At 42.9% G+C, this 60948-nt stretch overlaps 2 protein-coding genes across 2 annotated transcripts in view; both read left to right on the forward strand.

Moving 5' to 3' along the window:
• The window catches only part of kcnq3 (potassium voltage-gated channel, KQT-like subfamily, member 3), a 169339-nt gene extending 159125 nt beyond the window's left edge, over positions 1 to 10214 (forward strand). Inside the window, exons 10-15 of the mRNA XM_039814535.1 lie at positions 1603 to 1802; positions 3769 to 3874; positions 6707 to 6838; positions 6930 to 7025; positions 8092 to 8179; positions 9030 to 10214. Coding sequence (XP_039670469.1) covers positions 1603 to 1802; positions 3769 to 3874; positions 6707 to 6838; positions 6930 to 7025; positions 8092 to 8179; positions 9030 to 9716 — 1309 coding nt within the window. The 3' untranslated portion in view covers positions 9717 to 10214. The remainder of the gene's footprint in view (positions 1 to 1602; positions 1803 to 3768; positions 3875 to 6706; positions 6839 to 6929; positions 7026 to 8091; positions 8180 to 9029) is intronic.
• A 20192-nt stretch (positions 10215 to 30406) lies between these two features.
• On the forward strand, positions 30407 to 59896 carry LOC120567839 (HERV-H LTR-associating protein 1). Its single transcript, XM_039814912.1, has 14 exons — positions 30407 to 30498; positions 32235 to 32291; positions 34101 to 34181; positions 36509 to 36592; positions 36957 to 37040; positions 37994 to 38077; positions 39528 to 39584; positions 41008 to 41088; positions 42574 to 42606; positions 42716 to 42805; positions 43267 to 44376; positions 55772 to 55943; positions 57381 to 57463; positions 59324 to 59896. Exons 1-14 carry the CDS (start codon positions 30408 to 30410, stop codon positions 59365 to 59367), a joined length of 2151 nt encoding a protein of 716 aa, XP_039670846.1. The 5' UTR covers position 30407; the 3' UTR covers positions 59368 to 59896.
• The last annotated feature ends 1052 nt before the right edge of the window (positions 59897 to 60948 follow it).

The raw sequence follows: 60948 nt of genomic DNA on the forward strand, positions 1-60948 counted from the left end.
GTGCGCATAGTTTTCCCAGAGCAATGAGGGCTTATCACCAACATTTCAGGAGAACTCACTTTCAGCTCCAAAAAAAATGTGTTTAGATCATCTGGAGAAGCTCATGTCTTCTGATCGTCTGATTGTCTCACGTTTCCCGGATGTTGCCAAATCTTAGCATTTAACTTGGTGAGAAGATTTTTTTATCATAACAGCTTGAAACGATCATACCATGAAAAGTTCTAATAAAATGGATTAACCCTTTAATATTGTCGCTGCAGGTTTGTGCGGGTGTAGTAAACCAATATGTGTCTTGGGACGGCAGAGCTGTGGGAGATAAGGAGCATTATTTTTTTCCCCTGTTGTGTTTCCTCGTTTACAGAGAGCCACGGGATAATCACGTGCAATTTTCTGCTCTTTATCCGCTCGATAAGCCGTTAGAAAGAGATTCTCTCTTCCTTTAAAGCTTCCTATTCTGCAGCCTCTCAGCGCCATAATCTGCCGTCCCTATTCTGCATCGAGGCCACATAGAGGCTCATATTGTGTGTCTGCTGTGGGAGCAAAGTCGCTGAGAGCGCTCCACGTTTCAGAGGCCCTGCTCGGGCTGGCGGCGGCTCCGGTTACCCACGCCTCCCTACCTCTTCCAAGGCACACAGGAGTCTTATTTTACCCAGGGAGCTCTTGTCTTTGTGCTGCCAAATATTGTCAGCCGTTGGACAATGAAGGAGACCGATTCTCTCGCAGCTCTTTGAGGCTTCCTTCTGCCAGGAGAGCAGCATTGTTACGGCGAGGCAGCAGACCGTAAACACTTTAACTCCTCCGTGAGAGGAAAGTCAGATCCAAGGAAAGTTGTTGCCGAGACTAGAACAGCGTGTCCTTTAGAAGATGCTGGCGTCGTTTTGGTTTGTCCCCAGAATACCCCGAGAAATTGCAACCCCTGGTGCGAACTTGCAGGTCAAAGGGCTTAGTTGGGTAGAAGTTTTGAGGATGTCTAGGTGGTTTCAGCGGGATTTCAATTCAATAGAGTAGGTGTAGACCACACTTTTTAAATTAGAGAGACCCAACAATTTCCCCTAAGGCTACATTAACATTGCTATGCTTTGGATTTTATCCACATCTTGGGATTCTATTTCAAGTCTTAAGATCTTGAAATAGAGTCCCTGAAAAGCTGTTCAAAAGCTTTGAAGCCTAAAAGACCACGTAAACCCACTTAAGTCTTAAGTTTTCACCTAGATGTCTTTTCACCTGCAGCTTTCCTACTTCAAAGATCTTCGGCTGTAGAAAAACCTAAGAGTTAAGACTTTGGTCTTGTTTTTGTAGTTCTTATAATATCTATCAATAATAGGACACTTATCAGACGTGCAAAGATCTCCCCAAAGCTATGGCTCTTTGACTCTTAATATTTTCATAATAAAACATTTATTCTCAACATTGCCCAACAGGACACAAGGCTACAAGAAGTGACATTAAGTATTGGGGCCAAAAAAGTTAATCATTTTTTATTGTATTAGAGAAGTTGGTCATTAGAAGAACTGTGTCATAAGACTTTGAACATTCAGTCCTATCATTACTCTCTCATCCTGCATACTGTATCTCCTTTCTCTTTTTTATCTTTCATTCTAGCCAAAAACTGAGTTTACTCGAGCGTGTTCGCCTTCAGAATCCACGGCCGTCGGTCGGGACGGGCAGGAGGCTCACAGGTCAGGCCGACTCCATCGAGGAAAGTCCCTCCAAGGAGCCCAAACCTGCCGGCTTCAGTAACCGGGAACGCTTCCGCACTGCCTTCCGCATGAAGGCCTACACTCTCCGCCAGAGCTCTGAAGGTATGAAAATAAAGTTTCCAAGTGTGGGCACTGGGCACAGACCACACAGTCATAATCATATTACCTGTGTAGGCTTTGCTAATTGTTATTAGGGGTGTCCCTAAATAAGAATTTCCATAGTCGAATCAGAATTGTCAAGTCTTGTCTATCGTCAATAGCCTGACAAGCCAGAGACCCACATCCAGATGTTTGGTCTGGGAACTCACCATTGGTCAGGGCTCAATCCAAGGGGCGGGATAAACGGTTGTCTTTCAAATTCCCTCGCAATCTGCACGCAATAGGATAGCACTACAACCAACCAGAGCAATGCTAGTTGATAGATTCAACTTTTGCCGTATCCGGTCAGCAAAACTCCGAACACATCTTCCTTTTTTAAGAAGGACTTCAGTGCCATTCTTTGTTCTTTTCTCAAAGAAAAGCTGAACTCCAAGTCTTCCAGAGTCGCGGCCAAAGCCGATTCCAAAGACCACTGTTCTCCAGCAGCAGCAGCCATCTTCTTTGTTTTCAAGTAGCGGGGAATTCACACGGAACCGTCGCAACTCTGCCGTCATTATGTTAAGCCCCGCCCACCGACTCTATACGCGATGTGATTGGCCTGACTAGAGTTTGGTTTTTCCAACTCGCAAGTAGGCCTGCACGATTCAGGGAAAAATATGAATCACGATTTTTTAGCTTAGAATTGATATCACGATTCTCTACCACGATTTTTTTCTCACGAAGTGTAATGTTTATTGAACACATGAACCATGACAAAAACAAAACAAATTGGCAGTACCAACCATAAATTCTTTTTTGGCACCTATAGCACATTGCGCATCACCACAAGCCTGTAAACTACAATGAAGGCTACAATGAAGAGAAGGGAGAGCATTGCAGCGCTTGGGAGCGCTTTAAAACCTATTTTGTACAGTCTATGTTTAAAACTCACAGAAGAACGTAGTAGCGTTTGCGATGCAGTTGGCTCGTAAAATTAAATGAGAATCGAAGTCATTAAAAAAATAAACAAAAAATAACAAAAAAATCAAAGTTATTTAAAAATTTAATCGTGAACAGGGTGAATCGAGATCGCGATTTTATATAACGATTAATCGTGCCAGCCTACTCACAAGCCAACGGAGAGTTGCTAAACTGACCCTGGCTGCAAATAACATTTGCTGTCATTAGGGTGCGTCTAGATTTCTAGGCTATGTCGTCAACTGATCGTCGAATCATGTGGGTGGGGGTCGGGATGGGGGGCGACCCTCGGTCACGGATCCTGGAAAGTGAAACTTAAATCTGTCATGTGGCGGTTGGATTTATTTAGCCACTTAAACAAAGATTTAGAACATTGCAGGGAAAAGTAGCAGCAGTCTGAACCGGATAGCGCGGTATATGGTGGAGCGACCTAGAGAGTGACTGAAGAGAGCGAGCGTCGTTAAAAGAAAGCTGTCATCAGAGCCGGCCCGACCCATAAGCGAACTAAGTGGCTGCTTAGGGCCCCGTGGCTACCAGAGGGCCCCCAAGAGCACTTGAAATGTCCCACAATAGACCTCATAACAGAGCTGGTTTATTTAAAGATAGTGTTGCTGCTAATAGGTCTCACATTCGTCTTTAAATGCTTATTTGTACATAAATGTGCTTAAACTAATATTTACAATACACAAATTGGTGTTACAATGTGGAGAGTCCCCAAACCAAATCCTGCTTAGGGCCCCCAAAAGTCTAGGGCCGGCCCTGGCTGTCAATCAGAGAAATTAAACGTTTTCGCTGTTTTAAGCACTTGAAATGCAGCAAGTATGTATACATGCTACAAATTACATCCAGCTACAAACAAAAGCCTGAAAGTCAGAAGTTAGGACGGAAGTACAAAGAGTAGTTGTGCTATGAAGATGATACACTCGTCTCGTCCAGAATCTTTGGTCTGGACTGGGCTTGATTTTCTCCATATCGCCCAGCTCTATTGTAAATAATTATTTTATTTTGACAGATTCTGGAGCCCTGGCAGAACCAGCCTTAGAGGACCGGGGCTTCCCCGCAGACATCCTCCTGGAGGAGATGATCCCCACACTCAAACTGGTTATCAGGGCAGTCAGGTCAGGAACTTTAAATCTGTCATGTGACTTTCCCAATTTACATTTATCATGTGACTACCTACTTTTTCATGTTGATCATGTGTAGGGCTGGGTATCGAATTCAATACTTTTTAGGCACGGACAAATTGCCTCCTTAGCATCGAAAAAAGCCTGTGTGCCAATAAGCATGCAGCATGCTTCTAGCAAGATCTAATAATGCCGCTGATTGGGTATCACCTCTGACACACCCACCAAACGAGAGAAAACATATCTGGAAGCCCGTTGCACTTTGTTTCACACAATCTGGGGAAATCTGTCGTTCAACCCGGAAACCGCAGCAAAACAGTGCACACTGTTTTGGGATTGAATGTGCCCCCGTTTACATTAATCATGTGACTTCTTACCCATGCTTATTGACCATGGCTACATTCCAGGTCATTAAATTGCATCAACATTTCCTTCCTTAGTCCGGCCTACCGAGGAAGCATGGTAGAGACGCGAGGAAATCAGGCGAGGAGAGAGGAAACAAGGAAATGTGTTTTTAGTGGGATGAGACGTCCTTTCCTCTGGGGCGTCCCGTAAATCCGTCAGCTGTATGGGCCGAGTTAGCAATGGTTTTCAGCTGCACGGCTTCCGGGAAGGCTGCTCTCTGTATCCTCAATCATAGCTCCTCAGAGATCCCTCCTCCATCCTCCATCCTAGCTCCTCAGGACAGGAATAAGAGCTTTGAGATGCCCTCCACGTTAGGAGGGCCAGAACGCATTTCGGTTAAAGCGAGGAGCGAGGAGATATCAAATAAGAGACTTGGGAAGCAGCCCCTATCATCACTTGCCAATAATTTATAAGAGACAGCCCAAAAGCGACCATTTTGCCCTGATAAAGGCCTTAAAGGAGAAATCCGGCACAAAATGAACCGGAAATGAACCGGTTGCACGGCATTCGTCCTTCGACTGATCGTGACTGTACACTTACAAAGTTCTCAGTGCTTAGGTTTACATGTAGGGACCCTCATTATGCTACCGTGGAAGTGTAGTGCTATTTTGAGCCTTGTTAGTGGTATAGAAATAGAGATTTCTTTTTACTTTACACGTGCCCCAACTACAAGCTAATTAGCGGTTTGCGCTAAAACTGGTCATATTCGATTAGCATGAAAACGTCCCAGAGAACGGTTGACTCGGTACACACGTGTTATTAACCCCTAGGTTCATTTTGTGCCAGATTTCTCCTTTAATGGCATATTTGAATGACTTTATAGCCAAGAAGATAGTAAAGGCTTCTTGAACTTTACCCTCTCAAGTGCCCTAAGTTTCCTTTCCTTTTGTTTGACATTTTATGATGTGTGTGCTCGTGCAAAGTCGCAATGATACAGCGTTGAGAGCTTTTTTCGTCTATGAACCTTGATCGTTTGAAAATGTAATGTGGTTTCGTTTTAAAGGAGAGAAAGACACGTTTATGTAATGGGATTAGATGATGGGTATGGTGCTTACATGAACTGGTGTTCTTTTATTTTAATTAGTTCTCGTAAGATGTAGTAGAAAACCAGAAAGCACTCAGAAACCTCTTAACAGCAGCTGAAAACCTTGTTTTTGCTGATCCTCAGGTTCCTTTTTCTTGCTGCAGTGATGTAGTACTTAACAGTTTAAAATGCTACAGACACAGTAAGATTGGTGCTCAATAAGTCTGGATGTTGGATGCAGCCTCAGGGGTGAGCATTGGAAACCAGAGAGTTTAGGCAGGAGAAAATCTATAGGCCACACAGCTGACATAATGCAGGAACTCAATCTAGTGTGAGGGCCTGTGAGATGAGTGATTAACCCTGTGAAAGTGCTGCTTCCTTCCACACCATTATTTCGGGTTTGAATGGGTCTGAATGGGATGCTCAGACCCGTCGGGTTTCAGTTTCAGGGCCCAAGACTTTTCTGTGGAGCTTGTGCAGCAGCCGCTGACTCTCGGGTTCAAGTCAGCTCAAAGTGGGAGTTCTGTGGGACAGTGAATCGCTGTGTGTACTGAAAAAAAAGTTTTAATTTTAAATTTTGACCCAGAAAAACAAAACGTTGCTTGTTGGTCGACGGGAAGACAACACAAGGGTTAAATGTGTTATCACAGAGACAATGCCATAGTTTACCAGGTTTGATCAAATGGATTCTGTCACTTTAAAGGTCCTCTCCTATTAATGTTTTTTAACATTAATATGCGTTCCCCCAGCCTGCTTATGGCCCCCCAGTGGCTAGAAATGGTGATAGGTGTAAACCGAGCCCTGGGTATCCTGCTCTGCCTTTGAGAAAATGAAAGCTCAGATGGACCAATCAGGAATCTTCTCCTTATGAGGTCATAAGGAGCAAGGTTACCTCCCCTTTCTCTGCTTTGCCCGCCCAGAGAATTTGGCCCACCCATGAGAGAAAGAGAGACATCATGGCCTTCAAACGAGCAAAGTGGCAGCTGGTCAAGGCCACACCCCCCCCTCCACCTTGCCCCCCACCCCCTCTCTCCTCCTCAATAGCTACAGACACAGAAATGGCACATCCTAAGGAAAGCTCATTGTGGGACTGGCTCTAGTGGCTGTAGTTCTGCACCAAGGCTGAATTTCGGGAAAGAGACTTCAGATACAGTATTAGGGGACCACTAAGGTCTATATAAAAGAGACTTCAGATACAGTATTAGGGGACCACTAAGGTCTATATAAAAGAGACTTCAGATACAGTATTAGGGGACCACTAATGTTTATATAAAAGAGACTTCAGATACAGTATTAGGGGACCGCTGAGGCCTATATAAAAGCATCCAAAAAGCAGCATGCCATAGGACCTTTAATGTCCAAAACTGTTGAACTGAAACTCTTTCTTTGTCTCACAGGATCATGCAATTCCTCTTGAATAAGAAGCGGTTTAAGGAAACTCTGAGGCCTTACGATGTCAAAGACGTGATCGAGCAGTACTCTGCTGGACACCTGGACATGCTCTGTAGAATTAAATACCTCCAGACAAGGTCAGAAACTACACTACAGATGTCTGTAGTCTGTCGGAGTGACGCACATATCTTCTTCTTTCTGAGCTCATCCTGTTTCTCTTCCTTTAAGGATCGACATGATTCTTGCCCCTGGACCCCCCCTCACCCCCAAACAAAAGAAAACTCAGAAAACGCCTTTTACCTACCCGCCCAGTCAGTCACCCAGGTACAGCTACTCTGTTCATAGAGAAAACATAATGAATAGACAATGTTCTAAGACTATATTGCAATATTAGCCTGAAAAAGAAAGTTATTAACGAGTAACTTTTTCCACCTGGACTTTATTGTCCCATTTCTGGTGTCTAAGTGACTAATGTAAACAAAACTTGTTGAAATTGGTCCAGTATTGGGCAAGAATGCTGTAACCGGCATCCTCAAACCAGGCTGCAATGTAACCCTACAGGACTAACGTTCAGCATCAGTGTTCACTAAAAGTTCTGTTTTTGCCGCTGACAGATTATTATTCTAAGTGTCTGACAACATTATTACTACAGAGATAGACCTTTTGTTAAAGAGTAAGATCCTTTTAGTTTAACATGAAACAGCCCCGAAATCGCTTTTGCCAAACCCACCAGACTCCATGTAAATAATCAGGACTTTTAGCATGTATAGAGCCAGCATATCTGGCATGGTGAATTAAGGGTTTATTTCAACCAAACCAGAGTGGTGATTGTTGGAACAGTGGAAAGATGAACCAAGACGGCTTTTGGTAGTTTGATTTAGTTTCTGTCCACTTTGAATGAACTGTGTTTTATGATAATAAAAGTCCTGATTATTTACATGGAGTCTGGTGGAGTTTGGTGATGGTGATTTCAGGGCTGTTTCATGGTAAACTAAAAGGATCTTACTCTTTAACTAAAAGGTCTATCTCTGTAGGGATCCTTTCATAATGTTGTCAGACACTTAGAATAATAATCTGAGTCTGTCAGTGGCAAAAACAGAACTTTTAGTGGACAGAAATTGAAGATGAGCAATTTCCCAATAATGTTTTATCTTTGTTAGTATCTAACTCTGTCCAGTATCTCATTCTTCATACTGGACCAATTTCAAAGATTGTTGTTCCCATCAGTCACTTAGACACAAAAACATGGAAAAATAGGGTCCAGGTTGAAAAAAAAAGATAAAACTCTTTATTTCTAAAGCCGTTGCTCTGCGCAGGTGAATCTGTTGTTTTTTTCCCCTCGAACAAATGTCTGTGCAATCCACGTCTACTCAGTGTCCCTGTGTTCCAGGCATGAGACCTATCTAGCCAAAGCAGCCTCCATGCCAGACGCCGAAGACCAAAGCATGATGGGTAGATTTGTCCGGGTGGAGAGACAGGTGAGGATCAGAACTGCGAAACATCTCGTGAGATCAATAATCGTAGTTTCCAACATTTCAGGTGAAATATTTGTATCTGAACCAAAAGAGACATGCAGGCATATTCGTTGCAAGAGTTTCTTTTCCTGGTTTTAAAGGCTGCATTACAGTAAAGTCATGTACTTTTCTTAATTTACCAGACTGTTGTAACTCTTCTATTATTTACCTTTACACACTTAGTTAATATATCCACATTACTGATGATTATTTATCTAAAATCTAAGGGTGAAGATATTTTGTTAAAGCACCAATTTTCAACCCTAGAATATTGCCACAATATCGATATTAAAGGTATTTGGTCAAGAATATCGTGATATCTGATTTTCTCCCTATCGCCCAGCCCTATTTGAAAGCCAAATACTGGCCGTAGAACTTGGTCACACCAGCATTTATTTTAGCAACATTTTATACAATAAAGTCATCTGCAAGGCAATTTCGTGTAGTTTAATTTATAATAAAACATATGTGTTTTGTGTCCTTACATTTTAATTTGTAAAGTAGTAGAAGTAAAAGGTAGCATGAAAAGAAAACACTCAAGTAAAGTACAAGTACCTCAACATTTGGACTGAAGTACAGTACTGGAGTAAATGTAGCTCGATGGTGTTTTAAGCCCCCAACGTCGACTTCAAGGCAACGCTGCGATCGTCGACTTCAAAGCACCTAGCCCTACCCTAAACCCTAACCCTAACCATTGCCTAATCCTAGTGCCTTCCAGGCAGCGCTGCCTGGCAGGCGTCGTTGGGGGCTTAAAACACCAAACACCATAAATGAACTTAGTTACATTCTGCCGCTTACTGTGTCTCTGTCTCAGGTGGAGGACATGGAGAAGAAGTTGGACTTCCTGGTGGACATGCACATTCAGCACACGGAGCACCTGCAGGTGGACTCTGCCGGCGCCGCCCGCATGACCCTGGAGGCCTGCGACGCAACGGCCAACGGCGAGGTCCGCCGGGTTTTCTTCAACTACGCCGAGGCGTTCCCGCACATGGCGTACCAGATGGCTGTCGGTGGGGGCCGGGGAGCGAGCGCAGAGGGCGCCCGGTTGGCTGGAGGCCGCGTGCTATCAGACCGTCAACCCCCGCCGACGTCACAGCTCCACCAACAACGGCGCCCGGCGGCCACCATCCCCACGTACACCGAGCGTCCCACGGTGTTGCCCATCAGCTCGCTGCAGGACTTGTCGGCGGGGCTGGGCAGGACCACAGGGGGTCGGGGGGGCGACTCGCCGCTCTCCCTGCTGTCGGTGAACCACGAGGAGCTGGAGCGCTCGCTGAGCGGGTTCAGCATCTCCGTGGAGCGGGAGGAGGGTGGGGACTTTTCCATCGGTGGGGCTGCAGCGGTGGCTGGGGACGCCAGCTCCTCGAGACCCAGACCGAGCTACCTGGCGGAGGAGGAGACGGACACGGACACGGACCCGTTTACGCCCAGCGGCGGGCCCCTGCCGCTCTCCTCCACGGGGGAGGGCTTTGGCGACGCCGTGTGGAACATGCCGCCCTGAGAGGTGTTCGCGCAGTAAATCCACAACTCCCGAGTTCAGAACCTTGAATCCAGCCCATGCCTCTAAAACCCAAATCAGTTTTGGGGTAAAAGCCACAGCCGGGGAACCACGAACCATTTGCAGGAACGGTGGCTCTAATCCGCCTTTATGCTGCGAAGTTCGTGAGCGGCGACTTCAACGAGGGCCAACGCCGTTTTCAGAGGCCAACGCCGATCTCATCCACTGACCACCGCCCAGACAGACAGCCATGGCATCGAGACCGCCCCCACCCCCCGCCCCCTCCCCCGGGAAAAACTAAACAAAAAAAGGGAAAACAGTTTGTAAAGTGAAACTCTGTACAGCGCACTCTTCGTAAAAATTTAGCTAAAAAAAAAATACACATACTATATACACCCAAAAGCTTTATTGCTGCAAAGCCAACCGCACTGCATGTGACGCATGCGATTTCTAGTGTAGACACTGCAAAGTTCAGGATATCAGGAAACAGAAAAAGCGATTGAATGGATATATATATATATATATGTGTATATGTATATATATATATATATATATATATATATATATATGTATATGTATATATATACTTGCTATGCCATTTTGTAACACTTATTTTTTATATGAATACAATTTCATGTTTTTTTTGCATGGTTTGCATGATAATGCACCATCCGAGGGGCGATAACAGAACCAAACATCTCCCATCTCTGTTTCGTGTGTGTGTGTGTGTGTGTGTGTGTGAGAGAGAGAGAGAGAAAGAGGGACTTGGGTAACAAAACATTGGTTAGTTGCTGACAGTCGGGTTTCACCAATATATTTTTTTTGGGGGGCTTTTCTCACGTTGTGCTGTCAAAATCGCTCGAGGATCACTTCTGTCCAGAAAGCAGAATTCCTGATCCCCGTTTAAATTTGTTTTCACACCACTGTGCTCTTGAGCTGTATGTCACCCCTTTATGCATAGAAACTTTTACAGTTGGAAAAAAAGGTTTTTAAAAGAATTCGAAAGAATTTGAAACACTAAATCTCTGCTGCTCGGTTGGCACGTGACTTCAGGGATATAGACCGCCTGCACGTCTTTGATTTACAAAGGTTTCCGAACATCTTGACTGCTGAGTTCAGTTCTTGAAAAGGACGAATCGATTAGTTGTCAGCCATTGAATTAATCGCCAACTACTTTCATAATTGGTTTGAGTCATTGTTTTGTGGACAAAAGTTTATCTTCTCTGATTCCAGCGTGTTAAATGTGAATATTTTTCTAGTTTCTTCTGTCCTCTGGGACAGGAAACTGAATACCTTTTGAGTTTCGGACAAAACAAGACATTTGGGAATAATCCACAGTTTATTCGACAATGAAAATAATAGTTGGTTGCGGCCATAAAAAGGATCAAATGATTCATACTATTAAAGCAAAAAAGGGACACTAACTTGAAAAGATGCAACTCCGTAGCCTGCTTTGTTTATCTACATTTCTTCTCAACAAACAGCAAATTCTCAACATTTTCTGTATGTACCTCGAATGTCCAGTTACGAACACAAACTCACGCTAAAATCATCATCACCACATACCGGAATTGACAGGAAGGACATGTAGAAATGCTAGCGAGCGATTGGCTGCAAAGGCCGACGTTTCTAATTGTACAGACATCGAAACAAGACGAGCCTGAGCGCCACTTACTGCAACTAAAAAGAGCTTTACAGACGATCACATATAGGCCTAAACAGCGTCCACTGCTTTAGATTTAGGGCCACAATGATACTGAATGTAATATCCGACAACCAACTATATCTGCACACATGGATTATTACTTATAGCATGTTAAAGCACCTTCAGAGTCAGGTGGTTTTTAAAGAGGGGCTTCCACACCGGGCCTCAACAGCAAGTTCAAATGCTTTTATGTATTTTATGCAACCTGCTTGGACTGCAATTTTTTTACTCCTTTTTGTAATTAGTCTGTTAAAGTGAAAGCCAGAGGTTAGCGACAGGAAGTCAAACAGTTATTCGGCCAACAACGCAGCCCGTTCTCACGAACCATTCGTAAATATGGCGACGAAAAGTTAAGCACTGTAATTCATATGTATTCAACATATTTTTTAGCCTGGAAATCCAGACCCAAATCCGAAAGATTAAAGGTCTGGCACTGAGTAATGAAAATGGCCCAACTCGAGGGGCGGCACCAAGCATGCATTTGTAAATCTCACTGCACGCAATTGGATAACACTACGACCAATCACAACAATACACGGGGGGAGGGCGTATCCAGTTTGGTGTTTAAAGCCCCCAACCAAGCCTTCAAGGCAGCGCTGCCTGGAAGGCACTAGGATTAGTCAATGGTTAGGGTTAAGGTTAGGTGCCTTGAAGACGATGGTCGCAGCGCTGCCTTGAAGGCTTGGTTGGGGGCTTAAAACACCATCGAGCGTCAAAAAGTGACACCAATAGTCCCGACCAAGCGCGTCTAAATATGACGTTAAAGCAGGGATCTTCAACAGGGGGTCCGAGACCCCTAGGGGGTCCTCAGAGTCAATGCAAGGGGGCCGCCAAATTATTGTTCTTGTTTTTTCTTTTCTTTTTTTCAATGAATCCAACATATTATTAGCAAATATGAATCCCCACATGATAGGCTTTACTGGCCTATGTGAGGTAGTCACTAACGTAAGCAGTTCATCCTGAGGATTCACTGTGCCACATTTTGAAATGAAAACAGTAGGCCCAGTTTTAATATGCAGCTTCATTTTATACAATATATGTAGTAGGGGGTCCCTGCTCCGTCTCTCTTTCAGTTAAGGGGTCCTTGGCTTAAAAAACGTTGAAGACCCGTGCGTTAAAGGACTGGACGCAAGACCTGAGAGCGTTAGAGTGTGGCGCCAAGAGTCCCGACCAATCGCATCTATGTGTGACGCTTAAGGAGACTTTTTGCGTCAGTAACCAACTCCGAAAGCGCCTGACCGAGCATCACTTTTTGACGCGATGGGAGTGAGAATGCGGGGGTTGGAGTCGTAACTGCTGCTTGAACACGCGACCAATGGCAGCGTTTTTCGGGGGAGGACAGTCTCTTGAAACCAGCCCTATACAAAAGTTGTTTGCAGCTCAGATTGAAGCCCGGTGCGGACGCAGCCACAGTCAAATGAAACGAACAAAGGTGAACCAAAACCACTTCTTATTAGTATTATCTATTTATCTTATCGTATTACAGTTATTTACCTTCCGCTACGGAAGCCCATTCAATTCTATATTATAAAGAGCAAACGATCTTGCAACGCGAACACAAATTGTCACCACATATAGATCCAACACGAAGATATTATATCCCTGTAGACTTTCATTCATCGTGCCTCTGAAGCGAGGAACATCGCCGAGAATGACGCCACATTCGTCATTCTGTATTTAGTGTTTCAGTGCCACTTCATCTCACCACGCACCAAACGCACTACACAGGATTAATGAATGTCAGCTCTGTCCTTCTGTAGTGATTTTTAATTTTTAAACTAGCACACGGTACGGTCTTGGTTTTGTATAAAAATGCTGTTTTGTAGCTTTTGTGATGCTTTAGGCTCATTCTCTGAATTCAAACTCAACGTGATATCAGCTGCACAGAAATGTAAAGGTTGCAATGATTCACTTCTGGTTGAACTTTTCTTTCTTTCTTTTTGTATCGACTTAAAGTTGAACTGTTGTTTCCATTCGCAGTGGAGCTGCTCCGTGTTTGTTGAAGTTTCATATCAGAAAGAACTCACTCTCTGGTTTTTTTTGGGTTGAAATGTCACATTGCTTCCATTCAAAATTTAAACTCTTATTGCTTCCTTTCTAAATGAACATTTACAGGCCTGTTTCAATTTCAAAACATCCCTGGAAATAACTTTATAACCGCATTTGTACAGTTGTATTTACACGGCAAATTAAATTTAACAATATTGTCTTCCAAGACACGAAGATACTAGAGGATGGATACCCGAACCGAGCCCATCGGTACCCGACGGGCCGGGCCGGGTTCGGACAGATATTTAGAAATGATGGTCGGGCTCGGTCACATCACCGCGATAAGGCATTGAACATTTCAAATTTAAAACCGCTTATTATGTAGGTGCTGTGTTAACGTGCGCTTGTTGCCCCGTGTGCGCTGATGAGCTCATCTGTTCCATCTCTTCCTACAGTTGCTTAATAAAAGCGGGCTTTCCACACAAACAAACAAATGTGTCATTAGTATGAGAAAAAAACGAGATTTTAACTGGGTCGGTAAATATCTTAATGCCTGTTGGACGCGGGCCGGAAAAACAGACAGAAAAATGCGGCCTGATCCGCACTACAAAATACACTGGGTAAAAGTGATGCTAGCAAAGACCGTTGACGTTGAAATAGAAATATATTGCAGCTTATAATTTATTACTTGCATAAACCTAAAGTTATTCTAAAGCGTTGATTAATCCATGTACAGAGAACAACAGCACAAAAAGGATACTGGGTCTCCTGTCATTTGTGTAATTCCCTTTTCGAGGTTCTTATTTGATTGACAAAGATCTGGCTCATCTGAAACTCATGCCTGAATATGACCTCCAATAATGGAAACTGAGTCGGGGAAATGATCTGACATTTTGGCCGAGGGAAACAAGATTAAACATGAGACTACTCACTGTAGACACTATCACTGACTACGTTTATATGCACATAATATTCTGTTTTTTGCCCGTAGTCCGAAAAAGACGATATTCTGACTAAACTGTGTACAAGGCTAATAGATAAGATAAGATATACTTCATTGTCCCAGAAGGGAAATTTGTTTTGGACTCTGTCCGTTCCGCAACTTTACAAAGGCAACACAAAATACAGAAAATAAGCATCTCTCAATACATACTCTCATGCAACACAGAAACCCTCTCATATACATTCGACAGGTACCTATATAGTAAGCACATTAACTCCTTCTTTCAGTGGCAGTTTTTAATTGAGCAACCCTGTCGGCTGCATTATCCACAATAAGTATAGCACAGCCCTTGCACAATGAGATGTTGCACAACTAACATATTGCACAACCCCAATAGCCTACGTATTGCACAATAATGAAAGTGAATATTCAACTAATGTTCCAACGGTGGAGGACTTGTTGGAGTGTGTGAACACAGCGTCCCTCTTTCATTCCTTCAGCCAGCTTCTAGAAAAGGTCGGCTCATATCCAGAAACCTGTTGATATCAAAGTCTTTGATAATGTTTAAAAGTAGCTGTGTTTCTCCTTCTTATCGGGTCTGCAGCCCTGCAAACTGTCGGCTGGTTGGTTTGTGTACAGCAACCATAGTAACACACAGAGCTGACCGTAAGCCGTAAACAGGCAAGAGGCCGTCAACGGTATCAAATTCGGAATATTGTCATATTCGGAATAATAGTGGAATATTGGTGTGCATGTAAACGTACTCAATGACTTGTTAATGCAAGTGTTTTTTGCAGTGGGCACAATCTCATTCCCTCAATGTTTCCAATTGACTGCTAGCATTACTTTTTACAGTGTAAACATGATTTCAATTTCCTTTCCTGTCCACGTGGGTTTTGTGAAATGTGTTATTGTGTTATTTTCTCCTGAAGGCTTTGTACTTTTTGTGACCACGCGTTACTCCAAGTTCTGTTCCGCAAACTTTCTCCAGTGATGTCTTTATCAAACATCGGGCCAGAAATCCACTTGTTTCCAGTAGGGCTGGGTTCAAATCATCCATTCTCCAATTCAAAATCAGAATCAGAATACTTTACCGATCCCCTCAGGGAAACTGTTTAGTTGCAGTTGCTCACGGTCAAATTCAAGGTAAAAGTAAGAGTATCAAAAGAGCGAGTCAATAAGTGTATAAAGTTACATTAAGTAACATAGCTACAGTAAGAAATAAATACGATAAGTAGAAGTTAAGTGAGATTAGGTTCAAAAGATTGTTTCCAAAAACAATGGATTGTACAAATTCTATCGTGGTACAGTGTCAACATCAATAAGTACGGTGTGAAAATGGATCTTTGTTTGAATGATCTGATATTGATTAATAAAGTCCAGAAGTCAATCTTTATATATCTGCATTTTCACCATGGATGGATAAGTAAAAAGTACTTTGAAGTAACTTTTTGGGGGTCAGTTCCTAATGTAAACATTAACCTGGTGCATTATAAAACATATCCGAGGGTTGCTTCTTGCTTGTACAATTTACAGCAGAAATTCCCTGAGAATCTCTTTTATATCCAAGATAAATTGGTATTGTAGATTTCCTTAACATAATTGATATTGCATTGAATCAGAAATGTAATCCAATTGGGACCTTGAATTGGGAATTGGAATCAAATTAATTGAAAATTGAAAATCATTGGCGATACTCAGTCCTAGTTAAAGCACATTATCTGCCTTTTCAACATGGATGGATAGGTAGTTTTGAACAAACTTTTTTGGGGTCAGATCTTGATGTAAACATTAATCTGGTGCATTATAAAACATATTTCAGGGTGGCATCTTGCTTGTACAATTTTTGTTAAAAAATCGCAATTCCTAACACTACGACCAATCACGTGGGTTTTCTCTAAGCCCCATACGCTTAGCTACCAGTGGAGCTAACTGGTAGATTAAACTCTTAGCTACCAGTGGAGCTAACTGGTAGATTAAACTCTTAGCTACCAGAGGAGCTAATTGATAGATTAAACTCTTAGCTACCAGAGGAGCTAACTGGTAGATTAGACTCTCAGCTACCAGTGGAGCTAACTGGTAGATTAATCTCTTAGCTACCAGAGGAGCTAACTGGTAGCCGAGCTAACTGGTAGATTAAACTCTTAGCTACCAGCGGAGCTAACTGGTAGATTAAACTCTTAGCTACCAGAGGAGCTAACTGGTAGATTAAACTCTTAACTACCAGAGGAGCTAACTGGTAGATTAAACTCTTAGCTACCAGCGGATCTAACTGGTAGATTAAACTCTCGCCGTATCCGGTCGGCAAAACAGGAAAAACATCCTTCTTGCAAAGGAATGATTGGAGCGCCGTCTTCTGTTCCTCTTTTATAAATCTTTGATAAAAAGCCAAGTCTATCTCGTTCATTGTAGCCGCCAAAGCCGTTTCAAACAACTGGTGTTCATCTGTAGCCATCTTGCAATGTTTACTAATGACTTGGACGTCGCAGCGCTGTCGTCATCTGTTTAGCTCGCCTCTGGCCTGCCTATATCAGATACAGCGATGTGATTGGTGCAGCTTGACTACCAGGGCATAGTTAATGAGCATCATTACTGAATGCCAGAGTGACTCGCTGAGCAAATTATAATTGTGCTCTTGCAAGAACTCTGAATTTCCAGGGTACCTAATCTAATTGTCGAGATCTGAAATGTTAAAGAATCAGGACCTTGTATATTGGAATCAAATAGGGAAATAATTGGCGATACCCAGCCCTAATTTAAGTACATTAAGTACTAATGCTTACGTGTTTTTTTTTTGTTTTTTTTTACATTTGGACTCCGATGCCCCCCTCTCTTTAGACTTTGGTTCGGCCATTTTTGACCTAGTTCTCTGGACTTTTGTTATAACTTTCTATGCGTGCACATGACTCTGCTGTCTCATGACCTTCTATGTGTATTAGGATGAACTGTCACGCGCTTTGAATTTACATAGACAGTGGGTTTCATCATTTTAACAACACAGCCAACAATTCTGCTGTTTAAGAACTACGTGGTGAGTCTGACGTAGACTTAACTAAGGACCTTTCTCAAGATCAACGTTGTAAGAAACATAAATATTGGTGAATGAGGCTCACTGTGAGTAATCAATGTCTACATAAATATACAGAAATCAGATAAAGTAGAGAATACTGAAGCCCCTAATCTCACATTTTTGTTCTCGTTTGAAAAAATTATAACCTACGCTGAGTTTCAATGAAATGGTGTTCTGCTGCATTTTGTCGACACTATTAGCCTGGTTGACACCAGACTAATAGGGGAAGGTTCATTCACAGCCCATTTCCAAAGGGGGCGTCACCAACGGACACCGCTCAAATGCTTCTGGGCGCCATTGGATAGTCCTTCAACCAATCAGACCAACCATCGGGGTGACTTAGCAGCGACAGCGGCATCAACGGGCTGCTGCGCTTCGGTGGCCGTCATGTTGAATGTAAACAAAAAGCTGCTCGCTGTCGCTGCGCTATCGTCATCGTGTAAAGCCCGCCTCAACGGTTGTGATTGGTGCCTCGATTTGGAAAAATTGGAAATGGGCTTGAATGGGCTCTTGGCCAGACGGACTTGCAGAGCAAATCTCAAATTTGCCAGAAGTTCGTCAGGGTTTTCCCAGGCTAGGACACTATAGAAAAATCAGGGAGTGTATCTTTAATTTTAATGACAGTTTAACAAAATGTATTTGATTTCACAGAGGAAACTGGTTCAAAGATGCAGTTGTTGTAGCAGCCGTTCACTTTCTTTTTATCCTCCAGCAGTCTTGCAGGAAATTCTCTTCTGAATGTAGAAACTAATCCCTAACACCCGCAGCACGGGAAAATAACATACAAAAGGCTTCAAATTCACATTTCACTCGATGGATTGAATCCAAATCCTTCCCCTGTTTTTTAAATCCATAAGATGGTCCTTATATGGAGCATGTATATGTATTTAAAACAAGTGTTTTCCAACACATTTGTGCCCTCTCCCATGTGTACTTCCATGTGTGTGTCACTGTCTTTTATGTTCTTCAACTCTCTGCGTGAACTCGTCTCTACGTGCATCGATTCTGAATGAAAAGGAGCACTTTATGGCACCTTTGCAGTCGAGACGGCAATAGTGCTTGCTGCGATTATTCTGTTAAGTAATGTTGTACTACATACCAAGCAATGCACTGATCCACACATTCTACATAACCACGTCATTTTATGGACATCTTAATTGCTACGAATTATTTGTGCCTTGGCCTATTACAGTACAGTTCTTTTCAGTGTTATTTTTATTTTTTGGTCATGCTTTTCTTGCCATGGCTGTCACCGTGCAGCACAAAGCGGTTGTAATATCCATGTGGGAGGCTGCATTTACACAGACGGGGAAAAAAAACTAACACCTGACAGACAGATGATCTTTAGACGCATGCCCAGACCATTTTCTCTCTATTGATGGAGCTAGGCATGCTGTTTCTCCTAGCTTCCAGTCTTTGTGCTAAGCTAGGCTAAACATGTCCTAGACCTATCTCTATACTGCACGCTCACAGAGACGAAACTGATATCCAAACTCTCATCTGACTCTGTGTAAGAAGAAAAAGCCGGATATTTCCAGAAATGCATGTAAGCTACCTTAACCCTCTGAGGTCTGAGGGCATTTTCACGCATCTTCTTAAATTTACCTTTTTATGGTATTTGCATATAACTGATCCCTGTGTGTTTCACATCAAAATGTTCAGAACAAACTCAGCTTTCCGAATAGTGAGACCCAATTTTTTTCTAGGGCGATGTGTAAAGAGATACTTTGGTGCTAAAGCAGAAACATTGAAGTTGGCTTTTTGAAATTCCTAGAAATCTCTTTTGAAAACAAACTTTAACTTATGATGTGTTGTACGGACTGTTTCGGTGCTTGAAATGAGCCTACCAAAGTCTTAGTTTCACAAAGTAGTGTAATATACGATCAAATAGTAAATAAATGTCTGAAATAAAATTTTGTAGTATCGCCTTTTGAGTAGGAGTTTTGTCATCAACATCGTTTAGACGCGCCATTCCGTCTTTCGTTCTCAGAGCGTTAAAGTTATTTGTCACAAAGTCCTAACTAAAAAGGCTTTGGTTGTAAATATGTGCCGGAGATCCATCGGTGAACTTGGCTGTGGGCAAAGTAGGCAGTCCGTCTGTTTAGAAGACGTTGCATATCTTCAAAAGCCTGCCATGGTGTGTCTGTAGATCCATTCACAGTCAAACCTAAAGTCAGTTACAAAATGCTAGCTGACTTCAGTAACTAGTCCGCTGTCTCATTTAGCGAGGAACAACATTGTTAGCAGGACTTCCCATTGATTTAAAGGCCCATTATTCCAAAACTCTAGTATTAAAATGTCTTTTAGACCAAAAGCCCATAGACCAAAAGCCCATAGTCCAACAGCGGATATCCCCAAAAAGAAAAGCACACCGCTCCAAAGGACCGTTGCCTCCAAAATCCACACTCAGGAGTTAAAGATCAGTGACTTACTACTTTCCAGACTCCATTACCTTTTTCTCAATTTAACAGATAACATATAAATAATAAATTAAATAAAGAAAGTTGGGATTTTTTGTTGGGGATGACGGGGGCCAGGCTATGGGCTCTCAGTCCAATGGGGAGTTTTTTAAACTGTTGGGGTTGTTGGAATAATGCAGTGGTGTAGTCTACGTAATACGCAGGTATACCCACTAAGAAAGCTCCAGGATTTCCATATACCCACTTAAAAATGCCCAATGACACGCAACAACATACTTTCCGTTATATTTTTGATATATTTTGAATTGTCATCTGTGTTTTCTTTTGCTAAATAAAAGGTATTTCCACCAAAAATTGGTGCATTAAAGTGTATCAGAAGTCTTTGACGCTCAACATTTCCCCTGGGGAGGACACCCAGATTCCCTACTATAAGATATCCATTTTGGTCCATATATTTATACAGTACAGTATAAACACTAAACAATACATTAGACTACACCACTGGAATAATGGGTCGCCGGACTAATGGCATGGCACCCATTTTTAGTCGATTGTCAGTTTCCTGTCCTCATATCTAAACCAGAGAACGTAACGGTCGCGGTTTTTAAACACGTTAACGTTGTGAAGCAGTCGCACTTTGGTTAGGTTTAGAAACCAAAACTACTTATTTAGTTATGAAAACAATCGATAAAAAAAAAAACGTGGTTTGGGTTCAAATCAGACTTTACTTCACTTCCGGTAATGCACGTGACGCTGAACAACTCGCCGTTTACTTTTATTTTCAAACGGGACATGAACCCGCTCCGCTAAATATACGGGCCAGGTCTATTTTCACAGGAGCCGCGGGGTGTTCTATGGACAGTTTCTGTTAAAATATACAGTCATACAAATGTTAATACACAGATATTTCTTAGAGTGTACACCAGTAGGACCTGTAGACCAGTTATGGGGCGTCCTATAGACGACAGGGTTGTTTTCACAGAAAGATGTGAGGGAAAATATGAAGAGAAGGATGTTAAAAATCATTTGTGCTGTTCTTGTGTAAATGCAGCCATCACGCTTTGAGAAAGAAAAGAAAATTCCTTTCCGAACGTAGAGATTGGATGTTACAGACTGCTTTGTGTGAGTTAACTGACAGCAGCTTTTTTTTGGGGTCCGAAAAAAACCTTTTGATGTTTTTATTTAAGGGAAGTTTGGACAACTTTACACTAGTGGCCTTCAGAGCTCTGCATCATTTTCTCATTACAGTTTGAAAAAAATAAAATAAAAAAAACTTGCCATTTTTATTCTGTATTAAAACACTGAATATTTTGTTTTGATGATATAATATGCAAATGTATTCTTACTTGATTTTTTAATTTTTTGTCTTTTCAATTGCACCAGTTATTAATAAAGTATTGAATTGAAAATTGTATGACTTTGCATCATGTGTGATACCTAAGGACAAACTTTCCATTTTTAGTTTAAGGCATCAACAAACGCTAAATTAGCCTGGCTCCGCCCTTCTACATACTTCCTCAATGTTTTCTCCGGCCAAATCTTTACCAGTCCAATCAGCGAACAGAAGGAGTGGCTGAGAACGATGACGTTGAGGTTGTGCACTAGTTTGAGCTGTAGTTCTGTAATGGCGGCGGAGAAAGATGTAAGCGAAGCCATTTGAATATCCAGAAGTTAAAGCCCGAGCAAGACCAATCTTTGCTGAGTTGTGTTGGTGGCCATGATGTTGTGGCCCTCCTCCCCACGGGGTTCAGGAACAGTTTGATTTTCCAGCTCGCTCCGTTAGTGGTGAAGGAGTTGGCTAAGGCTAACGCTAGAGATGCTAAGCCGATAGATTTTGTCGTCTCCCCTCTTGTTAGCCTGGTCCTGCCAGACAGTACGTAGGAGGGCAGAGCCAGGCTACCAGAGAGGCTCTGGGCAGATCCAATAGTTTTAAACTTCAACAGAGTACCCACCTTCAAGGAAGTTAACACTTGTCAATGGAGAGTGGCCAGACTCTCTGGACTAATGAAATGTACCAGAGTCTGGTAGGACCAGGCTAGTGTACCAGAGTCTGGTAGGACCAGGCTAATGTACCAGAGTCTGGTAGGACCAGGCTAGTGGACCAGAGTCTGGTAGGACCAGGCTAATGTACCAGAGTCTGGTAGGACCAGGCTAATGGACCAGAGTCTGGTAGGACCAGGATAATGTACCAGAGTCTGGTAGGACCAGGCTAGTGTACCAGAGTCTGGTAGGACCAGGCTAATGTACCAGAGTCTGGTAGGACCAGGCTAATGGACCAGAGTCTGGTAGGACCAGGCTACCTCTAAATAGCCTTTAGTATTGGTTTTGTTCAATCAAACACTTATGTTATTTAGTATTTCTTTCCTCGAAAGGATGCTTCTTCGTTATACCCGTGTTAGTTTTTAGTCGTGATCACAGTAAAAAGCTTTTTGAGAAAAGCATTTTATCAGATGAGGGTTAAACCTCAAACCGTCATAATTTCCCAAAACTGCAGCAGCCATAACTACAGACGTTCAGGTTTTACATTACATTTCATTTATCTGACGCTTTTATTCAAAGTGACTTCCATTCACACTCCGATTGCGCAGCATCGCGAGCAATTCGGGGGTTTAGTGTCTTGCCCAAAGACACTTCGACATGGGACTGCAGGGCCAGGGCTCTAACCACCTGCTACACCTGAGCCACAGGTGCCCTAATCTCCTTACGGGTCATTCACACCCAGAAAAGTGATCCGGCGATTTGCTGCAGGACGTCCTGTTGTGTTCTCAAACCCCACAACAAAGCACAAGTAGGCTTTATATTTCACAATTACTGTTTTTACGTCAGATCGTTTATAGATTTAAATGTTTCCGTTTACATATACACAATACATACATAGATAAAGTAGTTTTTCAATCCCTGTCAGTATGACATTATTAACGATTAAAGTTTTGCCTAGAGACGTGGCCTATTTTGGAGTCTTTCATTATGCATTTAATTGACTTGTTTGTTTGCATGTTTCATATTTCTAAACAGCTTATACATCTTTTCTGTTTTTCGATTCAGGAACACCCGCAGAAATCCTGTTTTATTTCAAGCCCAGCTTAATGAGCATGAGAATGAAAGCCCACAGTGGGAAGGGATTGCAGCTGTGTGTGTGTGTGTGTGTGTGTGTGTGTGTGTGTGTGTGTGTTTGTGCCAATTATTTCTTTACTCCTTAATTCATTTAATTTCATTCTTGTTATAATTATTAGCTAAAAGTCTGTGTTTCTTTTCCCGGGGGGCAGCCGTTCCCAGGCCCTCAGCAGCCCCGTTTCCTCCTCTGTCAATTACTGCTGTGTGCCTCGATGTGTCCCAACGTGAATGCCAAGGCGCTACAAAGTGCCCACCAATCCCCCGTCATTAAGCACTCGCATTCACTTCTCTTATTCACCGATCTTCCCCACGGCTCGTATGTCACTCCAGCGGCTTATTACGGCCATTTACCTACACTGCAAAAAGTGTCCCTCTGAACAGCTAATACTGTAATCTGACCAAAATAAATAAAAAGCTTTGTCACAGCAGTGACGTGTCCAGGTTAATCAAAACACAATATGTTGGTAATGTTACTTAACAGGCCAGCTGATATCAGGCTAAATAATAATTCTAACCACAACTATCCCTTTATGGGGTAATTATGGAAAACAAACAGCTCAAGCTTGATGAAAATGGGTGATTTTAAAATCATTTAAGTTGCAGAATTCACATCAAACATAACCAGAAAGTGGAGTTTACATACACAAATAGGCTTGCAAACTGAGTCCCCCGCACCATTGGGTTTAGAATATTTGCAATATAGCATTTAAATGCAGAATATGTAATTTTCTGCCTCTAGTCTGGCAATAGTAGCAAAGCAAACCGCTTGAAAATCGGTTGGAAATTCAGCGAGAAATTATGATTTTAATTGTGAATAAGACCTCCTGCCTGTGTGACACACATGCATTAGCAGGCACGGCATGTCCGTACCAAAATGGCGGCCGCGGCGACGTATCGCTCCAAATGCATTATCTACGTATAAATCCACGCTTGAGCCCTATGGGCTTCCATACCCGTCTTTACTGGTTACTATCGGTTACTGGTTGGTGAGAGATGGTGGGCGGGCCTTCAGGTGGATGGTTGGAGCAGCTCATTGGACAGCAGCTTACTGAAATGAGGAGCCAAACTGACACATTGTAGTCTCTCAAGTAGCCTACATTTTCGAAATTGGACACCAGCTCTGTATTAAAAAAATGACCCGCTGTGGACACGGGTGCAAAGATATGTTCCTACACCAGGTAAGAGAAGAAGTGGAACAAATTAAAAAGTTCCCTTTCATGTTTGCTAAACAAAATGCCGAGCTAACAAGCTAATTGAGGCAGCTGTCGGCTTCATGTTGGCCCCGGGTGTTTGCCCATTCTGATCAGAGAGAAAATGTCACGTTAGTTTCCCAAAAAACCTGCTTCAAAAAACTGATCCAGTTCACTTCTAAGTTACAGGAACCATGCTAACCGTTCACCACAAGCTAAAGTCATCATCATGATTTTAATGTCAATAAATTCACACTTTGACAGACTGTGTTCAAACTAAATCCAATAAATGACAGCGCTAACAAAAAAGAAGCTGTTGAATCATATGCCCTCTGTAAGCTTTAACATATATTTATTTGAAAAAAAAGAAAAAAAAATGACAGCCCTGTAGCAAGATTAGCAGGTTCAAAGACATCTTGGTTAAATAGTTCTTTTAGACATCTGGGTTACATACAAAAACAAACATTCAACGTTATTAAAATGACAGTTTCAGTGTCTACTACTTTACTACAGTAAATATATGGTAAAAGCTAGTTAATAACTTACCAATCTGTCTGACAGCAGGGTTTCCTTCCAGTCCTTACCTAGGTACTGTCAGGGCACGACCTCATACTCTGCTTCTGACTGGCTAGTAGTCCTTACCTAGGTACTGTCAGGGCACGACCTCATACTCTGCTTCTGACTGGCTAGTAGTCCTTACCTAGGTACTGTCAGGGCACGCCCTCATACTCTGCTTCTGACTGGCTAGTAGTCCTTACCTAGGTACTGTCAGGGCACCCCTCATACTCTCTGCTTCTGACTGGCTAGTAGTCCTTACCTAGGTACTGTCGGGGCACTCCCCATACTCTGCTTCTGACTGGCTAGTAGTCCTTACCTAGGTACTGTCAGGGCGCCCCTCATACTCTGCTTCTGACTGGCTAGTAGTCCTTACCTAGGTACTGTCAGGGCACGCCCCTCATACTCTGCTTCTGACTGGCTAGTAGTCCTTACCTAGGTACTGTCAGGGCACGCCCTCATACTCTGCTTCTGACTGGCTAGTAGTCCTTACCTAGGTACTGTCAGGGCACGCCCTCATACTCTGCTTCTGACTGGCTAGTAGTCCTTACCTAGGTACTGTCAGGGCACGCCCTCATACTCTGCTTCTGACTGGCTAGTAGTCCTTACCTAGGTACTGTCAGGGCACGCCCTCATACTCTGCTTCTGACTGGCTAGTAGTCCTTACCTAGGTACTGTCAGGGCACGCCCTCATACTCTGCTTCTGACTGGCTAGTAGTCCTTACCTAGCTACTGAGCATGTACGACTCCCAACAAAGATGGAACAGAAGTGAGATGTCTCACTCTGTAGCTAAAACAGAGAGCTCAACACACAGGGTGAAAAGAGGAGCTGCAGCAATGTGCAGTACGACACAAATATGGTGTTTTTCTTTTCTTTTTATTAAACCATGTAAACCTATTCTGGTACAACCTCTAAATATAATTATGAACCTGAAAATGGGCATAATATGAGCACTTTAAGACGTTTTTAATACTACAGTTACAGATGTAGTCCTACTGCATTTTCAAATCTCCAGTCAGCTTTTAGCACTGACTTAAGTCCCATAGCTTTTTTTTAAATTCTCAATTTTGCGATTCCGTCTTTGACTCTGTTATCACAGAGACTATTGGGCTCTCCATGAACGCTGCCATCAGTCAGCGACTGGCCCCAGCCGGGCCCTCGTAGAAAAAAAGACACTTGCCACCGTGCTAAACAACTTTTCTGGGGGAACCCTGGACAGCAAGGTAATGCTCTGAAAATATTCTAAATATAGCTGCCTCTTAAAATGACATGGATGTTTATAGGTGTCTAAAATGCGTTTAGCTGCTTTGCGTTTAGGCAAAAGATACAAGACCGTGTACAGAAACTATCAGAGACTTCAATGGTAGCAGCTTGATCTAGCCGTTCGCGGTTTATGGTAAACGGCAAACGTTTCTATAACAGCGAGTTGGACCAGTCAGAGACGTTGCTGTTACGCTTGGGATTGTGGGTAGTGTAGTCTCCATAAGATCGCGGATAACACGTTTTTCCCAACCCTTGTGTTGTCGTCCCGTTGACCATGCAACTTTGGGTTTTTCTGGGTCGAAATTTCGACATTTTGTTGTTCTCTTTCTACACTTTTCTCGAAGTTTTAGTCGATTTTATTGAAATTTTTTGGTCACTTTTTTGATGTTTTTTTATTAGGTGTTTGTCAATTTTTTAACAGTTTTTTTGTCACTTTTTCCAATTTTTTAGACACTTTTTTTAAACAAGTTTTTGTCACCTTTGGCGATGTTTTTGATGGTATTTTTTTTGTCACTTTTCCAGATATTTTTTGGTCATTTTTTTCAGCGTAAAAAAAAAAAAATGTTTTTGTTGATTTTTTTTTTTTCCTGCGTTTTTGTAGCTTTTTCCAACATCTTCCGTGTCGGTACTCCGGCCTGCTTTGCCAAACTGTGTGGGGGGGGGGGGGCCGAACCACCGTCTACTGCAGCTAACACGCCGACTATATAGAAGTAACTCCCACAACTAGCACTTGAAAAGACCCCGACTCTCTCTTTAAGTGTGATATTTTTTGCAGTGGAGTGGGTTAGGGATCAGTGCCCAGCCTGCAGCCAGACACCGTGTTTTGTTGTATAGCTCAGTAAGCTGCCAGCCTCTGCTGTTCAGGGGAGGGGGGGAACAGGCCTCCCCTAATGCTTATCTGACCGTAGGCGTGTGATACACGGGCCGAGGGTTTGATGCTGCCGGGGGGATCATCGTCAGCGCTGCACACTTTACAGGAGGGACTCAAGGAGCGGGTGAGTTTCTTGGATGACTTTTATTCGAGGTGACAGTTTGAATAGTTTAGAGTAGGTGTGAACGACGGGCTCAGCAGCATCACAACACCAACCTTAAAAACAACCTGTCCCTCTTTACCTCCACGCTCTCTTTCTCAATCACACGAGTAAGCTCACAGGTGTAAAAACAAAGTCAGTACATAGTAATGTCTTGCAGAGCCCTCTTCCCTCGACTTGAGTCATTTCTTTATGACAAAAAAAAGGATAACTTGTGTGATGTCAGCGTGTTAAATGTGATTATTTTCTAGTCTCTTCTCTCCTCTGTGACAGGAAACCGAATCCTGCATTTCTTCCCTTCCTTCTTCCCTACGCACTTCCTTTCTTCCGTCTCCTTTCCATCCGTCTTTATTTAATCTTTGTTTGCTTCCCTTCTATCCTGCCTTCTTTCCCTTTTTCTTTCCATCCTTGCCTCCTTCCTTTCATCCTTTCTCTTTTCTTCCCTACATTCTTCCCTACGTTCTTCCTTTCTTCTCTCCTTCCCTCCTTACATATTCACTCTAAAGCTTACATGAAGTGTAGAGCTGCAAAGATGAATCGATTAGTTGTCGGCTATTAAATTAATATCCAACTATTTTGATATATTTGATATCCATTAATCAGTTTGAGTCATTTTTTTATGATAAAACAGGTAACGTTGTGTGATGTCAGCTTGTTAAATGTGAATATTGTTCTAGTGTCTTCTCTCCTCTGGGCCAGCAAACAGAATATCTTTGAGTTGTGGACAAAACGAGACATTTGAGGACCTCATCGTGGACTTTGGGAATCCAAATGATCCACGTTTTTCACCACTTTCTGACATTTCAGAGACCAAACAGCTAATCAACCTGTGTTGGTACTCTCAGTTTGAATTCAATAATAATAATATAGTTGTCAATTTGACTGGATGGCGTGGATGTGTCACTGTGCGATCATTGAAATCCCTTATGGATTGTTATGTAATTGTTTTCTTATTGAAATGTTGAGTGGATGCAAGGGACAAGACAGAGGGCAGGACATAAAACAGAGAAGTATCTAGTATGGGAGCCCATTTTAATAATTTAAGGGCATCAAAAAAAAATTATTTGGAGAGAATCCAGTTACAAACGTCCTGTCTTGTCACCTTTTGGACACTCAGAATCTCAGTAGAGTTATTTTTCTATGCAAGTCAAAGGCTACATTTACACCGCTACCTTTTGGTTTAAAAAACATGTTTTCGCTACGTTTCCCCCTCTCATTCCCCCTGTTCTGGCGTTTCCCCCTCTCATTCCCCCTGCTCTGGTGTTTCCCCCTCTCATTCCCCCTCTCATTCCCCCTGCTCTGGCGTTTCCCCAACTCATTCCCCCTGCTCTGGCGTTTCCCCCTCTCATTCCCCCTGCTCTGGTGTTTCCCCTCTCATTCCCCTGCTCTCCGGCGTTTCCCCTCTCCGTTTCCCCCTCTCATTCCCCCTGCTCTGGTGTTTCCCCCTCTCATTCCCCCTGCTCTGGCGTTTCCCCCTCTCATTCCCCCTCTCATTCCCCCTGCTCTGGTGTTTCCCCCTCTCATTCCCCCTCTCGGCTTCCCCATCTCCCCCTGCTCACGTTCCCCCCTCTTTTTTCCCCTCTCATTCCCCCTGCTCTCGGCGTTTCCCCTCTCATTCCCCCTCTCATTCCCCCTGCTCTGCGTTTCCCCAACTCATTCCCCCCTGCTGGCGTTTCCTCCTCTCATTCCCCCTGCTCTGGCGTTCCTCCTCTCATTCCCCCTGCTCTGGCGTTTCCCCCTCTCATTCCCCCTGCTCTGGCGTTTCCCCCTCTAATTCCCCAGAGCTCTGTTTCCCCTAAACCCGGCATAGGAACTCTTCTGACCCGTTCTGGTTGGTAATCTGCGGGGTTGTGTTTCAGTCTCAACGGCCGCCAAACTGAGACCTTTGGCAACGCCGACGCCAACGCTTCTCCTCCTGATTGGGTCTTATCGGTCACGACGTCTCGTTCTCTGAGACTTAAAGCTACTAACGTTACCATGGCAACTACCAGCAGTGGGCGGAGTCTCCACGCTGCCTCCTGTTTATGCCCAGTATACCAGAATGATGATGAGATATTTTGGTTTGGGGCGTGTTAGTTTAAACGGAGATCAGTTCTTCTACTGGAGATAAAACCACTTGTGTGCACCGACATCACTTTGGGCTCAAAAAAACTAAACGTAGCGATGTAAATGTAGCCTCAGGATTTTCCCAGAAGAAGTACTTTGTTTGGTATTTCTCATCAGTAATTGTTACCTGCAGGGCTGTCTTTATTTCCAGCGCTGTTGTGAATGTGACGCTTTCTGCTCTGCCGGCCGCCAGGGACCACAGGCCCATGACATCATTGCGTTTGGCTCAGAACACGTTGTTCACACACACACACACACACACACACACACACACACACACACACACACACACACACACACACACACACAAAAACACACACACACGTTTGTTTTTCTATCTTTGCGGGGACCCGCCATTGACATAATGCATTCCCTAGCCCCTTACCCTAACCTTAACCATCACAACTAAATGCCTAACCTTAACCCTTAGCCTAACCTTAACCATCACAACTAAATGCCTAACCTTAACCCTTACCCTAACCTTAACCATCACAACTAAATGCCTAACCTTAACCCTTACCCTAACCTTAACCATCACAACTAAATGCCTAACCTTAACCCTTACCCTAACCTTAACCATCACAACTAAATGCCTAACCTTAACCCTTACCCTAACCTTAAACATCACAACTAAATCTCTAACCTTAACCCTTACCCTAACCTTAACCATCACAACTAAATGCCTAACCTTAACCCTTACCCTCAACCTAACCATAACCTAATTCTAACCATAATCCTACAACCAAGTCTTAACCCTCAAATAGCCCTTTAACCTCATGGGGTCCAGCACTTTGGACCCCACGAATATAGTAAAACAGGTACACACACACACACACACACACACACACACACACACACACACACACACACACACATTCACAGAACTCAATACCCCCTGTTTGAAGCCAGTTGACTGAGGCTCAAAGTTGCGATGCAATTTTTCAAACGAGGCATAATCTTCTTTAGATTTCACTAAAGACGTCTCTACGTCTTCTTACAGTAGTGTATTTATTTGGAGAGAGCTGTGTCTAGTTACTTATTTAGTTATGTTGATGTGGGATTTGTTTTAAAAGTCAAATTATTATTTTTATTTACTTTTTTGTTATTTAAGATCAAAATACAATTTCATTTGCACTCTTTTATAAGAGAACTCATCTGTTATTTCGCACAGTTTATAGAAATAAAGGAGCATTTCTCAGTCATTTGTACGCAGCTCAGTCTCTGAGAAACTCATATCGTGCAAACGGCTAATATCCAGTTTGTGTGTCTGTGCGTTCCTGTGGTTACAGCGGCGCTTCAGCGGGGTCATGGCGGGCGTACAGAGAGCCACACGGCGTCCACGCCTCGGTTTTATACTCGGCGTCTCCACCATTTCACTCCTCATCCTCTGCAGCCAAGGTAGGACTGCATGACACGTCGGAGCGTTCCTCCCAACGTTTTATTATTGTTGCTGTAATTACACTGGTCCAATCACATGAGGCCACGCATCATGAAGATGTCCTTTTGTCGTTTATTTCCACGTTTTCGTCGTAAGACACCATGAAAAAAAAAAACAAAAAAAAACAACACATAGAATACAATGAGTCAAATATACCTCTTTCAGTCATTTTACAGCACACGTGTCAAACTCAAGTCAAATCTGGCCCCTCGCAGGTTTCCATCCGGCCCGCATTTCAATTTAGGTTCACAATAAATTTAGGCCCACCTAGTTTTTGTTGCTTTTTCCAAAGTTTTTGTTGCTTATTTCGACATTTTTGACTCCTTTTCCGGCAGTTTATGCCCTTTTTTTCAATGCTTCAGGCACTTTGTTTTAACTTTCTGGATGCTTTACTCAATGTTTTGCCGCTTTTCCGGAAGTTTTTGGCGCTTTTACGATGTTTTTGGCACTTTTTTAGACAATTTTGACGCTATTTTTCGGCCTTTTCCAACTTTTTTGGCGCTTTTTTAAACGTATTTGTCGCAGGCTGAGGAACGTTTTTGCCAAACTTTTATGGGGCTCTATGAGGCCCAAAATGTAAGTGAGAAGACTACAGTGTATGAGACATGCAATAATAATACAGTCAAAATATTTGACTTTTTCTCTTAAATAAACACGTCAATAATCTCCATGTCTGGCCCTTGATGTGATTCTCATTTTCCAGTCTGGCCCTCTGGGAAACTGAGTTTGACACCTCTGTTTTACAGTCTCTTAAGCACGTTTCCTTGACTAGAACGGGCCCCACAATGTTAGCGTCACAACAGCACAGAAAGTGCATTAAATGCAAAGAAATTACAACAAATATTAAACACAAACATGACAAGGCTGAAACACAAAAGCACATTTACCGTGTGCACCTCTTGGACCGTGCTAACTCTTTGTTTGTGGCCGTACATTTTTCTTCTGCAGCCACGTTGCGCTCTCTGTATACCTTTTACCCACAATGCAACAGGTGTGGCCTTCGCTAAACTCTGGTAATTTGACCTTTGACCTCAACATCAAAAATGGCACAAACAGAACAAAATTTAAACAAAAATTATTTTTAAGAGTACAATTTTAGATCAAAAGTCCCTTTTTAAACTCTTATTTATTAGATTTTTTTGTTTTTAATTACTGTATGAATTCAAACACTAATAAAATTATCAAAATATAGACTAAACATGAAATCTCAGCAACACTGTCCCTCAGACAGTTAGAGTTGCAATGCAAGAGGTTTGAGGAATCTGCATTTTTCTTCTTGTAATTGTTGTATTGTATTATGTATATTAAATATATATAAAGGAGCAAACTATTTGAAACCCCTTTCAGTTTAATATAATCCAATTGAGCTAAAAATTATTTCCCAAATGGTGGTTTTCTTACAGGACTGCTGTATTTGATTTGATGTAATGCAGTTCCGTGCGAGGCTGCAGCTTGCAGGGGTTATAAAGTCATAATAATAATAATAAATTTTTTTTGTATACCACGTTACAAAACAATGTTACAGTGCCTCACAAAAACATTGCTACTGCAAAAATGTTACAAAGTAGAAGCTCAAAGTGGCATGGCACAGAGAGACCAATTAATGCTGAAAAATGCAGGTTCTATACGAATAAATGAGCAAGGAAATAAATCTTTTGCCTTTTAAACATCTGATATGTGTTTGATTTCCCCACAGCTTCAAGAGACAGGCGGCAGGAAGAGAGGCAGCGGAGAGACATCCTGGGCTCCACAGGTCTTTCTCATTTCATCCTTCTCTTTCTGCTGTCTGTTAGGGCTTATTTTCAGGCTCCACCTGCTAGGTCAAAGGGAAACATGAAGTCAGTCCACACAACAAGTTCAATACAGATAGAGAGATAGAGATATAGATAGATAGATAGATAGAGAGATACTCTGTTCATCCCGAGGGAAATTTTAGGCATCCAGTAGCTTAGACAACCATAACACAACACACATACACATATATATCTCACATACATAAAAATATCTCACAAGAAGAGTTAACATTTAGTGAAGTGATTCCAAAGGTCTGGTATGGACTGACCGTGTGATGCACTGACCATGATAAGGTGCTATATGGTAGAGTGTGTGCAGTGGTGGTAGTGCAAAAGTGAAGAGTGCAATATACAATATATAACAGTTCCCCGTTGTATATTGTATGTCACTGTGACAAAGGAATACAAGTTTGTATTGATATATGTTTGAACGTCACACAAACCAGCGTTTCCCCCAGTGTATTTCAAGCATGGTGTCCCACCTAAGGCCTGAGTTGCTGATTGGATAAACCATCTGTCTATCACCACCTATAGTTGGTGATAGACGGGCCAAATCAACCAATCAGATCAAACTCTTACCGAAACCAGTCGGGAGAAGAGCAGAAAACATCTTTTCCTCCAGAGAAAAGCCTCCAGTGCCGTTTTTTTGCTCTTCTTTCAATGAAGGAATACTTTCTAATTCAGATAAAACTTGCTGCGATAGCTACGCTCATCTCATCCGTGGAAGCCGCCACGTTGTTCAGACTGAACAGTCGCTTCTCGTTGCGTCACGCCTAAACCCGCCTCAAAACTCAACGCTGATTGGTTGATCGTTTGGGGAACGGCTCCAAATTTTCTCTAATCTCAAGATGCCAGACTGCTCTGAGAGTGGAAAACTGGAGCTCGCCAGATCAGGACGCTCTCACCAGGCTAGCATACACATGCACAAGTTGTGCTAAATGATTTTGTATTTGAAGATGAACACTACTGCTAACACAAGTTTTTATGCCAGAATAAAACCTCAATATAAAGTGTAATTTTTTTTTTTTCATTTCTTCTTTTTTTCGGGGACTTAAAGCCTCCGACGCGACATCATACGAGGCAAGAAATGATGAAACGTTGAACGAAAACTTACACAAGAAAGCTGTCGCTGTCCTCATCCATCCAGTCTTTGTATTGATTGTTCCGTTCCTCCCGTCTCTGTGTGTACCGGAACGTGTTTTCTCTGCGTGTCTCTACGACGGGTAACGCTAGACAGCCAATAACAAACACCGTCAGATCTTGGTAGAAGCATGCTGCGTGCTGATTGGCTCACTGACGCTGATGAGATTTACTCCTTAGGTTTTGAAATTGGGTATTGAGTGATGAGGCATCTGAACCATCCCTTTTTTAACGAGAAGAAATGCTAATAAATCCTTTCAAAACATTCAGTTGTTCCCTGATTTAATAGTCTAATCATCCACCGAGTCCAATTATAAATCCAGCATCAAACAAAACGAATGTGACTGAAAACTGAACATCCTACCAATCCAAATGATAAAGTATCAAATTATATCCAATAAAAAAGACGCCATTGACTCAATAAATGAGACCCATCCCTTCCCTGACCTGGTGTTATTCCGGTAAGTACCACACCCGGGACTAATTCCTCTGGGTAATTGTCACCTTTTATTCTCATTTTAGTCCATTTTTGCACTAATACAGCCACGTTTCGCTGATGCTGCTAATTCCATAATAGAGATTAAAACCTGAGTATGATATTGACTCTGCCGTCTGCCGTTATTTCCCAGAGATCCCGGCGGAGCACATCGACCCGGCTGCCATCGACCTCACTCCCCTGGTCAATACTCTAATAAACACCAGCCAATCGGGTACGTTGTCATAATATGGCTCACGTGTGGATCAGTGCTGAGCTGTAACTCTATCATGTATATGTCATGATTACACCACAGCTTTTTTCTCTCCTACAGAGGTCAAACTGCAGAGCTTTAAAGGAACAGTTCACTCAAAATGACACAAAGCACTTTCTCACTTACTTGGTATCTATCCCTGCTAGATTATATCAACGGCGTTCCACTTCCGGGATTGCTCCGTTGCCGACGGAAAATTCATTTTCGGCCGGATGTCCGTCCCCTTCCTCTGTCTCTGTGTTGGCGTTCTAACCTCCGGCTGATTTCTGAGGACTATGGTTAACTGCTCCTCAGATCTCTGCAGGGTAAATCCAGACAGCTAGCTAGACTATCTGTCCAATCTGAGTTTTCTGTTGCACGACTAAAACTACTTTTGAACGTCCACATGTTCCACCAAAACAAGTTCCTCCCCGAGACTATTTAGCAGAGGCACCGTGGCTCCGTCCGGAGCTTAGCGCCGCCCAAGAGGATTGTGATTGGTTTAAAGAAATGCCAATAAACCAGAGCACGTTTTTCTCCCATCCAGGAATGCTGTGTGGACTAGCCAGACCCTCCTCTGCAGCGCTGGGGAGGAAGGTCTGACGATGCGAGACTACTCCGTGCAGGTTGTGATTTAGTTCTTAAATCATTTTAAACGGGTCTTAATTTCGTTTTTTTTTTGTGACATTTATTTTATTTTTCTCATGACAGATGAAGACATGAAAGGGGAGAGAGAGAGAGAGAGAGAGAGAGAGAGAGAGAGGGGGAATGACATGTAGCAAAGGGGTCATAAGTCGGAGTCGATCCCGCGGCCACTGTGTCGAGGAGTAAACCTCCACATATGTGCGCCCGCTCTACCAACTGAGCTAACCTGGCCACATGTTAACGCTACTTCTAATGCTCGTTGAAATGTTCTCTTTTTGATTCCGTAGTGTTGGAGTTCTTTCTTGCGCTAATCCAAATATAATTTGCTGTATTATGACTACAAATGAAACCAAACAACTCACAGTATATTGCAGCTCATCAGCTTTTGTGTTTTTGGTGCGAGTCTCTTTCGGATTTTACCGCAGACATAAAACAGATTTTATTCTTTAGCTGTGGGGGAGTGCAAGTTACAAGTGCAAGATACTTGGCTTGAAAAACATGAATGTAGGGCTTGTATTTGAAGCCTAGTGCTTCTTATGCAAGGAAGCAATTAAATTCTTCTTATTTTCTCAGGCATTTGTGAAATTACACTGTGTGTGTGTGTGTGTGTGTGTGTGTGTGTGTGTGTGTGTGTGTTTGTGTGTATGAATTGGTATGTTCTGTCTGGTAAACATTTTCGAAGAGTGATCATTTTTGTCTTACTTAACAAATGTTTGTGAAGCAGGACATTTGTAAATCTATTTTCTATACATAAAAAGCAACACACGGTTGAGGAATTTATTAAATGTACATTGTCTGGGGCGCCTGGTTAACTCACCTGGTAGAGCAGGCGCCCATATATAGAGGTTTACTCCTCGACGCAGCAGCCGTGGGTTCGACTCCGACCTGCGGCCTTTTGCTGCATGTCATTCCCCCCTCTCTCGCCCCTTTCATGTCTTCTGCTGTCCTATAGAAATAAAGGCCTAAAATGCCCCAAAAAGTATCTTAAAAAAATAAATAGAAATGTACATTTTCATTCCATGCATTTCCAGCAGTTTGGACCATGATGTGGCTACACCACAGATGCATTCTGGGTTGTTTGCATTTCTTTAAACCAATCACAGTCGCCATGGGCGGTGTTAAGCTTTTGACTCAGCGACGGCGGCTCTGTTAAATAGTCCCAGGAAGGAACTTGTTTTGGTGGAACATTTGCACCATGGAAAAGATGAGAGGAGATGCCCTAAACATATTTTTTGTAAATCTTTACAATCATTCCCCGAAAGAACCGAGCAGACCTGACTCGTTGCACCGTCCAAATTATCTACAAAACTTGAGAATTTCAGCGTGTAGTTTGCTAGCTCGGAGTTTGTTGTTGTTTTCCCGAAACGAACCGAGTTTTGCGAGGCAGTAAATGAACGGTCGTCAATCCAGAGGCTCGATACTGCGATACACTTTATTGTCTCACAGGACAGGGCTAACAGGAGTCCCAGAATATAAAACCAAAATTTTTTTGGAGATTTGGGTGAACTGACCTTTTAAAAACCTGGTCTGCCAGGATTCCCTAGTTTGAACCAAAAATAACCACCGCATCGTTCTTGACTGAAACCCACATATCTATAATTTAAACATCCTTCTATGCCGATGATCTTAATATAATTCCTTCCGTGTCTCTTCCTGTCCTGCAGGCTCCCGGCAGCTCTTCTCCCTCCTCAGTGTGACGTCCTACAGCTCTCTGGCTCTCCACAAACTCACCCTGCTCGTCTACAACAGTAAATATCAACTCTTTACAAAGTTCTCCATCCTCCCAAGGCTGCTCAGTAACAAGAGCTTAAAGGGTTACAGTTAGATAGATATTGGACCTCAATATATTGAGATAAGTCAGCTTTACTGGGTCCATTTCTATAATAAATATAACTTTGTCAGTGCTGCCATCTAGTGGTTTGGATGTGTAACTGCCTGTAATGAACATTGTTTTTTAGTTTTTTTACTGTGGATACTTTTGGAGTATTATAGCACCACATGTTTGGACATTATAAGTGCTGAATGAAATCAAATGTAATTGGCTGAAAGTAAACTGAACTCTCTGAACTAATGTTATCTCGTCCTGTCACGCTGTGTTTGTGTGGTTCGCAGTTTCCAGCATTAAAAGTTTAGAAAGCAACACGTTCAGGAGAAGATTCTGCTACTGTGTCACAAATGAGACCAACGATCTAACAGGTGAGCACATTGAAATACACATGGGGCCCTATTTTAACCATGTAAGCGCACGGCGTGAAGCGCCTGGCGCAGCTGTGTATCGGGCGTGTATGAATCCACTTTTGCAAGTTTAAAGGTCCCATGACATGGTGCTCTTTGGATGCTTTTATATAGGCCTTAGTGGTCCCCTAATACTATATCTGAAGTCTCTTTTATATAGACCTTAGTGGTCCCCTAATACTATATCTGAAGTCTCTTTTATATAGACCTTAGTGGTCCCCTAATACTGTATCTGAAGTCTCTTTCCCGAAATTCACAGATGATGCGCCCATGATTTATAATGACCTGCTTCATGTAGTTCTACTGGAACATAGGGTCAGTTTCAGCAAATATGACAGAAAGGTAGTTTTATAAGTCTTACCTACTGCACCTTTAAACGATGCGGGCGCTGGATGGGAAATTGATAACTGCGTCGGTCTTAAACTAGCAAAGACACTTGCGTCGGGCTTTGTGCTGCGCCGGGTGCAAGATAGAGCCTTTCAAAAAACCACAGCAGCTGATAGGCTCTTCTAAACTATACATATTGTAGATAATGCGTGTTGCCAGTAAAAGGCAATTACTAAAAAACGGCTTAATCACAGAGCACTCACACTTGTAGATTGGTTCAATGTGATAAACAACATTTTTGTCATGGAAAAAAATTCCCATTTGCGTGAATGTTGAATGTTGGAAAGGATGGATTGATTTTATTAGCCCACATAGATGAGATTTTAGGTAATAATGGACCATTTACTGTAACATTACCCACACTGTTTCTTTGCCACACACTTTGTATGACTAACTTAAACTGCATTGTGTTAATTGTTTCATCTATAAAAAGTGTAAAATGTATGATACTCTGAACATGTTGACTTGATAGTTCAATAAAAAAACAATATATACTGTATATGTATTTTTAATATCTCTTTCATCAGACTTTACGGCCATCCTGTTGGATGTGATGGGAAACTCAACCAGTTACCTGCATGAGCTCTTTAAATCTGCCTCTATCTTATCAGGTGGGTGGATGTGAGCTCATTACATGTTTCCTGTGGTTTCCTGGCCGCTCTCTGTGGCGGAAATTCTAAGACGTAGTACGTGAGATCTGGAAAAAGCTCAACAAGAACAGGGCTAGCCTAGAAATCTAGACCACCCTAGTGACAGCAAATGTAATTTGCAGCCAGGGTCAGTCTAGCAACTCTCCGTTGGCTTGCGAGCTGGAAAAACCAAACTCTAGTTGGGCCAATCACATCGTGTACAGAGTTGGTGGGCGGGGCTTAACATAATGACGGCAGAGTTGCGACGGTTCTGCGTGAATTCCCCGCTACTTGTAAACAAAGAAGATGGCTGCTGCTGCTGGAGAACAGCGGTCTTTGGAATCGGCTTTGGCCGCGACTCTGGAAGACTTGGAGTTCAGCTTTTCTTTGAGAAAAGAACAAAGAACGGCACTGAAGTCATTCTTAAAAAAGGAAGATGTGTTCGGAGTTTAAAGTTTAATCTATCAACTAGCGTTGCTCTGGTTGGTTGTAGCGCTATCCTATTGAGTGCAGAGAGAATTTGAAAGACAACCGTTTATCCCGCCCCTCGGATTGAGCCCTGCCAATGGGGAGTTCCCAGACCCAACATCTGGATGTGGGTCTCTGGCTTGTCAGGCTAGTACAGGGTTGTAGTCAAGTCCACCTTTGTCGAGTCCAAGACCAGAACTAGTCAAGACCGAGTCCAAAGAGATTCCAGTCCAAGTCAACACCGAGTCCAAATGAGAGACAGTCAACACTGAGACCGAAAAAAAAAAGATCCTCTTCAAGATGATTATTTTGCTTAATTATTTGTAATAATCAAAAAGCAAGTGCATTTACTTAAAATATAAAATGGAAATGTTCCCATTCTTGAACGTATTACCTGTCCTGAAGAATTCATAGTCCTAAGTGCTCACTGACATTGTGTCTGTGGCCAAAATGAAACTGATTGATACCTGTTGATTGAGGTGTGTACCAGGCGACCAATCACAATGCCCGTTCTAGATGGATTTTAAATAGAACTAATACCTGTTTTCTGAACGGGCGCACTCCATCAATGGTTTTGTTTTGAAGGAGGAAGTTACTTTACTTTTTTACTACCAGAAGACTTCCAACTTTCAGACAGGTTGCTCACGTCACATCTACGTCGTCTCTCTCAGTTGGAGGCTGCTCAGTAACGCTCAGCCAGCACCGGGAAAGTGCTTCTAATATCCTTCACTGGTCTCCGTCAAAGTCTGCGGCGTCGCTTTGTCCATTTATTTCACTGTCTATGGGTGGGAGCAGGGTCAAAAGGGCAAGCATACATAAGAACATTCTGTCTGAAACCTTTTTATAAAAGCAGAAAACTGCAGATTCAGAAGAAAGACTAAGCAACAGCGTAACACATTAGAAATGTTCCTTTACACTTCATAATGTGACGCAGTGTGGTTTTTCTTCTGTTTGTGTGTCTCAGTGAGCCAGAGGAACAACTCTGAGTGCATTTACATCTGTGTGATGGCAGGTAAGATGGGTAAGTAGAGCTCACTGGATCCGATCTGCTGAGTTCTCTTTCAAACAGCGCCACTGTGTGTTCAACGTGCAGCATCAGCACCGTTTCTACCATTACATTCAGATCCTTTTATTCTGCAAAAGTGCATTTGTAGACATTGTAGAGATGTTCTGATTAGAGCTGCAAAGATGGATCAATTAGTCCTCAACTATTAAATTAGTCGGCAACTATTTTGATAACCGATTAATCTGTTTGAGTCTTTTTTTTAGGCCTTTTTCAGCCTTTATTTTGATAGGACAGCTGAAGACATGAAAGGGGAGAGAGAGGGGGGAATGACATGCAGCATAGGGCCGCAGGTCACAGTCAAACCCGGGCCTGCTGTATTGAGGAGAAAACCTCTATATATGGGCGCCCGGATAGCTCAGATGGTAGAGCCCTCGTGTTGTCTTCCCGTCGACCTGCAACTTTTTGTTTTTCTGAGTCCACATTTTAAATGAAAAAACTTTTATCAACGTTTGGTCATCTTTTTCGACACTTTTGTGGCTTTCCCCAATGTTTTTGTCACTTTTTTCAACGTTTGTCGACTTTTTCTGAGCCTTGTGAAGTTCTTGTGGGTGTTTCTCTGACATTTTTGTCACTTTTTTGACATTTGTCACTTCATTCGACATTTTTGTCACTTTTTTGTGACTTTTTTGTCACTGTTTTGTGACTTTTTGACATTTTTGTCACTTGTCTCTTTTGTCACTTTTTTGACACTTTTTGACATTTTTGTCACTTTTCTTTCAGTTTTTTAACATTTGTGTCACTTTTTTAAAACATTTTGTCACTTTTTTTTATGTTTGTCACTTTTTTCAGTTTTTTTTATCAATAGTTGTTTCTTCAAATGCTATAAAATTGCCTAAAAAGTAGTGAAGTGATTATTTATTTAACTTGTGAAGGGTGTAGTGAACCATCCACGACAAATTTCAGATTAAGAAACTTTTTGAAAATGGGTCAAATTAGACCCCGAGGAGCGAGGACAACAGGAGGGTTAATTAAATTCAATTTTATTGATAGTATCAAATCCTAAAAGGAGTTATCTCAGGACACTTTACAGATAGAGTAGGTCTTGACCACACTCTATCATTTACAAAGACCCAACAAAAAGATTTTGTTCATGTTTCTACAAGTACATTTAAAATCTTCTGCAGCTACAATACGTGTTTTGTGTGTTTAGTTAGTTATTTGATGAAAATCCATTTTATTTTAATTTATGACACAATTTCCATACTCTAATTAATTATTATGGTTTACTGACTCACATAACCTTTAAGATTAGGTTGTACTGATATTGAAAGCATTTGAACTAATACTCGGAGGCACTGGCGGACCATTTGTGTTGCAGAGTTGAGAGGGTTTTGAAAAGGTTGTGTGTATGTGTGTGTGTGTGTGTGTTCTTGTCCAGGCAGAGCGGTGCCGGAGCTGTGGGAGGTCGGCTCCGTCAGGCCGCTCTTCAACCAGACCATTGTGGAAGGACCACACAGAGGTTTGTTCGCAGTACACACGAATGCACTCCTCCTATTGTCATTCACTGATAACATGCAACTCAACCACCAGGTGGCAGCATCGACTCAGGAGAGGACCTGGATTTACCAGCACAGGTGTCCCCTGTCATGTTTAAATCCAGGAGGCTACATTTATGGAGACTAGTACAGTGCCCGTTCAAAATATGCATGTTTGGAACAGGCTGATGGCTTGGCCTGTGGTATTGCTGCTTGTAGCCCAAAGCACGTAATATGCAACCAGCCTACTACTGACTTACTGTGTACTTCTACTTCAGAGGAAAACATTGTACTACATTTACCTGACAGAGAACGTTGCAGATTCCGATTTTGCTAACAAAATATCACAATAAAAATGTGGACCAAACACAGACACGTTGCGAATGATAGAAATGCCTTTTTATTGAGTTTCCTCTCAGCAAAATGCTCTGAGTGAATTTAAGCAGAAGAAAACAACATTTGGATGAGGCGATAGCTTTTTTGCATCAGGAACTATATTTATGACATGATAATCTCAGAGAATATCCAGACTTTCACACCTTTTGGTAATGTACGACTTTAATCTAGAAAAATGTCGGAAATTTTTTTTTTTCCTTGGAATAATACCCCCCTTTTCTTTTAGCTACAATGGCCCTGACACACACTCGCTAGCGTTAATTATCTAGCAATCTTTTTTGTACGACTTTACTCCAAATTTAGTGATGGGTTTCTAGATAGCTGGTGCAACCCAATCCTGTTTGGAGAATTCGATTCTGTTTCCAAGGGGTTCACTTCCTCCTTCCTACCTTTTAAGGCTCTGACACACCAACCCGACGGCTGACCGTTGGCAGAAAAGGCAGTCGGACTGATCAGCCTCTCCGAGTTGGTCCAAAAAGGGCCTCAGAACACACCGAAGAGACGCCGACTTGAGCGCACGTTCTGCACGTGCGCGAGACGTACTATGTCTCCATAACAGCAGGCAGCGCTAATCTGTATTGTCGCCCAAAAAATGTAAGCTAATTGGACGAACGCGTCACGTGGGACTGGCTTCTCCGGAATTTCAAAATGGACCATAATGGCAGCTCGTTCTGAATACGATCACGCATTTTTTATGAAACGTATTTCTGAAAACATTTTAAGAGAGAAATAGGCCGTACAGTTGCTGAATCTGTCTTCATTTCAGATCGACAAAGGTGAGTTTAAAAGATTTTTGTCAGATTTTGAGAGCCGTTTGAGAACCGTCACGCTCATCCCGCTCGCCATATCCGGGTTAGCTCTCCACCAATCAGACTGGTCATTGAGTCCGACTGTCCACCCACCGATTCAACATGTCAAATCGGCCAAAATGAAGGTGGACGGATCCTCCAACGGACGACGGCACAGAACACACCGAACAGACTCGAGTCACCGACCTCGCCAGACTGACTGACGGCCGATAATCGGGTTGGTGTGTCGGCGCCTTTACTGAACCTTTCATCTTCCTTTTCCAGTAGGTAACATCTCCTCCATCAGACTTCCCCTCGGTGAGTAACTCAGCACCCTTAAAAAAAGTTTATTCAAGCATCTCTTGTCCTCAAGAGGATGCTTCAAGAGCCATAATTCTTGTTTCCAATCGTCCATTTTATGCCCCAGAATGGCACCAACTGCCCAACAATCTGAGTCACATCTCTCCATCTGGGATGAGCTCAGTGTTAACCAGCAGAGTCCAATCCACCGCACATGGTGAGTCCCTGCAGGAGGCCAGCGTTCATGTTTGGCTCATTTCAGTTACACTTTGACTCATTTGGTTCAGTCTGAAACCTGCAGACTGGGAATTGGATTCTAATATTATCCAGGATAGCTTTTAAATGTTGTAAACAGAAATGTTAAGCAATTGCTCACGACAGGTTGCGGTATGTTGCAAATATATCACAGCTAAGGGGCATTGTTTGGCCTGACATGAGGCGGAGGGTCAACAACGTCCTTAACTTAGACTTTTTAATGCATAAAATGTTACAAAATAGTCAAAAGTACATTCTTTGAATGTCTGATTTTGTCCAATCAAAGATTGATTAATCAAATAATTGAATTATAGACCGCAGCTGGTTAAAAAAAGTTCAGATGAAATCCGTCAGTGTTGCCGATTTGTCTTCCACCTTATTGAAGATAATAAAGCAGACTGTGTGATGTTTGTTTTTTGTTAGTTTCACCAACAACTATGGATGAAACTGCTGCAACTACAGCAAAGATCACCTCTGCCCAGCAGCTGGCAACATCTCCGCAACCTGCAACTGCGATGCCACAAAGTCAAACTACAGCGGACAGACTGGAGACGACGGCACAAAGAATGACGACACAAAGAGTAATGACGACACAAATGGGTACGACGCAGAAAGTAACAACACAAGCAGTAACGGCAGCACAGACAACGGATACGGAAAAAACAACTATTGCACAACCAATTACCTCAACGCAACCAACCACCATCCTGCAAGTCCCCAATGCATCCGTCACAACAGCTGCAGCTCCAACCACAGAAACGATTCCACCAACCACAGAAACGGCTCCACAAACCACAGAAACAGCTCCACAAACCACAGAAACAGCTCCATCAACCACAGAAACGGTTCCACCAACCACAGAAACAGCTCCATCAACCACAGAAACGGTTCCACCAACCACAGAAACAGCTCCATCAACCACAGAAACGGTTCCACCAATCACAGAAACGGCTCCATCAACCACAGAAACGGTTCCACCAACCACAGAAACGGTTCCACCAACCACAGAAACGGCTCCATCAACCACAGAAACGGTTCCACCAACCACAGAAACGGCTCCATCAACCACAGAAACGGCACCATCAACCACGGAAACAGCTCCACCAACCACAGAAACAGCTCGGCCAACCACAGAAAGAGTTTCATCAACCACAGGAACAGCTCGACAAACCACAGGAACAGCTCCATCAACCACTAAAACAGTTCCATCAACCACAAAGAGGTCTCTATCGACCACAGAAACAGCTCCACCAATCACAGTAACCTCTCCGTTAATCACTCCGTTGAGTACAACCCGACTGACCACAGCGTCAACAAACCCCACCACGTCCTCACCAGTTATTAGTCCGACCCGGCTAACCACAGCTACACACCAGCCAACAACAAAGACCCAGCGCATGACTTCGACAGTTCACCCCACAAGACTTTCAACTGGGCGTCCAACAGCAGGACCTACGGAGGTTAGAAGGACTACAGGGTCTCTGAGCTGGAGAACCACCACACCCAGCAAGTCTGTGGAAACAGAAAAACCAGGTAAATATTTCTCCGTTCACTAACCCTTACCCTCAGGATTATACAGCAGCTGGGAACCATCACTTTATCGTGGTGGAGAGGTTTGTATGTCCCTATGACACCGAACATTAGCTCAAAGTATTCGGCCTTGTTGGAGACCCTGAATGGAGTCCTGTATGGGGCTCCATTAGTGGATGCCATAGTTTTGCTGAGAGACAACGCGCATGTGGGCAATGATGGAGACACCTGGAGAGCTGAAATTGGGAGGAACGGCCTCCCTGATTTAAACCAGAGCAGTTGTTTGTTGTTGGACTTCTGTGCTAGTCATGGATTGTCTATAACGAACACCATGTTCGAACATAGGGATGCTCATTAGTGTAGTTGTTACCAGAGCACCCTAGGCTGAAGGGGTTGATTAATGATTTTGTGATCGTCTGATCTGAGGCTGCATGTTTTGGACACTCAGTTGAAGAGGGGGGGCTGATCTCTCAACTGATCACCATCTGGTGGTGAGTTGGGTCAGGGAGTGTGGGAAGACTTTGGACGGACCTGGTAAGCCCAAACGGGTAGTGCGGGTAAACTAGGAACGCCTGGAGGAGGCCACTGTCCGACGGATCTTCAACTAGCACCTCCTGCGGAGCTTAACTGGCATCCCTTTGGAGGTTGGGGGCAGTGAACCCGAGTGGGCAATGTTCAAAGCTTCCATGGCTAAGCTGCGGTAGGAGCTGTGGTCTTAGGGTCCTACATGCCTCAAGGGGCGGTCAACCTCGAACACAATGTTGGTCAGGAAAGCCGTTCGACTGAAGGAGTCCGTCTGGGATATGATATCCCAGAGGACTCCGGAGGCAGTTACAGGGTGCCGACAGGCCTGAAGGCGTGGCAAACTTGGCAAAACATTGAAGAGCAATAGAAGCTACCGAATTTATCACAATTTTACTTTTTGTGCTGATGCCTGTGGACACATCTTCAGTTCCTGTAATCATACACCCTCCTCCAGGCGACCCATCCGGGGCTGATCAGACCCCAGCTTGTGTCCACATAGCAAGCTACACTTGGCTCTTCTTCTTTTTAGCCATAGCATCTTAAAGCCCTTTCTGCTACATTGGTGGTACTGCAGATGGCTCTCCTCTTCCTCTCTCCCTCTATGCCCAATTTACTGAAGGCTCTGGCTAAAGAACGGCCTGTGAATCCCGTACACCCTACCTCTACTGGGAGACACCTCGCTCTCCATCCTCCAAAATTGATTGTAATGAGCTTTCAATTGAATCGAAATCAGAAGCAGGATCAGCGATTCCAACGTCCAGAGCTTTGAGACCGCCTTCACGAAGGAGGGCCAGAACAACTTCCGGAAGCGAGGAGATATCAAATAATAACTTGGGATCCACAAAGTCAGGGGCGTTTCCAGGACTTGAGGAGCTTCTAGGCTTAGCCCGGACCCATTTAAATAAACGTAATGCAATGCAAAACAGCAACTGGCTTGCCCAGCTTGTTATTAGCCAGTGTATGTTCATTTCAGCTGCCCAGTTTTGTAGATGTTAGTTACATGGCACCAATATTTGGCCTAATAATAACTGGCCTGGCAACCCAAAGACCAAGGTTTTGTTTCCAGATCTGTGTGGCGACTTATGATGCGGGGGGTCTGGGTGTCCTCATTTTTAATGTTAAACACTTAATTTACTGCATTCAGGTGAATTTTTATTTTAACTTTTTCTGAATCAATTGCTGGAAATATCTGCCTCTCAGGCACTCTGTATTGCTTTAAACCATTTATTCTCCGGTAGATCGACTTTTCTAATTATATCTGAGTCAGCACACATGTAGCCTATAATTTACTCCTCCCTCCTCTTTTGCTTCTTTTGTTGAGGCAGTAACCTCCTTAAATGTGCATATGACAATTATTCACCTCAATGATACATTAATTCATTTTAATGAATTAATAAACTCCTGGACTGTAATATTTATATTATAATAGTGTTTGAGCAAGATTTCTGCTCATGTTCAAAACTTTGTGCACATTCAAAATATATCCCATCTGTGTTCTCTGTGATTTGGAGGAGTTGTGATATTTTGCGAAAAATAAAGTGATAATAGGCTGTTACAAGAATACAGTCAGTATATTTCAGAAAATAATCTACCTGCACCATAACCTGCTGTGCATTACGTGATTGCTCTGCTGATACGGTAGATCTCAGACCTTCTGACAGACTCAGAGCCCCGTTTTGGTCTGAATGAAACCAAGTTTAGCTAGAGAAGTGGCTGTATACTGCTCCATCGGAGGTGGAAAACCGAAACTACAGCAGAAATGCGTCCCATCTGCCGCAGCATTTCCTTTATAAACCTGCAGCTGCACAGATCACGGAAGGCGCGCTGCTCATCTCTATTTTAACAGCGAGAGTGGACGCTAAGCGTGTGTTTGAGTCTGACTTACATAGGCTGTTGTCCGGTTTCATATTTGTCAGTCAACTTTTCAAAATGCATTCGGGGCAACACTCAAAACATTTTGCCGGGGCTGAACCCCCTGCAAAATCGACTCAATTTGCACAAAGCCAAATTGAATTGTGGATTGTAGAATTTCTGCGCTAGAGCAACTCTTGTCTCTGAAGCCTGAAATTCACTCCAAATGTGTCTTTATTTACTAACCATTGACATGATAATGCATTTTATTTATCAACATTGTCTTTATGTGCAAAATAGCAAAACTAATGTGACCTAAATGACAAAATAGTTTTTTTCTTAGTGCCTTTTTTAAATATCAGGAAAACATACAGAGGTTCTTTTTTAAAGCATAATAACCTCTTCTATGAGGACATTGTCACTGTGATGTGTTTTTCACCTGAGAATTAAATGCAAAATAGTGATTAATGACCCAGAGACTCTTAAGGTATAAAAGTAACATTTAAGAGCTGCTCTGCTGTGCAGAAGCAGTTTGACTTTGACTGCTGACCTGCTCTCAGAACACAACTGTAATCATATCACATCCATTCACTGTCATTTGGGGACACACTAACGGATACTGATTCAATTTTAGCCCGGAGAAAGGTGTGCATTATGTGTGTGTGTGTGTGTGTGTTAAGAGCACGGGAAGGAGCCACTCAGGAGGCTAAGATAGTCACTATGGTAACGCAAACGCAGCCCCACAGCCCCCTTTATGTGAAAGCTTTAATGGTTTGAAGATGCAAAGGTTAAAAGCAAATAAAGGCCAAATATTCATCCGTCAGCTCTATGATCAGTGAGCCTGTCTGTGAAAAGGAACTAAGGTACAAAAAAACAAACGATACACAATCAAAAAGGGGAAATGAATTCTTTAAATGATGTAACAGCAGTATAAACTTAATGAATTTAGAAACATCAATAGGATATTTAGTAATGATGAATGAAAAAAACAACGCTGTGCAAGTCCAATTGAGTTAAAAGATCACATTTTATTAATGATACATGAAAACATTGACTTCAAATTGTCTTTTTTCTTAAACCTCCATTGTGTCATTTTTTTGAGTTGATTCTTAGCAAAAAAAACTTTTGTTCTTTCACAAATATGTGCTCATTCATGTGTAATTACTTACCACCAACTAATCAAAGTATTCTCGAAAGCGTAGAATCTGCCATTCAGAATCATTCAGAATACATACAGGCGAGTCGCTCGAATGACGCCCGCCATGGTGCGCCTCCATCTTTAAAATACCTTAGCCAAAAAGGGATATACCTCTGCATTTCGCGCTTTTAAACTCAGTCAACCAGCCAGGACGAATGCCAGCCTGGAGGGGAAAAGAGAATTAAAACAACAACGCGACAGGCAAAGCAACAAGGGGAAGGGCTAGAAAGTAATATTCAGTTGGTTGTAATATACAGTTTCACCACTAGGTGGGAGAAATTCTTACACAGCGTAGCTTTAAAGGAAACTTAATGATATATACATTTTTTGGTGAATTTATTTTGCTTCCCGTCAAAGTCAATAGACACATAAAGGCCCTGGTATCCAAGACATTCTCATTCTCATCATTACATGCCTTTTGATTTTAAATTGGCTAATTTATGGATCTACAAAAACACACTAAATCCAATGGGAATAACATGTTAAAGTGAGAACTTATACAGTATTTCCAAAAAGATGATCCAAACCAAGATGGACCCACTACAACATTAAATCAATAAAATCTTTCTACTGTGCAAATTAACCCAAAAATATAAATGTCCAGATTGTATTTTTGACATAATTTGTAAGGTTTTCTTCCATTTTTATTGATTGCTTTGTGGTCCTGTTTTCGGGTACCTTACTTATGTTTAGCCTTTTATTTATGAAGTCGTACACTGTATTGAATTTGAATATTCAATTCAGTTTTATTTATAGTATCAAATCATAACATGAGTTATCTCAAGACACTTTACAGATAGGGTAGGTCTAGACCACACTCTATCATTTACAGTGCCTTGCGAAAGTATTCGGCCCCCTTGAACGTTTCGACCTTTTGCCACATTTCAGGCCTCAAACATAAAGATATAAAACTGTAATTTTTTGTGAAGAATCAACAACAAGTGGGTCCCAATTATGAAGTGGAACGAAATTCATTGGCTATTTCAAACTTTTTTAACAAATAAAAAACTGAAAAAGTGGGCGTGCAAAATTATTCAGCCCCTTTACTTTCAGTGCAGCAAACTCCTCCAGAAGTTCAGTGAGGATCTCTGAATGATCCAATGTTGACCTAAATGACTAATGATGATAAATAGAATCCAGCTGTGTGTAATCAAGTCTCCGTATAAATGCACCTGCTCTGTGATAGTCTCAGAGGTCCGTAAAGCGCAGAGAGCATCATGAAGAACAAGGAACACACCAGGCTGGTCCGAGATACTGTTGTGGAGAAGTTTAAAGCCGGATTGGATACAAAAAGATTTCCCAAGCTTTAAACATCCCAAGGAGCACTGTGCAAGCGATAATATTGAAATGGAAGGAGTATCAGACCACTACAAATCTAAGAGACCCGGCCGTCCCTCTAAACTTTCAGCTCATACAATGAGAAGACTGATCAGAGATGCAGTCAAGAGGCCCATGATCACTCTGGATGAACTGCAGAGATCTACAGCTGAGGTGGGAGACTCTGTCCATAGGACAACAATCAGTCGTTATACTGCACAAATCTGGCCTTTATGGAAGAGTGGCAAGAAGAAAGCCATTTCTTAAAGATATCCATAAAAAGTGTTGTTTAAAGTTTGCCAAAAGCCACCTGGGAGACACACCAAACGTGGAAGAAGGTGCTCTGGTCAGATGAAACCAAAATCGAACTTTTGGCAACAATGCAAAACGTTATGTTTTGCGTGAAAAGCAACACAGCTCATCACCCTGAACACACCATCCCCACTGTCAAACATGGTGGTGGCAGCATCATGGTTTGGGCCTGCTTTTCTTCAGCAGGGACAGGGAAGATGGTTAAAATTGATGGGAAGATGGATGGAGCCAAATACAGGACCATTCTCGGAAGAAAACCTGATGGAGTCTGCAAAAGACCTGAGACTGGGACGGAGATTTGTCTTCCAACAAGACAATGATCCAAAACATAAAGCAAAATCTACAATGGAATGGTTCACAAATAAACATATCCAGGTGTTAGAATGGCCAAGTCAAAGTCCAGACCTGAATCCAATCGAGAATCTGTGGAAAGAACTGAAAACTGCTGTTCACAAACGCTCTCCATCCAACCTCACTGAGCTCGAGCTGTTTTGCAAGGACCGAATGGGCAAAAATGTCAGTCTCGATGTGCAAAACTGATAGAGACATACCCCAAGCGACTTACAGCTGTAATCGCAGCAAAAGGTGGCGCTACAAAGTATTAACGGGGCTAAGGGGGCTGAATAATTTTGCACGCCCAATATTTCAGTTTTTTATTTGTTTAAAAGGTTTGAAATATCCAATAAATTTCGTTCCACTTCATGATTGTGTCCCACTTGTTGTTGATTCTTCACAAAAAATTACAGTTATATATCTTTATGTTTGAGGCCTGAAATGTAGCAAAAGGTCGAAAAGTTCAAGGGGGCCGAATACTTTCGCCAGGCACTGTACAAAGACCCAACAATTTCAGTAATTCCCCCAATTTAGTGCGACAGTGGCGGGGAAAACTCCTTCTAGGGAGAAACCTGGGACAGACCCAGGCTCTTGGTAGGCGGTGTCTGACGGTGCCGGTTGGGGGTGTGACGAACAGTGGCAATAATAGTCATAATAAAGATAATGGAACACTGACCAGAAATAGTAGTTGTAGTAGTTCATGGCATAGCAGGGCACTACAGGGCAAAGCAGAGCATGGCAGGGCATAGCAGGATGTAGCAGGACGCAGCAGGATGTAGCAGGACGTAGAAGGCGTAGCAGGATGTAGCAGGATGTGGCAGGGCGTAGCAGGATGTAGCAGGACGCAGCAGGATGTAGCAGGACGTAGAAGGGGCGTAGCAGGATGTAGCAGGATGTGGCAGGGCGTAGCAGGATGTAGCAGGACGCAGCAGGATGTAGCAGGGCGTAGCAGGATGTAGCAGGGCGTAGCAGGATGTAGCAGGGCACTGCAGAGCGTAGCAAGGTGTAGCAGAGCACTGCTGAGCGTAGCAGGGTGTAACAGGGCATAGCAGGATGTAGCAGGGCACTGCACAGCATAGCAGGATGTAGCAGGGCGCAGCAGGATGTAGCAGGGCACTGCACAGCGTAGCAGGGCATAGCAGGATGTAGCAGAGCATTGCTGAGCGTAGCAGGGTGTAACAGGGCATAGCAGGGTGTGGAGCAGGATCACCGGGACAGCTGCAACCATGATTTAGGTGCCACCCTAATTCAGGGAAACAGGCTGGGCAAAAAACAAACATAAGGACTCCGGGGAGTAAGCTCCCCAGAGCATAACTAAGGGAGACAGGTTAAGGAGAGGAGCCTGGTCGGGCTAGAACTCTCCCCGCCGGATCGGGCTGTACTGGCCTTTCTCCCTCTACTTTGATTATATTATTGATTAGTGCTGCGTTCATGCCACTTCAGAATAACAGGCATCGCCCCCCTGGTTACGTTGTTTTTACGACTGGCAGCGTTCACATGGTCGGGATGCGTGTTCTTCTTCTGGTATATTGGCGTTTGGCATAACAACTTTTTGCATGACTGCCACCAACGGTTGGCCGTAGCCGAGAGCATCAGGTGTGTGAAAACATGGAGGCCAAAATAAATTTTCTGCTGTTTTCTTATGCGAGCATCCAAACAGCACATGGACAAGTGTTTGTTTGTGTTATCTGCAGGACAACCAACGGGAAAAGACACGGATAATGTGGTTTTTTTTTATACATAGGCCTATTTATGAATAATTTGAAACATATTATGTCTGTGTATGTTTCTTGGCAGAGGCGTTTGTCCACAATAAACAGTTTATTGTCATTAAAATATGTTCAGTGAACCAAAGTCACCTCCATCAAACGTCAGTTGTCAACAACGCGTCACCAACTGGGGAACTCGGGTATCTAAATCCAGCCCGAGTTTCCCACCTCTGATTCCCACAGGACTTTACGTGAATGGTGACGTTTTCACTCGGAAAAACGTTTTTCCGATGTCCATGAACGCACGGTATATGGTAGATTAATCTGACGACTATGAAGAGAAGCAGAGAAGAGAAAGGGTGCTGCGTCTGCAGTCTGCAGACACACACCCTCCCCCCGCCGGTCTGGCTAAACGCTGCAACTCCTCACTCCCTAAATATAAGCTTTATCGAAGAGGAGAGTTTTAAGTTTACTCTTAAATGTGGTGACGGTGTCTGCCCCCCCGAACCGATGATATGACAAATCTCAAAATGATCTCAAGTCTAATCTCATTAAATGATACTTGTACAACAACAAGTAAACAATCTTTAATAATCTGTCACCTTGCAAAACAGAGAGCCCTATTGTTGATAACTTAAATGAGCAAAATCACAAACCTAATGTAATAACCGGCAACACAGTTTGTATTTTATTCATTTATGGAGCCACATAATGTATTTAAATTCATGTGAGAGGAACTCAACATTAAACCAGTCACCAGTGAATAAGTTTAATATGAGCCAACATTTCACAGCAGAGCCACTAGATGGCAGTAGCATCTCGCTGTAGGGACGGCAGCTGCTTCCCCCCCGCCCCCAACTTAGGTTCTGCATAGCAACAGACAGAAGGCCGGAGCATCCTGTGCAGTTTGTCACTGAGTCATTAGTGTGCAGTGACATGAGTGTTTGTGGCCTAGCTGCACATCTCCACACACACACACACACACACACACACCAGTGATGAAGAGCTCCGGTTCATTAGGCAGATCATCTCATGTCGAGGTTTTGCTGATTTTTGTGTTGTAAAAAATGGAAATAGCAGAAGGTTTTCAAGGTGACTTGAGGTGAAACACGCCATATGACAAATTCAGTGAAAATGAAATGCCTACGGTTGAGTTGGGTTGCAGCGTCACTCTGTCAGTCACTTGGTTTAACCGTTTCCCACTTCCAAACTAAAATATCTCCACTACTATTGGATCGATTGCCATGAAATTCTGTACAGACGTTTGTGTTCCCCAGAGGTTGTATCCTCCGTACTTTGGTGCTCTCTTGATCCCCAATTTGACACATCGACCAAAAAGTGGAATAACAACTTCTATGTACGCCACGTGATGTCATCTGGCCCAAAAATACTTTTTCCCTACGCAAAATCACTCAGAATTTGGTCCAATAACATTTGGAAAGTCTAGAAGAGTCTCACAATTAAATCAATTAGGCAACATTTACAGTACATCGCTACATTTTGGTTTAGAAATATCTTCTGCTACGTTTCCCCCTCTCATTCCCCCGAATAATTCATAAGATCGAACGAGTTTTCACTCGTGCTTTCATGTCAAAGAATTAAACATGTAAATTTAATTTAATTTTCAGACATTTGAATTTGTGAAACATAACTTTACATGCATTAATGACTCACATGATACATTTGTGTCTTCACTTGTAAAATGTTTTTTTTTGTTGTAAGGAAGCTGTGTGCTGAGCTTAATCACGTTGAACCGACACTTATAACTTCCGGAAAGTGAAAGAAAAAAAAACCCAGGAGGCGTTGAGGATGAATTCAAACTTCGTAAATTTCCAGCGTTAATAATCTTATTGTATGAGCTTGATTGATAGAAAATTTTCCTGCTCTGGATATCACCACGGTACAGAATGAGCAAATAGCTGCAGAATGTGGAGAAGAATCTCATTAAAAATCCCATTTGAATATGTATTTGCATGGTGATTAGGAGCCTGTGTACCTGCGATGCATTAATTAGGATTAAAATGCATCGGCACCAGTGATTCCTGTAATGGGAATTTAAGCGACATTATGCAAAAATGAATACAATGAGACAATTTGAAGGATGGATGTGACTGAGGATGATTTATTCTGCACATCAAATCTCTAAATTAACTCTGTAGGCTTTTCAGAGGTGAATTATAATGTCTTATTATTTTACGTGTGAACTTTCCTGTGTGATCGTCTTTTATCTTTGAAATTACCGTCTTAATTTGGTTTTCAGAGAGGAAAAGTCATGAAGCAGGATCTAGGATTTAAGACTTTGGAACATATTACCCCCTGACATTCGCACTATTATAAAAGTAGTTACTTATTCATTTCGAACGGCTTTTTAATACATAGTTGCGCTGTGACATTTTCCCTTTCTTCCTCCTGTTTTTATGCAACCTTTTCTGATTTTACTGTCAATATGTTTCATTCTTTTTAGTGTCTGTTATGATGTTTTAAAGCACTTTTGGATACCTGTTGGTCGCTGTAAAGCGCCGTATAAACACATAGGGCTGTGACGTTATGCTTCTGTCCCGATTGGATTCTTTCACGATAAGTGGCCGCCGATTGGATTTGTATTGCAATTTTCATTTATTGCGATTTTAGAAGTATTGCGACTCTAAGTTGTTTGTGTTTGGTTGCCAGGTAACATAACATATCCTACATTCTGGACATATCACAGAAACTGTGAAACACACATTTAAGTCATATATCAGTATGAAATCGGGAGATTAGCGTAAATCACCAGGAATATACCCATGTACCCATATACACCATGTAATATACCTGTTGGCAGGTATATTACATTACATGTCATGATTACATGTCATGATGCTTTTATCCAAAGCGACTTACAATTGCTATATACTGTATGTCAGAGGTTGCACGCCTCTGGAGAAACTAGGGGTTAAGCGTCTTGCTCAGGGACACATTGGTTGATGTATCGCAGTGGGAATCGAACCCTGGTCTCCCACACCAAGGGCATGTGTCATATCCACTGCGCCATCACCACCCCCCCAGGTATATACTAGGGCTGGGACAATATGCTTTTGTCCTGATTCGATTATTTCACGATACATGGGTGCCTGTACATGGGTGTGAAGAATGTTCGGGAGACTTATGACTTACAAAGAAGCATTTAATGAACTCTCAATTGAGGCGGCAGTACAGTTTAACCACCATGTGTTATTGTGCAGTGCTGTCTCAACTCTCTGAAGTTCCTGTCTTCCTTAAGGAGTATTTAAGCTCATGCTGGAGGCGTTACGTTTAGCTGAACCTTTAAGGTAAACAAAGATATGGCAATCGCCTAAACCAGCCTGGTCTCACAGAATTCCTTGAAATGATCAAAAACTGTTAACAGCACATTTCGTGGTGGTGGCACAGAATGTGTGAAAATTCCGCATGGCCACCACGGAAAACAATGCCGATGTAAAGTCAATGAGAAGATGGCAAAACAACATGGGTCAAAACATGGGTCAAACAACACAGGACTTTCACCCAGGAGACTGGGGATCGTGTCCCGCGTGTCACGTTTCTTAAACCCAACTGTCCCTTTGTTGTCCCACGTGTCATGGAAACGTAAGCCCACCCACGACCTTTTCCTTAACTTAAGGGGCCGTGTTCATTTCACGGAATTCTTCCGTGGGCCAATCACAGAATTTTCGCCGATTTCGTGAAACTGCCACTGATTTTGAGTTAAGGGGCCGTGTTCATTTCATGAGTCATTTCTACAAACTGATCATTTTCTAAGAAGACTGAACATCACATGTCAGTCAGTCAGTCTTGAGTTTTTTGACATTTATTTCCTATGTTTTTCAACGTTCTGTTATCAGTTTTGCTTTACATGCTCTAAAATTGAATAAAACACCAAAATTCAATGAAAGTAGTGAACTGATCATTTATTGAACTTGTGAAGAGCGTTATAGGGAACTATCCACGTTATTTTGTTTTTAAATTTGGTTGAAAGAAACCCACATTTCTGATCTAGAAACTTTTTGAAAATGGGTCAAATTAGACCTGAAGACAACAGGAGGGTTAAACTGACTCACCCACAGCTCTCTCTCTCTCTCTCTCTCTCTCTCTCTCTCTCTCTCTCTCTCTCTCTCTCTCTCTCTCTGTGTGTTGAGAGGTTGTCCATGGAGACGGACGGAGCTGGCCGACATCCCGCTTTCCGGCAACCCGCTTTCCGGCGCCACGACGACCGTCGGCGCTCACAAGCTGCAGCCGTGCGTCCTCGAGCTCTGCAAGTTCTTCTCCCAGTGCCTCTGCAGACCCTCCGGCAACAAGACACGCATGAAAAGGTTTTCACACTTTCAGCACTAAGGTGACACATTGATCCGATGTTATCGATGCATATCATCCGTAAGGTGCCCCTTTTGAGATGATGTGAGATAAAATCCGTAGTGATTTGAAACTGTAAGTAAAATGCTATGTAATTGAATTAATTAATAATAGGAAACCTAACGCTGCATACATTAAACAAACCTTCAGAACCCAAAAGATGGGAGTAGTCAAGTTAAGTCTACTGCATTAACCAGAACAGCTTTTTGCGAGTCTTTTAAAGCTCAAAGTTTAAAGGTGCACTATGAGTTCCTGTTGACCATCCATCCATCCATCTTCGTCCGCTTATCCGGGGTCGGGTCGCGGGGGGAGCAGCTCCAGCAGGAGACCCCAAACTTCCCTTTCCCGAGCCACATTAACCAGCTCCGACTGGTTATATGGATATAATCCCTCCACCTAGTCCTTGGGTGTTCCCCGAGGCCTCCTCCCAGCTGGACGGGCCTGGAACACCTCCGTAGGGAGGCGCCCAGGGGGCGTCCTTACCAGATGTCCGAACCACCTCAACTGGCTCCTTTCTACGCGAAGGAGCAGCAGCTCTACTCCGAGATCCTCACGGGTGACTGAGCTTCTCACCTTATCTCTAAGGGAGACGCCAGCCACTCTCCTGAGGAAACCCATTTTGGCCGCTTGTACCCTTGACGTTGTTGACGTTCCAAGTAAATTCCAAACAAAACAGAGCAAGCTCGCCCCTCCCCCCATGTTTCTGTAACTGTCGTGACTAACTGACTAAAGCCTGTTTTATGGTCCTGCGGAGGCTCCACACAGAGCTTTCGCCGTAGCCTACCTAAGTGGCCTGATGTTTATACTTGTGCGCTGGTTTGTGCGTTGAGCCGGCATGTGTATGTGTGTGTGTGTGAGGAGTGTGTGATAGAGCGAGGGAGAAGTGAGAGCGTGACGGTGATTTGCTCCGCAGCGAGTAGCGACTCTAGAGTCCTAGTGAGAGAACCAAAGCGTGTCCCCTGTTCTTTCTGACCACGGTGGGAAATCTGGAGCAGGACAAGTTAACCCTCTCCTTGATTTCATGTTTATGGAGAAGGAGAACCAAGAGATGAATCAGGGGGGAAATGCAGACTGTCTATTCTACGCGCAACCATAAAACGGCCTTAACTGTCACTAACCCCCAACCATCTTGTCGGTGATTGGCTGGAACGTGGTGGTGTTTGTTTTGACGTTTACGAGCCCTGTGTTGAGACCGGGCTTTTTCACCGTGTGTTCAGGGGGGCAGGCAGCTAGCCGATCAACAAGAGAGGCCTGCGATTTGAGACAAAAATTGAATTGCAATGAAACCACGCAGGAACTCACAGTGCACCTTCAAACTCCACTAGTGTTGAGCCGATAGTGGAACGGTTGTGTTGCCGTGACGTTCGGCTGTTGACAGACATCTTCTCATCTCGCAGATACTGCGACGACAGCCACCTCTGGTATGAAAAACACACGTTGGAGGTGTGTCGGCGGGTCCGGAGAGTCTCCTTCTCCAGAAGTAAGAGTTAGACACACACCATGTCTGTGTTAGTCTCGCTTTGCCAGACCTTCCTCCTCCACAGCGCTGCGGAGGAAGGTCTGGCCAGTCCACACAGCATTCTGGTTCATTGGCATTTCTTTAAACCAATCACAGTCGTCTTGGGCGGAGCTCAGCGTTAGACGGATAAACGGTGCCACTGCAAAATGGCCTCGGGAACGAACTTGTTTTCAGAGAAATAAAGATTTTATGAGCAATGATGCAAAGTCCAGACTCTACGCCACGATGCCCCCACAATGCCCCCCTTTTCCCCTTTTGGGAAGGGGCGAAAATCCTGGTTAGCTGATTGGATAAACCATCTGTCTATCACCACCTATAGTTGTTGATAGAGGGGCCAAATCAACCAATCAGATTAAACTCTTGCCGAAACCAGTCGGGAGAAACGCAAAAACATCTTTTCCTCAGAGAAAAGCCTCCAGTGCCGTTTTTTTGCTCTTCTTCCAATGAAGGAATACTTTCTAATTCAGATAAAACTTGCTGCGATAGCTACACTCATCTCATCCGTGGAAGCCGCCACGTTGTTTAGACGTTGCGTCACACCTAAACCCGCCTCAAAACCAACGCTGATTGGTCGGTCGTTTGGCGAACGGCTCAAAATTTTCTCTATCTCAAGATGCCAGACTGATCTACGAGTGGAAAACTGGAGCTCGCCAGATCAGCACGCTCTCACCAGGCTACTAGATGACATTTCAGTCATAAAAGTTCATAGGAAACAACATTTCGGGGTTTCATACAGGCCGTATAAGAGGCTTGTTTGTGGTTCGATGCTTCAAAAAATAACTTGAAGTGATGTCCATTTTTTAAGTGGAAGTCAAGTTGGTTTGCTTTAGAAAAAAAAACACACAGTCCACAGACTACAGAGTTGTGAGTGTGTGAATGAGAAATAATTCAAGCCTCACCTGTACCGATGCTTCAGCCATTTGTTCGCTCGTCGTTGTCGGGGCTCATTAGAGCCGCAGCACAGCAGGAAGCTTCCTAGCCGCCGCCACCATGAATCCTCCGAGCTAATGGGCTCCAGAGGTCGCGCAGAGAGCTGCCCTCTCCCTCAGCTTCTGACGTGCAGAAAGAGCCGCCCCGCACACTGTCTCTGGCTCTAATTAGCCCTCCATGTGTATTTTTAGACTCTATTCTACTATGTTTTTCAAGGCTTTTGATTAGAAATCGACACGAAATATCAGCGAGTAGGGCCGCTCGATTATGGAAACAAATATAATCATGATTATTTCGGTCAATATTGAAATCACGATAATTTAACACGATTACTCGTTGACTTCTGGAAAGATGTTGCAATTATTGAACTTAAAAAATAGTGGAAAAAGGTAAATAAATCAACAGTAAAAACACACACACACAACTGTGAAATTTGCCTTAGTACTTTCCCTATTGAAACTTTATTTTCTCATTCAGAACACGAGAGAAAATAAGAGTTTACTTGCAAAGCGTAATGAGCTAAATAATTGTTTTTCTCTATTATTCTGTTTTTGGGATCATTGGGAGCCAAAATCATAATCACGATAACATTTCGATTAATTGCACAGCCCTAGCGGCGAGTAAAATGAAGCCGAAACAACTTGAAAGCAGTCAGAGATTGCGTATCCTCCCAAAAAGCTGCACAAGCAATTAATATAATCATATTCAAGAAAGTGGTTTTTGCGTCTGCAGCGCAAGTTACAGACACTTAAACCGGAGAACACGAGTGATTTGTACGAGCTGTGTTTTGTCTAAAATTCTCAGGCAAGTCAGATTCATGATCACATGATAGAAGAATCCGTGTCCAGGTTGAGTTACCTGGTTGTTAACCATCCTCACCTCCCCCAACAGATCTGAAACAGAGATGCCTGACAAAGATGTGCAGTAAACTGTGACTCGAGTGGAGGCAGAGGAGAAACAAAAGAGCCCTTCATCATCAAGGGAAGTGACCCCCACACTCCAGACTACAGCTGAGTACACTCTTGGAACATCTGGAGGATGTGTGGGGACAGAATCGGGATGGAAATCGGAAACAAGTTTTTACACAAAAGTGCAACTTTTTAGCTTGATCGTGTTTTTTTCGCCTCCAACGGTGCCTTCCAGGCAGCTAACCCTAAACATAACCATTGCTACGCTGCCTGGAAGGAGACGTTGGGGGCAAAAAAACACCAAAGACCAACTTTTTTACACATCCTTCATGTTTTGACATTTATCACTATAATCTCCACGGTGATGTTATGTTTTTAGGGCCAAGAAGACTAAATGCACGTATGACTCAAACCGGACACGGAAATCTGGCATCCTGAAAGTGATGAATGTTCTCGTCCTGGACTATTTATGAAAATCATATTTAAACCCAAGGTATTCAAATTATTTTAAAGGTGCCCTGCCACACAAAACCGTTTTTACTTGCATTTTTTGAAATATGTTAGGTCCATATGTGTTTGTGTTATGTGCTGAATGTGAAAATGAACTGCTAGCTCCTCTGTCAGCTCTAGACACTGAACAGAAATAAGCAGAGAAATCAGACCAATCACAAAAGCTGGTCAGTCTGACATCATACTGCCTGAGCTCATTACTATTCATGAGCTCGCCCAGTTGGGCTGGGTAAAGGATTCTGACAGCCAGGCTCTCATTGGCTAGCTGTTAGCCAATCAGAGTCAAGCAGCTTAGCTCGTTGAATATTAACAAGAACTGGCAGAAATCGAGCCGAGTCTTCCTGTAGGCTTTCTATACCACGCTAGAATGGCTTGAAACAAAGTAACCAAGGTTACAGAGTCCATGGTAGACCTTCAGACTTTACCACAAAGTCATGAAATATGCGTGGCAGGGCACCTTTAAGGTTCGCAAAACAGTCTGGAATTTGTAAAAAAAAAAAAGAAGAAGTGTATAAATGTTGTCTTTTTCGACAGAAAGCGGTTTAGATTTCAGTTGAATAAAAGTCTGGCTAACTTTCCCAGCTGCCCATTGCTCCATCTCTCTGACGCTGCTCTCCAATCAGCTTTTCATCAGAGGCGATCACGGTTGGAAGTAGTTCAGACGACCGTCGCTTGTTTCAATCGGAGACTGAAAAGTACAATTTGAAACTCTGAAGCCTTCGAAATTACCCGTCACTTAAAGTGATGGTTCGGAGTAATTCACCCTAGGGTCCTTTGCACCATGACCTCGAGCCAAACACCCCCCCAGAAGCTTTTTTCACCTGGGTCTAACATTGGGCGAGTTAGCGTAGAGTAGCGTTAGCTGCTGAATAGCTTAGCGCAGGGGCTAATGGACCCACGTTTGTATCTCTTAAATGACCCCACTAATAATGCCCGAAATGATACCAAACGTCTACACTAGTATATATAGGTTATGCTCTCATAAAACGATGGATTGGAAAGTTTGTAAGTGGCCACTTGCGTATAGGCTACGGCGAAAGCTCTCTCTCTAAAGTACTACAATAAAGTAATAAAAATATATATATATTTACAGAGCAA

Source organism: Perca fluviatilis, chromosome 11 (genome assembly GCF_010015445.1).
Source record: "Perca fluviatilis chromosome 11, GENO_Pfluv_1.0, whole genome shotgun sequence".
In the NCBI taxonomy this organism is placed as follows: Eukaryota; Metazoa; Chordata; class Actinopteri; order Perciformes; family Percidae; genus Perca; species Perca fluviatilis.

Excerpts from the sequence above, each read along its gene's own strand:
- LOC120567839 (XM_039814912.1), top strand. The coding sequence starts at position 30,408 with ATGGCGGGCGTACAGAGAGCCACACGGCGTCCACGCCTCGGTTTTATA. Across the intron at positions 37,041-37,993 it reads TGAGACCAACGATCTAACAG|ACTTTACGGCCATCCTGTTG; the intron begins GTGAGCACATTG and ends CTCTTTCATCAG. Across the intron at positions 41,089-42,573 it reads TGTGGAAGGACCACACAGAG|TAGGTAACATCTCCTCCATC; the intron begins GTTTGTTCGCAG and ends TTCCTTTTCCAG.